The 70,558-nt window shown below is 55.8% G+C and overlaps 1 protein-coding gene and 1 long non-coding RNA gene across 2 annotated transcripts; both read right to left on the minus strand.

Moving 5' to 3' along the window:
- Positions 1–3,862: 3,862 nt before the first annotated feature.
- On the minus strand, positions 3,863–24,639 carry LOC118660414. Its single transcript, XR_004968901.1, has 8 exons — positions 23,842–24,639; positions 12,510–13,142; positions 10,990–11,412; positions 10,665–10,861; positions 7,974–8,056; positions 5,205–5,334; positions 4,120–4,214; positions 3,863–3,980 (listed from the first exon to the last, which is right to left on the minus strand). It is a non-coding gene; the product is annotated as an uncharacterized LOC118660414 (long non-coding RNA).
- Positions 24,640–32,009: 7,370 nt separating this feature from the next.
- CUNH14orf132 (chromosome unknown C14orf132 homolog) lies at positions 32,010–53,462 on the minus strand. The gene is made up of 2 exons (XM_036317816.1): positions 53,190–53,462; positions 32,010–33,626 (listed from the first exon to the last, which is right to left on the minus strand). Exons 1-2 carry the CDS (start codon positions 53,214–53,216, stop codon positions 33,402–33,404), a joined length of 252 nt encoding a protein of 83 aa, XP_036173709.1. The 5' UTR covers positions 53,217–53,462; the 3' UTR covers positions 32,010–33,401.
- Between the last annotated feature and the right edge of the window lie 17,096 nt (positions 53,463–70,558).

Genomic DNA, 70,558 nt, shown 5'->3' on the forward strand with positions numbered 1-70,558 from the left:
AGCTCCCAATAGGTGAGACAGGCGGGCAGACTTAGCCCCTTCCGGGCACTGAGGAATCTGGGTGAGGGGGGAACAGGATGGGCCCAGTGGGCCATGTGGATGGAAAAGAGTGGACACTGGCTGGTGTTCCCCAGGGGTTAGAGCAGTGGCCCAAGCACTGAAGGGTCAAGGGTTTGATTCTGGGTCAAGGGCTTGTACCTGGGTTGCAGTTTTATCCCTGGGCCCACTGGGGGCGTGTGCTGGATGGCAACCAATCAATGTGTCTCTCATATTGATGTCTCTCTCATTGATGTCTCTCTCTCTCTTCCCCCCAACCCTTTGTTCCCCTCTACTCTCTCCAAAAATGAATGAAAAAAAAATCCTCAGGTGAGGATTAAGCAAAATTAAAATAGCCCTAGCCGGTTGGGCTCAGTGGGTAGAGCATCACCCCAAGGACTGAAGGGCTCTGGGCTCCATTCTGGTCAAGGGCACAAACCCGGGTTACAGACTCAATTCCCGATGCGGGGTGTGCAGGAAGCAGCCAATTAATGATTCTCTTTCATCACTGATGTTTCTCTCTCTCGCCCTCAGCCTTCTTCTCTGAATTCAGTTAAAATATACTATATATTTATATATATAGTAAAATAAAAATTGATAAATGAAAACAGTGAACTTAAAGGGTAATACAGTGCAGCTAACCGGAAATGGAGGCATTCTAATGTCACAAGAAGAACCGCAGCTGGTTCTAATCCTGGCTCTGCCACAGAGCGACACTGTGCTGACTCAACTCGAGTCTTTCCTCATCGAGGCCTCAATGTCCCCGCCAACACAAGGGACAGGAGGAGGGTGGGAAATTATGTGGTTTTGTGATGTCAACAGAGAGCCCTTGCAGGATTCATGGTGATTTGCCCGCAAGGCTGGGCTGGGGCAGGACAATCTGAAGGCCCAGCTCCTGGGGCTTAGGCCCGGACGCAGGGGAAGGCCTGCTGGACGGAAGCCCGCAGCCTCGGGGACCGAGCCACCCACCACCGGAGCTGCTGCTCTGCAGAAGGGAACGTGTTTGAGAACCACCCTGGGGTCCAGAGACTCCAGAGGAATGTAGGGAAGACCAAGAGGTTCCTGTGACTGAAGACCATGGGTGCTGGCCCAGGTGTCCGGCCCACGCGTCCGGCCCACGCTTCCTTCCCAAAACAGAAACATGGCTTTCTAGGTCCTGAAACCTGGAGACACAGCCTGATAGTCCTGCTTCAGTGGCTCTAATGCAGACTCTCTGCCCCTTCAACAGGAGATGGCAGCTGGCATTCGCCATCCCTCAGAGGATAACCCCGAGGAAGGCCGGAAAGAAACTCTAAATTCTTTCAGAGCTGGGAGGGAGGTGCGCACAGGGGACCTGGCATAGAGGGGAAGGGTGCGGGCCCCACACACTGGTCACTGCTCCACATGGCTTTCCCCACTCGTGAAAGAGCAGCTTCCTGTTCTGTGTTGAAGTTCCTGCTGCTGAAATCAACTCACTCCTAGGAGCAGGGACACTGAGCTTTGCATGTCTGCCTCCTTGGAAAAGGGTTCTTCGACTGAAACACTTTTGAAAAACATGGAATCAGAACATCTTTGCTCTGAGGGGGAAGAGCTGGGCAAAGGCAGAGTATCCCCAGGCTGGGACCTGGCCCTCTCTCCCTCTATCATTCCCTCCCTCCCTCCCTCGCTCCCTCCCTCCCTCCCACTCTCTCAGAAGGGCAATGAAAAAAGTATCCTGGGATGAGGATTAAATAACAATAATAATAAAAAGTAGAAATAAAAGGATGACCTGGCAGCCCGGGTCTGCCCCGCAGCTGACTGCCTTCAGAGGGTGTGTATTCTCCAGGAGGGCCTGCCCTGCTGCTGACACTCCCTCCCCACCTGCTGGACCTGCCTGGCCCCGCAGGCACCTGACTTTGTAGCCCCAAACATATTCAAACAAGGCTGTGCGAAGGAAGGCTTCCCGCGGTCAGGCCTCTGGGCTGAGACAAGACCTGGATTTGAATCCTGACTGGGCCACTACACTCAGGACTGACCCGAACAAGTTATTGAATCTCTCTGAGCCTCTTTCCTCATCTGTTTGAAAAGAAGGATAAAAACGCAGTCAATTCTCAGGATTCGCGGTATAATGTCCTATGGAGCCCCCGCGAGCACTGAGCAGTGTATACTGCAACTGTCCCCACCAGTTCCTGTGAGTCTCTGGCCACATTTCTGTCAACCAATCAAGACAAAAAGACGCTTTGTGTCATATGCTCACAGCCAACAGCACCAGAAAGCAGGAGAAGAGGACTCCATGGCACTCAATGGACTGTGAAAGGGACGCTCGTGTGCAGTGTGAGAGCTGAAACAGGCAGGAATCAGAGGCCTTGTTCAACCGCAGCTGCAAATGTGCACACCAGGCGATTCCAGGATCTCGCCCTATGGACAGGCCCCTGACAGGCCATGGAGACCGATGGGGGGTGACAAGCGCATCTCAGCGAGGAGGTGAGTTCGCCAACAGGGAACGCGGGAATGACGGGGAGCAAGCGTATGTCCTTCTGGAATGGCTGGTGAGAGAGGATGAAGATGCCCGTGCCCGACACAGTCATCACCATCATCCATGTGGGAGGGGCGGTCACCCACACCTGGGCAATGCTCCATCCCAGCCACCAGCTGGAGGCCCTTCCCTCCTGACCATCAGCTGTGACCGTGACAGGGCGGGTGAAAGGGCACCATACCAGGGGACTCACCTGAGCTGAGCTCAGCGAGAGCTGAGGGAGTTGGTGTGAATGAAACGCGGCAGATACCGCTGCAGGGGCAGGGCGGTTACCTTTGAAGCTCCTGCTGCAGCCTCTCCTTCTCTCCGTTGTTCTCTCCGGCGGCGGCGGCAAGGGCCTTGGCCTCCTGCTCCTGCTTCAGGGCCTCCTGGACTTCTGGCAGCTGCTTCTCCTGCTCCCCCAGCTCCCTCTCCTCCGCCCCCTGTTGGTTCTGGGGGCCCAGACTGGAAGGTTCCTCCTGCCCAGAGGGAAAAGGTGAGGATGCCTCATTGGGTAAAGGCCCCGGGGAGCCAATGACCCCGCATCCCTGCACCCCCACACGCAGTGAGGGGCCAAGAGCAGGGCAAGTGCAGACCCCAAAAGGGCAGGGACCCTCGGGACAGGCAGCACCAGCCGTGCTGAGTGCGGTTCTCCCAGCACTGAAGGAACTGCGCTGGCCGGGCCCACGGCATGAACGGACCAGCACATGGTGCTACGGGAGCCCTGCGCCCTCTCCACACACGGGACCTTTAGGGGCACAGGATGCCTGCTCTCTGGATCAGCTCCTTGGCTGCCCCCTGTGACCCATTGTAAAAGCCTATTTTTTAAAAAGTACATAGAGATCAACCAAAGGACTTATATGCAAGCATATAGGCCTAACCAATGGACACGGACAACAGGGGGCTGAGCGCATGAGTTCCCTGCCCCCACCAATAGGGGGTAATGTGGGGATAAGGACACATATGTAATAACTTAATCAATAAAAATATTTTCAAAAGAAGAGAAAAATAAAAAGTACATAGAACATTAGTCAGGATACAGAAGATCTGAACAACACTAGCAGCCAACTGACCCTGATATTTACGGAACAACCATCTGCCCGGCACAGCCAGTAGCACCGCCCTCTTCCTCCCCCCAGTCCTGTCAACCACCACCAAGATGGCCAGTGTCCCTGGGAGGCAACACCTGCCCCCACGGCCGGCAGCGGCTGAGAATTGCTGGTCTGAGCTGCAGCTGAGCGAGGGCACTGGTCACCCAGGAGTCACTGATCCATGACCAGGACACGGCTGTGATCCCGGAGGCCCCCTCGGGCAGGCGGGGGCGCCAGGGGGGCATGCGCTCTGGAGGGCCTACCTGTGTGGCGCTGGAGGGCCTCACGGTGTTGGCGATGTTAGACGGGGGTTCGCCCTCCAGCTCTTCCTTTTGGCTGTTGGCCTTGTCCTGGGTGAGTTGGGTCCCCAACTCTGCCACCTGCAGAGCCAGAGACCCAGCCCGTGCCACAGTCAGGTCACAGAGTGAACTTGGCTTGAAAGCAAACCCCAAACCTGTCACCCCACAGGACACCTGGCCACCGGCTTGCCCGTATATTCCGGACACCACCCACTGTTACCTCCTTCCGGAGCTGCTGGTTCTCCTCCTGCAGTGTCTTTACTGTGCCCTGGAGGGTACCCGTATTCTCCTCCAAATCGATGATCCGCGTGCAGGCTGAAGAGCAAAGTGGAGTCAGAGCCCAGCTTCCAGGGCCTCCACTTCCCCTCTCTGACTCTGGCCCCGAGAGGACCATCCACCCAGACGGCCACCCCCCCACCCCGAGGCCTAGGTGTGAGGGCCGGGGATGGTCAGCTGGGTGTCGTTCACAAGCTGCTGTCGCTGTTGGTTGTGGCCCCTGTGCTGGCTCAGCTGGGGTCCGGTAGGGGAGCCACCCAGAGCTTAAGAAGAAGGCAGGTGACCGTGGAGGGGCCAAAGCAGAAGTTCAAGACGGTGGAACTGCTGGAACCACTTTTTGCCAAGTTCTAACCTGACTGTCAAGTCAAGGATTTCAGAGACTCACAGAGTCGGCAAAGACATGGCATGGTCCGGGCCAGCCGTCAGAGTGCGGGGGTCTGGGGGGCTCAGCTGGGGAGTGGGAGGCATGGTAATTGGCCAGTAGGTCTGCTGGGGGTAGAGGATCGGGGGCGCGTGTGTCGAGTACTTGCCACCCGTGGGTGAGGTCCTTCGGGAGGAGAGGTCACTGAGCAGCCCCTGCCCAGGGAGACAAAGAGCAGACAGCACCCATCTGCCCGGGGATGACAGGAACGGAGGCAATCAGCCCAGGCCTCTGTTATAATGCAGGTCAGTGAGCACTGGGGAAGCCCCTGCCATCCAGAGCTTTCAATCCCCCACGGACAGATCTAAGACAGCCTCTGGGGTCAGTGTGCTGTCACCTGGAAGCTCCCGGGACTGTCCGCACGGGCGCTGAGAAATCTGGCAACACTTACTTGTAGTTCATGTCCTGACTTCAAGGCTGCCAGGCCCCTCATGTTCCCCTTGGGGAGAATGGCAATGAAACGGTCCCAAATGGCCCCTGAATCACACCCTACTGACTTGGGCTGAGGGTGGGCTGACCCAGGAGATTCAGAGCCAAGGGCTCAGCTCCCTGGGTGAGGGAGAAGCCACAGCCAGGCTGGCTCCCCGGTGCCAGGGGCTGCTGCCTACCTTCTATCAGCAGCTCCAGGTCCCAGCTCAGGTGGGCGGGCTGGTTCCTCCTCTGGACCTGTTCAGCCTCGAGGGCCATGATGTCCCCCAGCAGCTCCTCAAGGAACTGCTGGGGGATGTGTCCACGATCCTAGTGCAGGAAGAGGGGTGGGTGAGGATGCACACCATGGAACCCGCTGGCCTGCCCCGCCCCAGTGCAGCTACCCTCATTCCCCAGGATGAAGGGCCTCCATGCACCTGCTCACTTCCTAGAGCACAGCTGCACAGAAGGGACTCCAACACAGGGTCCCGCTGGGAGACCTACAGCCACTAAAAGACATGCTGACCCAGTGGTAGGTGATGAAGACCCATGAGGCCTCTGTGGTGTCTGAGCAAAGTGACGCACAGCACAGGGCTGTAAAGCAGGTGACAGGAGGATGGGCGGCTCTCAGGCCCCTTAGCTGGTTTACCATGTCTTGGAAAGGCCGTAGGGACTCCCAAATCACAGCTCGGTCCACATCCTCGTTGCCAGCAGAGACCCTTATTGCCAGTCACCCACCTACATCCATCCTTACAGAAAGCAACACAGCACTCAGGCCCTATCAGTTTGTTTGGTTTTTTTAACATCCTATAGAATGAAAGCCTAATATGCTAAGTGTCCGGTCATCCATTCAACCAATGAAAGCATAATACACGAATGATATGCTAAGGCCACTCAACAGCTTGCTATGACGTGCACTGACACTGGGGGGCAGACGCTGCAACTGGCTGGTTGGCTTGCTGCTGGGGTCTGGCTGATTGGGACTGAACTAGACAGGCCTGACATGCCCTTGGGCCCTCCTATGGTCCCTCACCACTAGCCAACCTCCTGTGTCCCTCCCCGCACTGATCATACACCAATGGAGTCCCCACTGCCTCGCCTATGCCCTCTCGCAATCCGGGACTCCTCAGGGGCTGTCAGAGAGCCAGTTTCAGCCGAATTCCCGCAGGCCAGGCCAAGGGACCCCAATGGTGCACAAATTCATGCACTGGGCCGCTAGTGTATATATATATTTCTTTTAAATATACTTTTATTGATCTCAGAGAGGAAAGGAGATGGAGAGATAGACACATCAGTGATGAGAGAGAATCATTGATCGCCTGCTTCCCACAAGCCACCCCTGGGCATGGAGCCCATGACCTGGGCATTGGCCCAGCCGGGCAGGCCGTCTCTTTTGAGGGCCTTCACTGCTGCCCACTTAAGCCACTGAGCTTAGCATATGACTCTTCGCTGGCAGCAGGTCACTGTGTCGGCAGCAGCCCCAGCCCAGTAGCAGAAAATCAGAGAAGGGCACCACATAAACCTAAAGCTGCCCCCATCTGTTGTACACAGGATGCGAGAGTGTCTGACATGTACAGCCTCGTCTAGTTGGATGAGCGCACCTGCTGACAGGTGCGGGACTTCCCTGAGCCCGTTTCCCTAACAAGGAAGGGGTGGGGCTAAGATCTATCCCGGGTGTGAGGGCTGAGCCTCGGCCTCTCAATTCCACGGTCACTCCACTGATCTGGGAGCTGGAAATAAATGGCTGTTCCAGTGAGTTTTTGTTCAACACCCAGTTGCCATGTGAACAGGTCACACACAGCCTCTTGGAAAACCAACAGCTCTGGGCAGTTTCCCGGAAATGAGGGCTAAGGCACAGCAAACAGCACTATGGGCCCCTGGGTGTCAGGCACATGCTGGGTGTGGGACGCATGGCTGGTCCCTCGCAGGCCCCCTCAGGGGAGGAGTCCGCGGGGCCTATTCCGGTCCCAGGGCCCAGCACACACGCGGAGCCGGTCAGCTCTTTCCCCTCATCTCTGCTCCCGCCCAGGAGCCCTCCCAGAACCACTGGTGTCCTAGGGCTGAGTCTGCCCTGAGTGCCTTCACAGTTTGGGAACACGCATGCACCCGACGTGTCCCTTGCTCTAGGTGGCAGTTTTCCAAGGCTGGCCCCACGCACAGTTCTAACAACTGGGAGTGGGCAGTAGCTCCTGCTTTTCCATCTCGTGTTCACTTTCCCGCACCGGCCAGAACCCAAGGTTCTTGGTAGAAGGGAAGCCGTGGACCTGCCGCCAGTGGACACGGTTCTGGTCAAAGCCTGGCAGCGGGAAGGGTTTGCTCACAGACTCGGGAGTCACCTGGGCACCGTCTCTCTGCCCATCCCCGGCCCTGCGCCAGGTGCCCTCTGTCCTTGCACATTCACTCCTCACAAGAGCCCCGAGGGGGTGGCAGGGACAGTCCCTTCTCACACAGGAAGAGGCTCTGCACTCACCGACTCTACGACCACCGACTCTTCTCACTTCAACTCTTCACACCGACTCTTCACACACTGACAGTTCACACCGACTCCGCACCACCAACTCCGCACCCACCGACTCCACACCCTCCAACTCCACGCCCACCGACTCCACGCCCACCAACTCCGCACCAAACATTCCACTGTCTCCATGGCCCCCCAACCAAACTGCTCTAGGCCCTGCATTCTAACCGTCTCTGCCAGAGGCTCATGCCCCATGCTAACTGCTTTGGAATACACAAAAATTAGGACACCCTCCCCATGAAGCTTCAGATCTAGCTGGCACATAAAATATAAAGAAACATAAAGGTTATATGTATTGATCCTATACCACTGTAAATGGAAATTAACCACTTCATTCTGATATGTCTATCCACGTTTCAAAAACTTATTTTTTCCCCATCTGCCACATTACAGAAATTTGATCCATTCCTTTCAGGGAACAACACATTCATTTTATTTTGTGAAGTCTTACCTAGAGAGCCCAGCTCGGGAATTCTCCCCATTGACTGTCAATAGTTCATACATAAGAACCCCTGAAGTCCACCAGTCAATTGCCTAAAAAACAATTTGGCAGACCACTCACTAATGTGTAATTTATAAGAAAAATGAACAATGAAAAGCTGTATATTTGAAAAATACTTTATTTATTTTTAAAATATATCTTTATTGAGTTCAGAGGGGAAAGGAGAGGGAGGGAGAGAGAAAAACATCAATGATGAGAGAGAAGCATTGATCAACTGCCTCCTGCATGCCCCATAATGGGGATCGAGCCCCCAACCCGGGCATGTGCCCTGACTGGGTATTAAATGGTGACCTCCTGGTTCATAGTGATACACTCAATCACTGAGCCATGCCGGCCAGACTGGAAAATATTTTAACAAAAGGACTTTGTACATAGCTTTCTGTGCAAGGAATACTAAATTAGCACATGCAAGAAAGACATTTAGAGAACAAATATACAGGCACCCTCAGAACAGAATTTAAACATTTAGGCTGTCAATCAATTATTTCTAAACTAGTAATGGTTTTACTTGGGTTAATTAAAAAACTCATTCTTAACTTAAGATAAATGTAAATTGTTTAAAGTAGATGAAATCTTTGGACTTAGATGGGGTGGGGGGGGGAGTACTGATTAGCATTTAGATGAATTATCCAGCTCCAATGTCTGTTATAAAATTACTGAAGCCCTAACCTGTTTGGTTCAGTGGACAGAGCATTGGCCTGCGGACTAAAGGGTCCCAGGTTCGATTTTGGTCAAGGGCATGTACCTTGGTTGCAGGCTCATCCCAAGTAGGGAGTGTGAAAGAGGCAGCGGATCGATGTTTCTCTCTCATTGATGTTTCTAACTCTCTATCCCTCTCCCTTCCTCTCTGTAAAAAATCAATAAAATATATTAAAAAATAAAATTACTGAAAGTGAAACTGGACAAGCAATGGGTCCGGGCTGCTGGTCACTCCTTGAGCCAATGAAGCAGAGACAGGGTTGACTCATGTATGAGCGTTTATTCCATGAATGCAGCAGAAGGGAGAGCAGCAGGTCACCCCCAAACGTCTGCTCTACCCCCTCCCCCCGGCGCACATAAGCCAGCTGCTTATCTTGGGTAGAAGGACAAAGATCCCATGGGAAAGTAGAAACTTCAGGCCCAGGAAAGTAGGAAGGTATAGTGGTTACAGGTTACAGGCAACTCGGGCTGGGGGTTGGCAGAGAGCTTTTGGCTCCTGGACCAGATTACAGCCAACGAGGTTGCTGATCTAGGTCATTCCAGGAAAGAAGGGTGGCCTGCATTCCCTTGTTAGCTCCCATGTCCCAGGGCGGACAATTCTCCACCACATTAGAACGTGCTTTCTCTAGTTAGAACAGAACAATCACGGTTAATAGAGCACCATTTATATTCCTTGTAATCATAGCGAGTCCCCAATAGTCTATTCCTGCCCCCAAACAAAAGAACAAAAATGAAAAAAAAAATTCCACCTAAAGGGGTTGCTTTTTCATAACTATCTCAATCAATTCCTTGTATAGAAGCTATTCCATAAATCTAACCGCCTTCATTTGTGGGATTTAAATTAATGTCCAACAAATGTGATCTAACCTGGAAACAAATTTATAGATGCAGTGACCTGAACTGAGAACACAGCAAATAACATATAATTTAAGGAGTCTTGATATATTGAAAATTATTTCGTTATCATTATGCAAATCAAGATTTCAAGACCAGTTGAATTGATGAATTTATGGCAATGAGATATTAACTGGATGATAAAATTTGAAACTCTCTGCTCCCAATTTTCAGGGCCAACATTTTAGAGAAACGATGCAAACTTTATGAGCCTAGAGCTACTTTAAGGAAAATACATAAGAATGAGATAGAAAACAGGATGAGGCCAACTGAAACCACAGAAGAGTGAGCACAAGCCTGGCACAGTGATGAGCACATTGCACACATTGCATCTCATTCAATCAACGCCAAGTCATCAAGGTGTTCCATGAACTCCCATGGACTGAGCTGTATTTTGGACCACGGATATGCACAAAGGTTAGGAGTAACAAAGTTTTCTTTCCTAAAAATTGGTTCCATGCCCTGACCAGTTTGGCTCAGTGGATGGAGCGTCGGCCTGTGGACTGAAGTGTCCCAGGTTCAATTCCGGGCAAGGGCATGTACCTTGGTTGTAGGCACATTTCCAATAGGGGGTGTGCAGGAGGCAGCTGATTGATGTTGCTCTCTCATCGATGTTTCTAACTCTCTATCCCTCTCCCTTCCTGTCTGTAAAAAATCAATAAAATATATATATATTTTTAAAATTGGTTCCATGACATGGCCTGTGTGGATCAGTTTGTTGGAGCATCATTCTCTACACGGAAAGGCTGTGGCTTCAATTCCCGGTCAGGGCACATACCTAGGTTGGGCGTTCAGTCTCCAGTGGGAGTGTGTATGAGAGGCAACCAATTGATGCTTTTCTCTCACATCAATGATTCTCTCTCTCAAATCAATAAGCACATCCTTGGCATAGGATTTAAAGAAAAAAATGGGTTCCATTAGGTCATAGAAAGTCATTCTCAAATTTTCAGTTATCAGTTCTTAGCAACTTCTCCAATAGTTTCAAAGAATACCTTGAAGCTAACTAACCCAGCAATACCATTCTTTTCTTGATACAAGCAGTTTCACCGGCACCCGAGCCTGGTCGGCCTGGTTCAGTGGCTGAGTGTCAACCTATGAACCAGAACCAGGCAGTTATGGTTGGCTTCCTGGTTGGGGCCCATGTCCCAGTTGTGGCCTCCATCCCCAATGCGGGGTGTCCAGGAGAGAGCCAATCAATGGTTCTCATCATTGGCGTTTCTCTTTCGCGCTCCGTCTCCAGTTTTCTGTGAAGTCAATAAAAGTACATATAAAATAAGAATTCTCCTCAAAAAAATGAATAAATAAATAAGGGTAGAGGACGCCCCGACTGGAGAGGGCAGTGGGTCTCTGCTGTGGCCCCACGTAAAAATACCTGGGGAGGTTACACAGACAAGCCCCTCTCCTGCTGGGCTAACGCCTCCGGTCCTGGTGGGCCCTCTTCCAAAGTGGTCAGAAGGTCTATGGTGATTCTGCTGCACAGCTGAGTCCAGCACCACCGGCTAAGTGTGGGGGACGCTGATCTCACAGGGACTCACTGCACACGGGCCCCTCCCAGGGTCTCACCGCAGAAACACAGCTGCCATTCGATCCCTCGCAACTCGTGCTGACCAGGCCGGGCACCCGCCTCGCGGCTCCAACTACCTCCCACCCTTCCACGCTGGGTCCACGTCCACAGGGAACTCGCTTCCCCTCTTAGCAATTTCCTCAGTTTCTCCACAGGCTCAGGCTCACAGCCCGGAATCCTCTGCACGCCACTGTTCTTCAGAACCAACATTGTTTCCAGCACACAGCGAACCTTAAAAACATAAAGAAAAGAAAGAGAGCCATCATTTCAAATGGTCATCACTTCAACTTGGGAAGAAACAAACCAACTCTGCACGTGGCCCCCACTGCTGATAAACCCGATGGTCGCCGGCAGACCATCCCCACTCCAGCCTCTGCAGCCTTTTAACATGACCCAGCACCGGACCCCGCCAGCCCTCCACCGGGGCCTGGACCACTACCCACAGAGCTCCCCTTCCCTCTCCTGCTCCCCTTCCCCCCTCCCCCCACTGGTTCTCCCCCCTCCCTGCACTCCTCCCTCCTGGCCCTGTGCGCTGAGCCACCCCTCCTCTCCACGACACTGGCCATTCCCTCCCCACCCCTGGCCTGTTCACTCTTTAACTTTTCAGCTGGAAAGAATGTCACACCGAGAGAAAAGTCGCAAGAACAATTCAGAGACCTCCCAGACACCCCTGTCTGAGATTTCTCCAAGTATTCACTTTTCAGTGATAGAATTCACACAGCATCACACCCACCCATTCACAGTGTCCACCGCGTATATTAAGGGCTGTGCGCCCTCAGAGAGCTCAGACCACAGCACCTCCCAGTGAGCATTTCAGGTTTCAGGATGGTCCCGTCCTCCCTTTTCAGCCTGTGTCTCCTGCATGTACTGCTGTCCACTAAAGGCCCAGCTGAGAACATGGGCTGACCCCACCTTCCCACCCATCCATTCCCCGCCTGGTCAGTTCCAACTCCCACACCCTCTCCCACACCCACATCCACTACCACAGAGCTAGTCCTCCCACCACCGTCTCTGACCCCTGAAGGGGTCTTCCTGCCTGACCACCTCCGTCTTCTACGTTGTAGCCAAGGTGACCGTTAGCACGAACCCTTCCCAGGCCATTTTCCCACTCAGAACCCTCCAGGGGCCTCCAGGATCAAAGCCCAAGTCCTTGCACCGGCCTCAGCCCTGCTCCCCTGTGGGCCCCACACGCACCCTCTCCCTGCTCCTCACACATCCCTAGGGGCTCCCCGCCCTCCCCTTTCTCTGATCTGCACAAAAGGAAAAGAGGCAGGAGCTCTGCTCAGCCCTGTGTTCTACAAGGGGAAACTGAGGCTTGGAAGACTCACGTCACATTGCTGTCCACTGCTGAGCCAGAAGTCCAGGTCGGTTGATACCTGAGCCCCGAGCCACACGGCCTTCCTCAGTGAACATTTGTTGAACAGATGAGTGTGAATTAAATCAATTCTTAAACACACAAAATACCCGAGTTTTAGTAAAGGAATAAGGTTTGCTCACACACTCACGATAAAAACATCTTCATCCCAGGAGCAGACGATAACAGATGGCTAGGGCATCACACAGCATTTACGCACTTATTTTACCTGCTGCTCAGCATCTGCGCACTTAGGCACTTAGGAGGCAGGTCGAGGGACCCATCATCTCTGGTCTGGTCCTGGAACGTGCTGCCTGCCCCGCTGGCTTTGCCCTGGTCTCTCTGATCATTGCCAGGGACATAGCATCGTGTTTTCTCAATGAAAATCCCCATTTCTCAGCCTGAACAGGATCAGTTCCTTATCTTTCTCTGTGAAAGTTCCAGTCAGTTTTTCCAACATGTAGGAGATGCGGAGAGACTGTACCAGGTGGAAGTCATACAAAAGGGCAAGGATGGTGAGCCGGCTGCCACCCTCTGTGCCTCCGCTTCCCTTTCTATAGACGTCATCAAACTTCCTCAGCGCGGCCTCCAGAGAGGGAGCTCCGACCTGCACGAGTGAAACAGACCCAGTGTCATCACACACACCTGACCATCGTGGCAGCGCGCTCCTCTCAGGGACCCTTCTGTTCAGCCAGCTGAGGCGTTTATGCTGAAAGAGTCAGTCCTTTTAAAACCAGCGCATCGACACAGCCAGTTGGCCTGGAGGTCAAATCCCCCCCACCCCCCAGTGGTACCTACAACAATCAAGGCTTAACTACAACAAGACTGTGCACAAAGACAACTAGGGGGTGCACCAAAAAAGCATAAAAACTGTGGAGACAAAGACACAGGACACAAATGACAGAAATGAAGGAAAGCAAACTGCTGGATATAGAGTTCAAAACCACACTTTTAAGGTCTTTTAAGAACTGTCTAGAAGCCGCCGATAAATTAGTAAGACCCTCGAAAAGACTGCTGGGACCACCGATAAATGTAGTGAGATCCTCAAGAAATCTAATGAGAACCTCGATGTTATGTAAAGGACCAACTAGAAATTAAGCATACACTGACTGAAATAAAGAATATTATACAGACTCCCAACAGCAGACCAGAGGATCGAAAGAATCAAGTCAAAGATTTGAAATGCGAAGAAGCAAAAAACACCCAACCAGAAAAGCAAAATGAAAAAAGAATCCGAAAATACGAAGATAGTGTGAGGAGCCTCTGGGACAGCTTCAAGCGTACCAATATCCAAATTATAGGGGTGCCAGAAGATGAGAGAGAGCAAGATATTGAAAACCTATTTGAAGAAATAATGACAGAAAACTTCCCCTACCTGGTGAAAGAAATAGACTTACAAGTCCAGGAAGCACAGAGAACCCCAAACAAAAGGAATCCAAAGAAGACCACATCAAGACACATCATAATTAAAATGACAAGAGCAAAAGACAAAGAGAGAATCCTAAAAGCAGCAAGAGAAAGAAAATCAGTTACCTACAAGGGAGTACCCATACGACTGTCAGCTGATTTCTCAACAGAAACTATGCAGGCCAGAAGGGAGTGGCAAGAAATATTCAAAGTGATGAATACCAAGAACCTAAACCAAGATTACTTTATCCAGCAAAGCTATCATTCAGAATTGAAAGTCAGTTAAAGAGCTTCACAGATAAGGAGAAGCTAAAGGAGTTCATCACCACCAAACCAGGATTATATGAAATGCTGAAAGGTATCCTTTAAGAAGAGGAAGAAGAAGAGAAAGCTAAAGATACAAATTATGAACAACAAATACACATCTATCAACAAGTGAATCTAAAAATCAAGTGAATAAATAATCTGATGAACAGAATGAACTGGTGATTATATTAGAATATGGGACATAGAAAGGGAATGGACTGACGATTCTTGGGGGGAGAAGGGGTGTGGGGGATGCGGGAAGAGACTGGACAAAAATCGTGCACCTATGGATGAGGACAGTGGGTGGGGAGTGAGGGCGGAGGGTGGGGCGGGAACTGGGAGGAGGAGAGTTATGGGGGGGAAAAAGAGGAACAAATGTAATAATCTGAACAATAAGGATTTAAAACAAAAACAAAAAAAAAAAACAGTGCATCAACACACACCTGGTAGGACACTCACGGCCACTAGACATACCCTATAAGACCCGGTCTGAGCGTGCAGGATTGGCACAGGGCCACGCGGACTGCTGGCTGCAGCCCAGAGCAGCCCGCCACAGCACTGGGACCTGCCTGTGAGCCACCCTCTCGCCTTCTCAGTCCAGGGGGACCGCCTCGGCCAGCAGCCGTCTGGCTCCTTGGAAGCAGAGCACCGCACATCTGTCTGCAGCGCTGCACATCCCACAGCCCTCATTCTGAAGCGCAGCTGAGCCTGGAGGAGGCGGGAGCAGCACCAGGTGGGGGCGTGGAGCCCTGTGGAAGGGGCAGTCAGGAAGGGAGGCCTGCCAGACGCAGTCCTGCGGGAGCTGGGAAGGAAGACCCAGGGACCCAGCAGCTGTGACCGGCCACGCAGCCACTAGATGGAAAAGATCCAACTCTGAGGACCAGGAGCTGGAAGAGGAAACCTGGGGGGGAAAGCAGGTTATGGGGGGCGCCTTCAATTGTGGGTGAGGTGAGCTCGGCCCGACAGGTCAGAGTGTCGTAAACGCGTGTCACTGCTGAAGGCAGACACTAAATGCTAGAAGCCTCCAGAGAAGGCGCAGATGGGAAGAAGGGAACCATGACTTCACAGAGGCCAGCGCCCATAGACAGGGGCTACTCCTAATTTAATAAATAATAAATGTAACCTGTAAACTCCCAATTGGAGCCTTTTCACTAAACATCAACCTGAAGAGCAAGCCATGACCACGACATTATGTTCAAATAGAACTTAAAAAAGAGAAATTAGCCAAGCCGGCATGACTCAGGGGTGGAGCGCCGACCTAGGAAGCAGGAAGTCGCGGTTCAATTCCTGGTCAGGGCACATGCCCAGTTTAATCCCCAATGTGGGGCATGCAGGAGGCAGAGAGATGGTCAATGATTCTCTCTCATCATTGATGTTTCTATCTCTCCCTCTCCCTTCTCTCTTAAATTAATAGAAATAGATTCTAAAAAATAGAAATTAGAATTCTGCAGACATAAAAATTATGTATAAAATTGAATGTTTGAATGGTTAAATGTTTTCAACACACTAATGGAATTACTTAACTACGATACATTTTCTCAAAGTTTGAATTTATTTGAAGTCTTTAAAATAAAGTATAGCAATATCTTGACCCATACAGCTCCTAGGCCAATGGAAACTAAGGAGAAAAGAAACAAACGGGACTACATCAAAAGAAAAAGTATCAACCAAAAGAACAAGAAAGCCCACTGCATGGGAGAACACATTTGCCAATGTTATCTCCGATAAGGGTTGAATCTCCAAAATTTACAGAGAACTCCTACAACTTAAGAAAAGGAAGATAAATAATCCAATCAAAAAATGGGCAAAGGACCTAAATAGATACTTTTCGAAAGAGGACATACAGAAGGCCAAGAGACATATGAAAACATAGTCAAAGTCACTAATCATCCAAGAGACGGCTTCACAGGGGAGATTTACCAAACACTCAAAGAAGAACTAACACCTACTAGGATACTCCTCAGACTGTTTCAGAAAATCCACCAATGATGAACTCACACAGAGAGAAACTAATAAAACAATCCTATTTACCCCTGCACCAAAAAAATTAAGAGACCCAGGAATAAACTGAACTCACGAGGTAAAGCACCTGTACTCAGAAAACTACAGGATGTTGAAAAAGTGATAGAAGAAGACATAAACAAATGGAAGGATATACTGTGTTCATGGATTGGTGGAATCAACATCACTAAAATGTCCACAGCGCCCAAAGCAATCTATAGGTTCAATGAAAACCCCATTAAGATAGGAATGGAATATTTCACAGACCTACAACAAACTCTCCAAAAATTCATATGGAAATCAAAAAAGACCCCGAATAGCCACAGCAATCCTAACACAGAACAACAAGTTGGAGGGCTCACAATACCAGATATCAAGCTATATTAAAAGCCTCAGTTCTCAAAACTGCCTGGTACTGGCACAAGAACAGACAGGTAGACTAATGAAATCAAACAGCGAATCCACTAATCATCCCAAGCCATTAAGTTCAATTCATATTTGACAAAGGATGCAAGAGTATATAATGGAGTCAAGATAGTCTCTTCAATAAATGGTGTTGGGAAAATTAGACAGATAGAGACAAAAAAATGAAACTAGACCACCAACTTACACCAAACACAAAAATAAACTCAAAATGGATAAAGGATTTAAACATAACGGAAAACCATAAAAATCTTAGAAGAATCCATAGGCAGCAAAATATCAGACATATGTCATAGCAATAATCAACCGAGAGATGCAAATCAAAATGACAAGGACATACCATCTCACACCTGTCAGAATGGTTATCATCAACAAATCAACAAATACAAGTGCTGGCCAGCATGGGGAGAAAAAGGAACCCTCTTGCACTGCTGGTGGGAATGCAGACTGGTGCAACCACTGTGGAAGACAGTGTTGGGTTTCCTCAAAAAATTAAAAATGGAACTCCCATTAGACCCATTAAACCCACTTCTATGACTATATCCCAAGAAATCAGAAACACCAATCAGAATGGACATATGCACCCCTCTGTTCATAGCAGCACAATGTACAAGAGCTAAGATTTGGAAACAGCCTATGTGCCCCACTTAGCAGATGAGTGGATTAGAAAACCATGGTACATCTATACAATGGAATACTACGCTGCCGTAAAAGAGAAGGAACTTTTACCATTTGCAACAGCATGGATGGCCCTAGGGAACATTATGCTAAGCAAAATAAGCCAGTCGGAGAAAGACATATATCACGTGAGCTCACTCATTTGTGGAATATAACAAACAACATAAACTGATGAACAAACATAGAGCCAGAGCAAAAACTATTTTAGAATATAATAGACGTAATCCTGTTATTTGCAGATTTTTAAGATTTCCTACAACTTTTGTGATATACTATGTTAGTACAGTTTTTATAATATTATTATATCTTATTTCTTTGAAATATTATTGTTTATTGCACATAACATCTTATCTAATAAAAGAGAATCATGCAAATTGACCATAACCTTGACACCCTTCCCATTGCCTAATCAGCAGGATATGCAAATTAACTGCCAACCAAGATGGCAGCCGACAGCCATGCAGCTGAAGCGAACAGGAGGCTTGCTTGCTGCAGTGACAGAGGAAGCCAACGTTCCCCGCCTGTCGCTGCAAGCCTCTGAGCTGCACTCTAAGCAACTATGTTGTAATTATAGAAGCTAAACAAGCTCCAGAGACCTGCTTTCAGCCAGCTTCGGCCTCAGACCTTAGAGCTGCTATTATGGCAACAGAGTTTTAATTATAGAAGCCAAACAGACCCAGAAACCTTCCTTCAGCCCTCAGAGCTGGAGCCGGCTCTCAGCTCCAGTGACAGCTATAGAAGGTAAATAAATCCCAGAATAGAAAAAAAGGAGAGGCTGGGAGCTTAGGGTGCCCTCCAGCCTGAAAACGGCTCTCAGGCCCTCTCCCAGACTGGCCAGGCACCCCAGTGGGTACCCCCACTATGAAGGGGGTGTGACCAGCTGCAAACAGCCATCAGCCTGTCATCCAGGCTGGCCAGGCACCTAAGCGGGACCCCCACCCTGATCTGGGACACCCTTCAGGGCAACCCAGCTGGCCCCCACCTGTTCACCAGGCCTCTATCCAATATAGTAAAAGGGTAATATGCCTCCCAGCACCAGGATCAGCAGAGCCGCGAGGCCTCCTGAACCCAGGATCAGCAGAGCCGCAATGCCTCCTGGTACCGGGATCAGCAGAGCCGCGAGGCCTCCTGTCCCCTGGAGCAGTGTGACAGGGTGCAGTGCCCAAACTCCCTGATCACCCTGCAGCTCTGTCACACTCAGGGCAGGGCCGATGGGGAGGTTATGGCTCTACCCCATCACACACAGAGCAGGGCCCGTGGGGGTGGGGGGGTTGGGGCGCTGCCCTCTATCATCCACAGAGCAGAGCCAATCAGGGGGTTGGGGTCCCGCACCCTGTCACACACAGAGCCGCAGGGCGATCAGGGGGTTGGGGAGCTCACCCCTATCAGGCACAGAGCAGGGCTGATCAGGGGGTTGGGGCGCATTCCCCTGTCGTGAACAGAGCAGGGTGGATAGAGAGGATGTGGCCCCACCCCCTGTCACACACAGAGCCACAGGTAGATCAGGGGGTTTGTCACGCTGATCCCGGTGCCGGGAGGCCTTGCGGATCTGCTGATCCCCATGCTGGGAGGCATATTACCCTTTTACTATATAGGATAGAGGCCTGGTGCATGGGTGGGGGCCGGCTGGTTTGCCCTGAAGGGTGTCCTGGATCAGGGTGCGGGTCCCCACTGGGGTGCCTGGCCAGCCTGGGTGAGGGGATGATGGCTGTTTGCAAGCTGGTCACACACCCTTCAGGGTGGGGGTCCCCACTGGGGTGCCTGGCCAGTCTGGGTGAGGGGCTGAGGGCTGTTTTCAGGCTGGCAGGTGAATGAAGCTCCCAACTGCTCCTTTTTTTCTTTTTTTTTTTTCTTTTTTTTTTATTTTTATTCTGGACCAGCTTTAGCTCTGGCTCCAGCTCTGAGGCCTCTGCTGCTGAAATCAGGTATCTGGTTTGTTTGGGTTCTATAATTGAAACACTGTATCAACTCCAGCTCTGAGATCCAGGCTGGCTGAAAGCAGGTTTCTGTGGTTTTCTTTAGCTTCTATATTTGTAACAGTGTTTCAAACTGCAAGCTCAGAGACTGGCAAGGCAGGCGGGGAATGTTGGAGTCCTCCTTCACTGAAGCAAGCAAGCCTCATGTTAGCTTCGAGCTGCCTGGCTGCCGGCCGCCATCTTGGCTGGCAGTTAATTTGCATATCGCCCTGATTAGCCAATGGGAAGGGTAGCGGACATACGGCTAATTACCATGTTTCTCTTTTATTAGATAGGACTAGAGGCCTGGTGCACAAAAATTTGTGCACTGGCGGGGGGTGGGGGTGCCCCTCAGCCCCACTGTGCCCTCTCACAGTCTGGGACCCCTCAGGAGATAACGGCCTGCTGGCTTAGGCCTGCTGCCGGCTGGCAGAGGGCAGGCCCAATCCCTAGGTGCAGCCCCTAGTCAGGCTCAGAGCAGGGCCGATTGGGGATTTGGGGCGCTGCCCCCTGTCATGCACAGAGCAGGGCGGATTGGGAGGTTGTGATGCCACCCCCAGTCATGCTCAGGTTAGGGCCGATTGGGGGGTTGGGGTGCCACCCCCTGTGACACTCAAGGCAGGGTTGATGGGGAGGTTGTGGCGCCACCCCGTCACGCACAGAGCAGGGCCGATCAGGGGGTTGGGGTGCTTCCCTCTGTCACGCACAGAGCAGGGCCCATCAGGGGGGTTGGGGCTCTGTACCCTGTCAAACACAGAGCAGGGCCAATGAGGAGGTTGGGGTGCTGCCCCCTGTCATGCACAGAGCAGGGGGGTTGGGGCTCTGTACCCTATCACACACAGAGCAGGGCCAATCAGGGGGTTGGGGAGCTACCCCTGTCACGCACAGAGCAGGGCCGATCAGGGGGTTGGGGAGCTCCCCTGTGTCATGCACAGAGTAGGGCCAATAGGGGAGTTGGGGCACCGCCCCCCGTCACCCACAGAGCAGGGCCAATCAGGGGGTTGGGGCACTCCCCCATCACACTTGGGGCAGGGCCGATGGGGAGGTTGTAGCTCCACCCCGCCACACACAGAGCAGGGCCCATGTGTGGGTTGGGGCGCCACACCCTGTCACACACAGCGCAAGGGCCGATCAGGGGGTTGGGGAGCTCCCCCCTATCAGGCACAGAGCAGGGCCCATCAGGGGGTTGGGGTGCCTTCTCCTGTCACGAACAGAGCAGGGAGGATAGGGAGGTTGTGTCCGCGCCCCAACTCCCCAATCGGCCCTACTCTGTGAGTGACAGGGGGGAGCTCCTCAACTCCCTGATCAGCCCTGCTCTGTGCGTGACAGGGTACGGAGCCCCAACCCCCCTGATGGGCCCTGCTCTGTGCGTGACTGGGGGTGGCGCCCCAACTCCCCAATTGGCCCTGCTTTGAGCCTGACCAGGGGCTGCACCTAGGGATTGGGCCTGCTCTCTGCCACCCGGGAGCAGGCCTAAGCTAGCAGGTCGTTTTCTCCTGAGGGGTCCTAGACTGCGAGAGGGCACAGACGGGGTTGAAGGACACTCCCCCTTCCCCCCCGAGTGCACAAATTTTTGTGCACCAGGCCTCTAGTCCTATATAATAAAAGAGAAAATGCAAACTGACCATCCCTCTGCCAAACCCACCAGCCAATCAGGAGTGAGTATGCAAATTAACCAAAGATGGTGGGTTAATTTGTATATGCAGGCTCAAAGTGGCCTGGGCTCTGGCAACATCCTCGGGACCCAGGCCACTCTGAGCCTGTAGGCCTGCGTGTAGTCCCTGAGTGGCCGGGGTCCCAGAATGCCCTGGCCAGGAGTGGCCTACAGGCACCAGCGCCAAGCGGCCCAGGTCCCAGGACAAGCGGCGGGGGCGCCAAGCACAAGCGGCCACGGGGTGGGGCGGGAACTTCTGCTGCAAGTTCCCACCCCATGGCTGCTTGAGAGTGCCCCTGCGCCAAGCGGCCCAGGTCCCGGGACACAAAGCGGGCTGGGTTCTGGGACAAGTAGCCAGGGGCACCAAGCAGGCTGGGTCCCGGGACAAGAGGCTGGGGGCACCAAGCAAAAGTGGCAGCGGGGTGGGGCGGGGCGGGAACTTCTGCCCTAAGTTCCCACCCCACAGCCACTTGCGTGTGCACCCATGCCAAGTGGCCCGGGTCCCGGGACACCAAGTGGGCTGGGTCCCAGGATAAGCAGCCGGGGGCACCAAGCGGACTGCGTCCCGAGACAAGTGGCTGGGGGCACCAAGTGGGCTGGGTCCTGGGACAAGCGGCTGGGGTGCCAACTGGCCTGGGTCCACGCCCCCCAGCCCAGTGCACACAGCGAACATGGGGCCGCCGGGCTTGGGGGTGTGTCCCCAGCAGCTGCCAAGGTGCAGCGTCAGCGGGATCCACGTCCCCCAACCCATGAGCACAAGGATAGGTTCCCGCTCCATGGCCACTTGCGCGTGTGGCCACACCAAGCGGCCCGGGTCCCCGCCCCCCAGCCTGGTAGATAAAGCGAACGTGGGACAGCCGGGCTTGGGGTGTGCCCCGGTGGCCGCTGTGTGCTGTGTCCATGGGATCCATGTCCCCCATCCCACAGACACAGTGATTGTGGGGCCGCCAGGCTTGGGGGGCGGGGGGGCAGGCACGCCCTTACCCCAGTGGACACAATGCAAGGGATCCTCTGCAGCCCATGACACCTTTTCTTTTCTTTTTTAAAAAAACATATTTTATTGGTTTTTTACAAAGAAGAGGGGAGAGGGATAGACTGTCGGAAACATCGATGAGAGAGAAACAATGATTAGCTGCCTCCTGCACACTCCCCACTGGGGATGTGCCCCCAACCAAGGTACATGCCCTTAACAGGAATCAAACCTGGGACCCTTCAGTCTGCAGGCCGACGCTCTATCCACTGAGCCAAACCAGTTTGAGTGTAAACACCTTTTCTGACGGCGCACTGGCGAAGCTCCCTGTATGCCGCCACTTGCAGTGTTCTTGATAACCTGGGTTATATGAATCCAAGAAGGAGATCTAGGGTTTTTCCACCACACTCCTGGAGGAAAAAAACAAAGGTCTGCTGCTGGATTGGCTAAGAAATGTCATATCCTGCCCTAGCCGGTTTGTCTCAATTGATAGAGTCTTGGCCTGTCGACCGCAGGGTCCGGGTTCAATTCTGATCAAGGGCATGCACCTAGATTACAGGCTCCTCTCTGGCCAGGGCCCAGGTCAGGGCTTATGCAGGAGGCAACCAGTGTCCCTCTCACATTGATGTTTCTCTCTGTCTCTCCCTCTCTTCCACACTCTCTAAAAATCAATGGAAACATACCTCAGGTGAGGATAAAAAAAAGAAAGAAATGTCATATCCTATGAAAGACACATCTTGAAAATGTCTAAAGAAAGTTGTCATTTTTTCATGGTGGACTGGAGTCTGTGTTGATGAAATCACCTTGGCAGCTGCAGTGGATGGTAGTGTCTGCAGCAGCGGTGTGATGGGTCTGGCACCTTCCCCTGATCAGCCCGGTCACCTCCTGCAGAGGGAGGCCAGACTGTGGCTTAGGACATCAGTAGGACATCCCCTGAGGGCTCCCAGTCTGTAAGAGGTAGCAGGCTGCCCTAACCGGTTTGGCTCAGTGGATAGAGCGTCGGACTGCGGACTGAAGGGTCCCAGGTTCGATTCCGGCCGAGGGCATGTACCTTAGTTGTGGGTACATGCCCAGTGGGCAGTGTACAGGAGGCAGCTGATCGATGTTTCTAACTATCCCTCTCCCTTCCTCTCTATAAAACAATTAAAACATATATATTTTTTAAAAAAAAGAGGTGGCAGGCTGGGCTGAGGGAGCCCCCCCCCCAGTGCACAAATTTCGTGCACTGGGCCCCTAGTCCAGAGGTGGGCAAACTGCCGCTAACAAGCCACATGCTGCTCTTTAGCCCCTTGTGTGTGGCCACGAAGTTTCAATCGCACTGTGCGTGCACACCCGCACGTGGTATTTTGTGGAAGAGCCACACTCAAGGGGCCGAAGTTTGCCGACCACTGTCCTAGTCTAAGTATATAAAAGCCTAAGCGACAGTTGGACCAGTGCGATGATGCACAGTGACCACCAGGGGGCAGATGTTCAATGCACAGGCATGGAAACATGGAACAGGCTGATGAATCTCAGAGGGGGGCGGGAGTGAGGGGGGTGGGGGGGAGGTGGAGGGCGGGAAGAGATTCACCAAAGATCTTATATGCATACTAGAGGCGCCTGTGGGGTCCCTCCCCTGGACTGTGGGGCTCGGACATGCCCTGAGGGGTCCCAGATGGTGACAGGGTGCAGGCCAGGCCCAGGGACCCCACTGGTACACAAATCCATGCACCAGGCCTCAAGTTATATTTCAAATTCTTTTTCTTGAACTATTAATGTTTTCTGCATGTAACATTATTATATTTTAAATCGTTTTTCTTGAAAAAAGAAAGAAAAATGCAAAAGAAATAGAAAATGAAAATAAATAAAATAGAGCTTAGTAGAGCCTTTAAAACGAGCAATAGCATTCACGTGGCTGGAGTTACTCGAGCACCTGCAGTGATTCCGATGGGCGTGCACACAGGTGTGCAGACCTGCTGTCTGATGGATCCAGGAGCCGAGAGCAGCTCGGGGCGGCCCACGGGCTCGGGACACACTCCGGGCCCCACGAGGACGCCCCTGTTGCCACAGGCCTGGAGCTGAAGGCCGTCCCTGAGCGCGTCATGGCCGGTGTCCGTCCTGCCGCGGGGAGGGCTGCAGCGCCAAGTGCACAGTGACCTCCTGGGCCGCGTCCCGTGGACGCCCGACCGGCAGCGGGAGGTCGGGTCCGTGGCTCTCACTCCCCGTCGGGACTTTCTGTCTGAGCCGAACCCTGTGGCTGAGGAGGCTGCGGGTCCGACACCGCAGGCCTTGGGCCCGGGAAGCCCTGGAGCGGCGCCCTGAGCGGGGCCACACAGGGCAGGGCCGGCCCGGGTCCAGCGCCCTCTGCGGGGAGGCGGGGGCCTGGCCGGTGAGGGGGCGTCCTCCTCAGACACAAACCCCGACTAGGAAGGCGCCTCCCGGAGCCGCTGGTGCGGGCAGAGCGGGGGTCCGCCGCCCGGAGGACCCGGGGCCTGAGCGGGGCGGTCCTCAGCCCGCGCCCCAGGGCCCCGCGGCCGCCACTCGCCATCTTCCCCGCAGTTGAGTGATCCCCGGAGGGAGCACTTATCCCCGCGGGGCTGCCCTCCGAGGCCGCCTGCGCGGGGTCCTCCCCCCCGTACCCACGTCCGCCTCAGCCTCGCCCTGCCCCGCGACGCCAGCAGCAACTCAGGACAAACAGTCCTCCGTGCCTGGAGATGCTGAGGTCCACACTCGCACCGCTAACTTCCGGAAGGGGCGGGACTTCCGGGAGAGGCGGGACCTTCCTGCAGAGAGCACCGCGGTGCGAGCGGGGGCTGCGGCACAGAGAACTGCGCAGCCGCAACGTGTCTACGCTCCAGAGAGGTTGGAAATCGCTGCTCGCCCGGACGGTCAGGGGGCGCGTCCCGCCCTCTGCAGCCGCGACCCTGGAACTGAGGGCGCCTGTCCGCGGAGAGGAAGTGGAGCCGTCTTCCTGTTTCTCTTTTCTTCACTGTCAGTCCCCAAGGAGGGACGCATCCCGCGCTGCCCTCGCTGAGTGAGCTCTGCTGCTGAGGGACGAAGGGGCCCGGCTCCCGGGATTCCACCGGGAATGGAGCTGCCTGACTTCCGGCTGAGCCGCAGCTGCTGTGCCCGGCCCGGAAGGCAGGGCTGCTGGGAGCCTGAGAAAGAGGAGGCGCCAGGGGCCGGTGGGGCCATTTCTGTCTGTCTGTCTGTCATACTTGAATAAAGCGCGTATTGACACAAAGCAGTCATGCCCAGGCCCACAGAGAAGAGGGCACCCCTGTGACGTTGTGGGGCAGCGTCTGGATGCACGCGAGGACGTTTGGATCCGTCGCCTCTGCCCTTTGGGGCCCGGCCCGGTGTGGGAACATCGCCATTGAAGGGCGCCTTCCAGAGCGTGTGCTGGTGCCTCCCGTGGCAGGCACTGCTCACCCCGCCCAGCCCAGTGGGTGCTCCACCTGTTCACGTTTCCAGTGCCACACTGCCCCCTGCTGGCTGCGGCCCCGTGTTTGCAGGTCGGGTGAGAGGGTGGCCTCCGGGGGCAGTTTTTACGATGAATGAAAGGCACTGGCGTGTTCTGGACCAGGCAGGCTGTGACCCGCCTTCTAGACCGTGCGCATCAGTCTGTTCTCTGAATCCATGGGCCCCTTTGTGCTTTGTTTATTCTTTTGTTGTAAGAACACCGAACATCGGGTCTACTCTCGGAGCAAATTTTTAGTATGCAATGCAGCGCTGTAATAGACACTCTATTTCTCATTATGTCACAAATATGGCATTACTTAATTATTTCTTTATTTGCCTCTTGTCTGTGTTTATCATCGGAAGGTGGTGGATGCACTTTCTTTTGCTCACGAATGTACCCCAGGCATCTGGAATCGCGCCGGCACGCAGTCGGCGTTCAATCCGTAATTATGGGAGAGGAGAGTACCTGCACTTCAGTTTTCTTTTCTAAAAGCTGGAGACGTGGCCTCTAGCCTGGGCTTCCTGCCCGCTGGGGAGGCCTTCCTCAGGTTCCCACCGTCCACACTCACACCACATGGTCTCCAGCTGACCTGTACACCGCCCGGCCTCCAAGACAATGAGTAGGGCCCTGCCTGGCGCCCTGAGCGTCCCAGCGCCCCGCCCAGACAGGTGGTGGGAGGGGGGCAGGTGTTGCTGGGTTGATCCAGAGGATCAAAGCTGGGCTGGAAGGGCTTTGCGAGCCCGGAGCGCAGCACCCCCGCCAGTGCTGGTCGCCGTTACTGTGGTAGTTAATGTTATTTGTGTGGTTTGCAGAAAAGGCCCTGCAGCTGGGCTTCTATAAATATTAATCACCAGGCCATCTCTGCTCCTGCTCGGCCAGCTCCCTGCAGGAGCTGGAGTAGTTGGGGTCCGATGAGGCCCAATGGAAAATTCCCCTCGGGCCCGGCTCCAGATCGCTGGGGGCTGTCACTGTCCGGGAACTGCCCCTCCCCTGCTCTTCCTGAGCCCCTCCAGGCTCTGGCGGCTCCCAGAGGTGATGGGGAGTGGCATTCCGCCAGGCCTGGCTGCATGTGCCATCCCAGCTCCTCCTGTCTATAGATTCACCCACTGTGTGAAGGATGAGGCTGTGCCATGCCTGGGCTGGGCATCGTGGGGTCTGTGCCCCCTTGTGGGACAGGCAGGCTTGTCCAGAAGAGGGGAGCACACCCGCCCCACCCCCTCAAGCGGCTCCTGGTCCAGAGGGAAGAGCCGGTTGTCTGACAGGTTATTTAGAAATTTACAGGCCCAGTGTTGCGGGCCGACAGTCTGCCCCGGGACCTGCCTCACACCATTAACACACCCAGACTCATTGGCAGCAGCAGACAGAGTGGCCCTCAGCCTCTGTAAAGCCACAGGTTTACTATGAATGCCAGCAGGGAGGGTGTCGGGGGAGCAGGGGCTGCTTTTGGTATGGACTGGCCTCGCTGTCGCCTCTGAAAATGTAAACACAGCAGCACTGGACTGTGGCTGCCGCCTTATTCTCCGGCAGAGTTTTCCCTCTAGCTTTCTTCGTTCTTTCAAAACGATGCGCCTTCGTCTTGAGAAGGTGGGCTGTGGGTACCTCTGCTTTTCTGAGAGCTGCGTGCTGAGCAGGGGGACCTGGGGCTGTGAGCTCAAGCAGGGGTGAGGAGGGATGGGGTGGGGGGGTGGAGAGGGAGGGCAGCTGCCCAGCAGGTTTGAGAGGTGAAATCGGGAGTCACTGCTCAGCCTCCTGCTGCCTCCCTGCTCCAGGCACAGCGCATGGGCCATCTGATGGCAGCCCATCGCACCACGGCTCCCCACGGGCCTTCGGGACCCTTCGGGCTGTTCTAATCACTGCCTTGGCCTCCAGGTGCCAGCCTGGCTTTCTGCCCCCTCCCCCCTGCCAGTCCAAGGCTGGGGGGTGGGGGGCACATCTGCAGTCCAAGGCTCCTTGGTAATAACACCTTTGACCCTTGGCCCATGAATCTCGGGACTGGCACACCCCTCCTGCCCTGCCCCAGAGGCAGGCCCCTCCTCCCATTTAGGATGTCTCTGAGCTGGGACCCAGAGCTTTGGGTCCAAGCTCCATTAGCTGCTCCTGCCTATGCCCCTGATCAGGCAACCCTCGGCCCCCTCGCTCCTGCTTCAGTGGGTCCTGTCCCCATGGCCGGCCTCCTTTGGGGCCTGGTGTGGGTTCTTCGGAAGGGACCCTGGGGCAGAACCCGCTACGTGCGTCCCTATCTGTTGCGCATGGAACACCTGACGATGACGTTATTCGTGCCCCTCTCCACAGTGTGTTCCGGGGTAGGGCCTGCTCACTGGCCCAGCGTCCGGCTCCTGGAACGGGCCCCCGACAGTCCATGCCCCACAAATGCTGAGGGGGCATTTACAGCCACCGTGATGTGGGCACAGAGTCAATCCTGGATTCCAGTCCTGGTCTTGCCACTCACGGTCTTGGTGGGAACCCTCTCCGTGCCTCGGTTTCCTCATCTGTACGTGCGGGGTAACAGCACGCCTCCCCGACACAGCGCTGTGAGCAAGGGGGTCGCTGTGTGTGTGATGAGCGCGGGCGGGCACCGGCCACCCATGAGGGCTGCACACTCATTGACCCGGCCTGGGTGGACAGGTACTGGGCGGGTCTTACAGCCGCCATCCATCCATCCATCCATTCATTCATTCATTCATTCATTCCCTGAATGCCCGCTAGGTGTTTGCTGTGAGCCAGGCACGGGGCTGGGCACAGGGGCTGGCTCTCAGATGACTCAGAAGGGAGGGGGGATCAGGAGATGGGCAGGTAAGTAGCACTCCTGGGATTTACTCCAGGCTGATGGGAAGGCTCAGGGGTGCAGGGGACCGCCCGGGGGTGGGGCAGAGGAGGGCTGAGTCTGTAGAGAAGGGCAGGTGGGCGCCTCCTGGGATAAAGCACAGGGCGCACTCAGACACGCTCCTTCCATTAATGATCACAACAGACAACCACCGGGACAGGACCTGTGCTGGCAGCCGGGGACACGGAGCCACAGCCCCAGCCTCACACCCAGGCGGCCAGACCTTCCCAATCCGAAGAGCACGTGGAAACCCTGCGCGGGAAAGAGCCTCTTCGCCGCAGTGAACGCTGGCGAGCTCCTCTGAGGCAGGGGCTGGGGAGCGAAGGGCCATGAGAATCATCGTTAAAATCCTCTCTTTATTCAGGAGGCGGCTTACATTTACAAGCTGGTTATGAAAACATTAACAACACACAGCAACATTTCCGGTTCTGGGGAGGAACTGGTACTGGAGGGCGGCTAGTTATAGGAACACGTTTTCTGTAAAACCTCAGGGAGTAGAGACAAGGTGGTAAGCCTGTGATTGGGGAAGGAGGGCGGGGCGCGGGGAGAGGGTCAGAAATGAGAGACGTGGGTTTGCCCAGAGGCGGCCAGGCACCCCCATTCCGCCCCTTCGAGGCTCTCCCACCCACCCTGCTTCGGGAGGCCTTGGCGGAGGCCAGGTCCCGTGGGTCGCTGTTAGGTGGAGGGAGGGACAGGCTCAGCCCCACCCACCCCCTGGCGGGGTTCCCTGCACCCAGGCTGAGACCGGCTGAACTCCAGGCGGCTGCTTTACTCTGAAGAGCTCACACTCATTTAATGACTCACAAGAGGGCCAGAGGGGACCTTAGGGAAATACCACAGTTTTGGGATCAGAGACAGGACGGCCTCCTGCGGGTTTCCCAGCCCTGGCACCAGGGGCGTGGGGGCCAGAGAATTCGTGGGACTGGTCAGCTGTGTCGCCGGCGCCTGCCCACTGGATCCCAGCAGACCCGCCTCCGCGCCTGCAGGCTGTGCAAACCGGAATGCCTGCAGACCTGGCCCCGGCGCCCCGGGGGACAGTGTCCCCGGTGGAGCAGCACTCGCCCGCCCGGCAGTTCAGAAACGATGTGGCTGGATGCCCTGGGCTCCACACCCAGGTCTCCTGCCGGCCCGCCCGGCCCGCCCACCTCCCAGTCCTCCCGGAGACCCGTGTCCTCGAGAGCAGAGGGTGGGAGGCTCCGCGCCAGGTTCCTGGGCCCTGGTCAGGCCTCTGGGTCGTGGGGACAGCGCGTGACTCTCGTGTTGCGGGGAAGACGGCTAAGGAGACAGACGCTGGTCCCGGGGTGCCGCTCAGGCACACGGAGGGGCTCGGTGAGGGAAGGGATGGCGGTCGGGGCAGGAGCAAGTTCAGGCTGGCGCCGCACTCAGGGCCTCCCGGGCACCGCCACGGTGCAGCCCGTCCCAGGCTCCCTCTGCCTTTATTAGGTTTCCTGACAAAAATGCTAACGTTACAGGGACTCAGAACAAACAAGGCAACTCACAGTCCAAACCCATGTGGTGGGCTGTGTGTACCCGCGGCCACGCCCCCACGCTCCTGGGAGCCAGGGTTCCTCACGCGGGGCAATCCGTCCTCTCCTCGGTCTCTCGGGTCAGGAGGAGGGGGCCCCTGCACCCCACCCTCCCAGCCCCTCCTCCCGACGGGAAAGGGCGTGCAGAAGGTGGGACCTCAGGAGTGCCTCGCGGGGACCCCCTGGCCCTGCTTACCCTGCTCCCCCCCTCCTTTTTTGCTTGGAGATGAGCGACCCTGTCCCTAGGCTCTCGGGGCCCCGCTGACCCATCCCCTCCTCCGTCTGTCCCTCTCGCTGAACCACCGGGTCAGGGGCCCTGGAGCGGGCGGGGTGAGAGCTGGGCCCCCTGGCTCTGGCTGCTCTGTCTGGCCCTGAGCGCTGCTCCTTGGCCGTCCCGTCCAGTCAGCCCAGCCCACCTGCTCTGGGGACAAAGGGCCTTTGCCAGGAATTGGTGAAGGGGCAGCTGAAGGTGGCAGAGAACAGGATGCCGGTCCCAGGGCTGGGCTGGTAACCCAGGGTCACCCCAGCATGCGGGGAGGGGGTGCCAGGGCCAGGTGTCCGCCCTGACAGCTCCCCACTAACCTACTGCGTGGCCCCAGCTGCCGTTCTGGAATTACAGGTCCCGGCAGGCGCTCGGAGCCCTCCTGGCTGGGGACTGGCGAACACGCCCACCGAGCCGCCAACCCGGGCGGACACGAGGTGCCTCCTCCGGGGCGACGCGGCCCAGCCGGAGGCCGGCCTGGGACAGGCCATTCCGGGGGCTCACTCAGGAGGGTGTGGACGCAGGGCGACGCCGGGCCCCCAGCCTGTACCGCCCGCAGAGGGGGGGCAAGCGCATCCTGAGCTGAGGGTTCCGGGCACAGAGGCCGGCCTCAGCTTCGCAGCAGGAGAGTGGACAGTCACGATGACCAGGCCTGTCTCCGCCCTGCACGCCTGCCCCGGGCGAGGCTGGAGGAGTGGACCCGCTGCACACGGCACGCAGCACAGGGAGATGCGGACAGCAGCGGGGAGGGTCACTGTGAATAGCATCACCACTGACGGTGGGGGAGGCCCTGCCGGCGGAGAACCATGGCCAGGCAGGAGCAGGAGGTGTCCGGAGGGCGGTGTGTGTCTCCAGGAGGGAGGCAACCTATGCTGGCGGCCAGCGGGCGCCCAGGCCGTCCATTTAGAACTGGCTGCACGTGGCCTGTCGCCGCTCCAGCCGAGGGGCACATTGGCCCTCCCTCGGATCCCGACAGTGCTGATGCCCAAAGGGGGTGGGGTGGGTCAGGGGTCTCATTTGCCTCCTGACCGTGACCTCATGGACAGGGGGAGGGGCAGCGTGTGAGAGTAGGAGCTGGCAGAGCGGTCACTGTGCCCAGGCCCCGACAGGGGTGGCATCCCCTTAGGACACGCCAGGCTAACGTGTCCCCCGGCCTCGCACAGCAGGCGCTGCTCTGCTCACCGGGGGGGCCCTCACACAAACGTCACCCAGGTGGGACACCTACAGCTCGCAAAAGGGACATGGGGTTAAAATGTGCAGAGAACATTCCAGAAAACGCAGGGCCCTTTCTCCGAGGAGCAGCCGCTGCAGAGACCGGCCCCTCCTTCTCAGCGCTGGCTCCTCGAGCCCGGGGGGCTCTGGGCCCTTCACCCAGAAGCCCAAAAGGGAGCCCCAGGCTGGGGTCTGAGAGAGCATCTGCCCCCTGCTCAAGGGACCCGGGGGGCAGCAGGAGGCCTGAGGCCTGGCCGGACCCAGCACGCCACCCGGACCGTCCCACACCCTTCACACGATTCTGGCTGCTTGAGTCTCACCCTTTGGGTCCCTCGGGGCTCCCCTCTGCATGCATCCTGGGAAAGTCGGACTCTGGCCACACAAAGAGGCTGTGCTCAGCTCTAAAGGGGGGGCAGGCTCCCGATCTCCCCGTGCAGCCTGGCAGAGAGAGGGCCCTGGGCAGGGGCATGTGCGTGCCCCATTCCCAGGAGCTGGAAACTTCTACTTGTGGCAGCTAGAACCGGTCCAGGCCACACCTTGGGAAACGACCTCTGCACACTCAGGGCTGGTGTAAGTGTGCCCTGGATGTGCCACCGGCCACTGAAGGTGGCACCACCTGGTCTCCCCATCCCAGGTCGGACCCCCGCCTCGGGCCCTCTGTCTAAGAAAGGCCTTCCTCATGGGCAGCCCTGGGGCTTGACAGTGGGCACACCGTGGCTGACAGCCAGCCCAGGCCCCAGGCTCAGGGCTCCAGGCCACCCCCCCTATCCCCCCACCTCCACCCCCGGTTCCAATCCCAGTCCCCAGTCCCCAGTCCCCAGTCCCCGGCTCCAAACCCCAGACCCCCAGGCACCAGCCCACCGGTTCAAATCCCCTGTCCCCAGGCCCAGGCTCCAGGCTGGTGTTGCAGAGAGCAGGGCCCCGTCAGTGGCTCCAGACATCCCTCTCTAATGTCACGCCAGCTCTCCGCACCCCTGACCTCCTCGGAGCTAAGCATTGAGGGTGGCTGTGTGGCCACAGTGAGGGATGGGACCAATAAGGGCCAGCGGCCATGGGCCGGCTCCGTCTGGAGGTCGGGCTGGTCATCTCATTGCCTCGGCAGCTCCATGCTCACCTCCCAGAGGTGAGTGGCTGTATCCCCTGCACCACACCGGCCAGGGCGCCACTGACGTCTAAGGATGCAGGGAACCGACGTGGGCAGAGGACCCTCCCCGGCAGCAGAGCCCACGGCAGATGAACCAATTTGACAGCGCGGGTGTCTGAACGCCCTGCCCAGCTCGCGCGGCCCCCTGGATACTGTCGCCGAGGGCAGCTGAGAAGGCAGGAGCCGGCTGGAGACAGGGTCAGCGAGAGCCCTGAGCTGAGTCAGGACGCGTCCCTCGGACCTGGCCCCTCCAGGACCGGCTGGGGGACCAGGCACACTGCCCCCGCGCCCGCCGCCCCCCACGTGCTTGCGCGGACACAGCCCTGTTCACCTCACATCCTGTGGATTCTCGGAGAGCGACCCGCAACTTCACGTGGGGCCTGGAACCGACGGCAGGTCTCCGTCAGAAAGGCGCCTTCTCCTCTTTTCAAAAAGAAGAGGAAGCCCACCAGCAGGCGGAAACCACCGCCCGGACCCCACGTGTCACCGCGACCCCCCATCCTTGGGGTTCCTGCCGCTTTGGGGTCTCCTAAGGGGCCGGGTGTCTGGGGACAGAGGGGTCAACTGCAAGTCACAGGAGGAATGTTCCAAGGCCCTTCACGTGGCCCCCACCCACATCCCCGGGGGCTGAGATGGGGGTGGGGACACTCGGGCTCTGAGGGGCTCTTGCCCAACACCCCACCCTCAGGCGTGACGACTGGGCATGGAGACAGCTAGGTGGTTATTTGCTGCCGGGGAGCGATCGCCCCGCTATGTCTGCGTTTGGAGCCTAACGGGCGGGCCCCTGGAGTCTCTTGTTCTTGGGAAGCAGTTACAAGCCGTCCCCCACCTGCTCCTCGGCGGCCTCGCCCCATCGTGTCCCCGGGGGCTGGGTGCTCACACGCCGGGGCTTCTGGATCGGCTTGACCACAGCAGGGCTATTTGAAATGAGGGCCGCGGGCGGCAGTTCCAGACGCTCGGTCGCTGCCCCTGGAGGGGCCCTGCCCTGGGGGGAACTCCTGCTTCTGGAACGGGGGGCGCTCCGCCCCAGCCTCGCCCGCGGTGAGCCGCGCGGGGTGCCGCTCAGAAGGTGAAGGCGTACACCACCCCCACCACCACGATGTTGCCCAGCGTCGCTATGATGGCGATCCACAGCAGGACGGCGTCGTTGGAGGAGCGCGCGGGCTCCTCGGGCGGGCCCTGGCCTCCGGAGGCCGCGTGGATGTTGGTGGAGGAGTTGAAGAGGGAGTACTCGGTGCTGAAGTCCTCGTTGGGCGAGTCCATGAACGCTCCTCCCATCATGGGCAGCTGTGGGGAAGGAGAGAGAGAGTCACTGGGGCCTCGGGGCTGCGGGGGGGGGGGCACCCCAGGACACGGTCTGTCAGGCCGCCCGCGCAGTCCTCCCCCCCTCCACAGCGGGGCTGTTCAGCAGAAGGAGGGGCCTTTGGTCCCCATCTGTTCCTGCGGAGGAGACGAGGACACAGAGGTTACATAAACCTGCCCGAAGCTGGCGCCTCCTGAGAAAGGAACAGAAAGGCCTTTCAAAGGGAAATCTTCCAAGCACGAAGCCAGGCCAGCCTTCAGAGGGCGAAGCGAGAGAGAGAGAGAGAGAGAGAGAGAGAGAGAGAGAGAGAGAGAGAGAGAGCGGGCTCGGTGGGTGGTGGGCTTCGGGCCACACCCTGGGTCCACCTCCTCCCCGAGGAGCCATCCGCAGGCCCTGGCAGGGCTGCAGCCCGGCCACAACGGGACGGGCCCCGTGTGCTCCTGGGCTGTGGGTTATAAAGTTAAATTTGTACGGGAGTGAAAACATGCGTCTTGTTCCTGGCCTCCTAGGAGCCAGGAGACCAGGGCTCTGGCCCCACCGGAGCCTTGCCCCCCTCTCCGAGCCTCGCCCTCTAGGGGGTGACCCCAGGGTGAAGGCCAGTGCTCAGAAGTCCTGGCCAGGCCCTGAGACGGCAGCTGTCAGTCACAGATGGCCCAAAGCGGGGAGCCTGGAGGGCGAGGACCGTCAGATAAACCCTGACATGAAACCTCAGAGAAAAAGCTGGACACCCAGTGAAATCTGAACTCAGATAAACAGCAAAATATTTTTTTAGCACAAATATATCCCAAATTTGGTAAAAATTGATACTTGCCCAACCAGTGTGGCTCAGTGGTTGGGCGTCAGACCCATGAACCAGGAGGGCACTGGTTCCATTACAGAGCAGATCACATGCCTGGGCTGTGGGCTCGATCCCCATAAGGGGGTGCAGGAGGCAGCCGATCAAGGATTCTCTCTTATCATTGATGTTTCTATTTCTCCTCTCCCTTCCTCTCTGAAAGCAATACAAAGATATTTTTAAAAATGTATACTTATCCTTAATCAGTGCTCTGCCACTCAGGTGTAACTGGGTGTCCTGTGTTGTTATTTGCGATGAAAGCTGGCAGCCCTGGGTGGCCGACCTGAGAACCAGCTGCAACTTCGGAATCTGTGCAGGGACCACGCCCTCAGTTTGTCTGGTCAGAGCACACCAGCCGGGGGCTCTCTGGCGACCTCATTCATCAGAAAACACCAGGGCTGCCTCGAGCCAGCCTACAGACGTGGTAAGGCAATTCCTGTATCGCTACACTCTCGCGAGGTCTCCATGGCCCACACATACAGGCGGAGAGACCCGCGTGCCATCCACCCACTCAGTACTCATCCCACAGACACTGGGGATGCCAAGGGCAACCCCTGACCTCTGAGCTTGAAGGCCTCACCCTGAAAAGGAATGCAGACTGAAACACGTCATACAATGGCACCCCGTGCACTTTACGAGATGAGGAGGAGGAAGCGGCCCCACGCACACGGCAGCGTGAGTCGGGGATAATTCCTTGGGCTGAAGAGCCAGGCAGGAGGCTGGGCCCGTGCTGCCCGCTCGGGCTGTGTGACGTGGCCAAGGGACTGACCCTCTCTGGCCTCCCTTTCCCTGTCTAGAAAGAGGGTGACAGTGGGGACCACCCCGGAGGTGCTGCAGGGACGAAACGTGCTCCTGAGTCTGAAACCTGGGCCGACGGCAATGCCTAGGGCTGAGCCGCAGCTCCAAGTACCGGCCTCGCTGTCCTGGTGGGTGCCCAGGCGCCCAGGCACAGAGCCTGACTGCTGTCCACTCAGGCCTCCCGACCTGCTGTCCACTGGGGCCTCCCGACCTGCTGTCCACTCGGGGCTCCCGACCTGCTGTCTACTGGGGCCTCCCGACCTGCTGTCCACTGGGGCCTCCCGACCTGCTGTCCACTGGGGCCTCCCGACCTGCTGTCCACTGGGGCCTCCCGACCTGCTGTCCACTGGGGCCTCCCGACCTGCTGTCCACTCGGGGCTCCCGACCTGCTGTCCAGTGGGGCCTCCCAACCTGCTGTCCACTGGGGCCTCCCGACCTGCTGTCCAGTCGGGGCTCCCGACCTGCTGTCCACTCGGGGCTCCCGACCTGCTGTCCAGTCGGGGCTCCCGACCTGCTGTCCACTCGGGGCCTCCCGACCTGCTGTCCACTCGGGGCTCCTGACTTGCTGTCCACTCGGGGCCTCCCGACCTGCTGTCCAGTCGGGGCTCCCGACCTGCTGTCCACTGGGGCCTCCCGACCTGCTGTCCACTGGGGCCTCCCGACCTGCTGTCCAGTCGGGGCTCCCGACTTGCTGTCCACTGGGGCCTCCCGACCTGCTGTCCACTGGGGCCTCCCGACCTGCTGTCCAGTCGGGGCTCCCGACCTGCTGTCCAGTCGGGGCTCCCGACCTGCTGTCCACTCGGGCCTCCCGACCTGCTGTCCACTCGGGGCTCCTGACTTGCTGTCCACTGGGGCCTCCCGACCTGCTGTCCACTGGGGCCTCCCGACCTGCTGTCCACTCGGGGCTCCCGACCTGCTGTCCACTCGGGGCTCCCGACCTGCTGTCCACTCGGGGCTCCCAACCTGCTGTCCACTCGGGGCTCCCGACCTGCTGTCCACTCGGGCCTCCCGACCTGCTGTCCACTCGGGGCTCCCGACCTGCTGTCCAGTTGGGGCTCCCAACCTGCTGTCCACTCGGGCCTCCCGACCTGCTGTCCACTCGGGGCTCCCGACCTGCTGTCCAGTCGGGGCTCCCGACCTGCTGTCCACTCGGGGCCTCCCGACCTGCTGTCCACTCGGGGCTCCTGACTTGCTGTCCACTCGGGGCCTCCCGACCTGCTGTCCAGTCGGGGCTCCCGACTTGCTGTCCACTGGGGCCTCCCGACCTGCTGTCCACTGGGGCCTCCCGACCTGCTGTCCAGTCGGGGCTCCCGACTTGCTGTCCACTGGGGCCTCCCGACCTGCTGTCCAGTCGGGGCTCCCGACCTGCTGTCCAGTCGGGGCTCCCGACCTGCTGTCCACTCGGGGCTCCCGACCTGCTGTCCACTCGGGGCCTCCCGACCTGCTGTCCACTCGGGGCCTCCCGATCTGCTGTCCACTCGGGGCTCCCGACCTGCTGTCCACTCGGGGCTCCTGACCTGCTGTCCACTCGGGGCTCCCGACCTGCTGTCCACTCGGGGCCTCCCCCTTGTGGAGCTCTTTGTATTTTCTCCATTTCCCACTTTTGGACCTTGTTAATTCAATTTTTATTTTTAAAAATTTGTTTTTATTGATTTCAGAGAAGAAGGGAGAGGGGGAGAGAGAGAGAAATATCAACGATGAGAGAATCATTGATCAGCTGTCTTCTACACACACCACACTGGGGATTGAACCCACAACCTGGGCACGTGCCCTGACCGGGGATTGAACCGTGACCTCCAGGTTCATAGGCTGACGCTCAACCACTGAGCCACGCAGGCCAGGCTGGATCTGGTTAATTTTAAATGAATTCCATTGGGAACAAGAGGAAAGAAGTGGACGTTCCCCAGAAGATAAAGGGCAATCCAGGGCGATCCCCTGACCAGGTCTGCAGGTGAGGGCGGAGCCTCAGGGGAGAGGCAGGCAGGGCTTCCATTGCTGCCTCACTGGTCAGCACAGGCTCCTGGAACAGGGGTGGGGGTAAGTTGGGGGGGTGTTGGACCACCCTGCAGCCTGCTGGCGCTGACATGGCCTCGGCCTGCGGATGCAGGAGGGAGGGACCACAGGGCCGGGAGGGGCAGATGCCCCCCAGGAGGACAGGCAGTCCTGGCTCCAGGCCCCGCTGTGCCTGCTGGATGGGCCTCTGCTGGGTCTGCTTCCTGTCTAAACAGTGAGGATTTCAGTCCAGACCCAGGGGATCCACAGGAAGAAGTGAAAACGCACTGAAAAGGCCTTTGGCGCCTGCCAGGGAGGGGGGAGCCCAGCAGAGAGCAGCTAGGACCCCTGCACAAGGCACCGGGTCTGGGCCTCGCCTGGGCAGCCAGCGGAGTGGGCTGGAGGGAGCAGAAACCCTGACGAGAGGCAGGCGGGCATCCTGGGCCTCCCTCCTTATCCCCCAGTTCCCACGGCCAAAGCCCTAGAGGACCCCCTCTTTCTCCACAGAGGACTGAGAGGACAGGCTCCTGGGGCGGAGAGTTTGGGGGGGAATCTCCAATTTCTTTCCTTTTTCTCTTTTCTCTCTGCAGCCCCTCCCCAAGGTTAGCCTCAGCCGCTGGGCTGCCCTTCCGTGGCAGCAATGGTGGCAGGTCCCGGGACCCTAAAATGCAAGAGAAAGCCTCGCTCTGGCCAGAGGAGCGGAGGAAAGGGCCCCATCACTGGAAGAGTGGGGGCGTTCCCCTGCCTTTGCTCTTTTCTCTCCTGTTTGCCCCGTGGGCATGTGGCAGGACAGAGCCCTGAGACAGGCAGTGCGGGAGAATGGAGTTGACAGAAACACGGACTTTCTAGCCGGAGGGCCGGGACAAAAGGCCCCTGGGAGCAGTGCCCGGGAAGGGGGTGGGGCGGGGAAGCTGGCAAAGGGGACCCTGCTGGGTGTATGAACCTGCACAGGGTCTGGGCTCGCTCCAAGCCACGTGCGCAGGGGAGCCCCCAAAGACGGGCGTCGTGAAGGCTCCGAGAACGGAGCTAAGACACACCTGCCCAGGCCCAGACACACCCACACACCCAAGCCAGAGCCCAGGCTGCCAGTCGGAACTGTCCCTGGGACCATGGTGGGCAGGACGGAGGCAAAAATATCCTGAAAAAAGGAATCTCCAAGTGGTTTCACTGGCAAATTCCACCAAAAATGTAAGGAAGGGTCATACCAATTCTGCACAGTCTCTCCCGGAAAGTAGAAGAGGACACTTTCCACCTCATTTTACGGAACACTTCCCACATTGCGCTGATGATGCCGGCATCGCCCGGCCCCGAAATCAAAGACCAGCATCGCCCGGCCCCGAAGTCCAAGGTCTGACAGGAAACGGCAGATCACTGTCCCGATGACACACAGACGAAAAGTAGACACAGATATTGGCAAAGAGAATCCAATATTTCTAAAATATATAAAATGGATGCAGGCTGCCTCCACATACAACAATCAATTGCTGTGATTCACCCACCACACTAGCAGAAGTCAGAGGGAGCCATGCATGGTCACATCGATAGATGCAGAAAACGCACTTGACAGAACTAAACACACATTCCTGGTAAAAACTCTTAGCAAACTATACCTGGAAGGGCGCTCCCCAAATCTGATGAAGAACATCTACAAAAACAACAAACAGCCCAGAGCTAACATCATACTTAAAATATATTAAAAATGAATGGTATTTCTATATGCAAGCAATAAACAATTGGAATTCATAAAAAGTCCTAATTACAAGAGCACCAACATATAAAACAGTAAGTATAAATGTAACAAAATATGTATGTGATCTATATCCTACAAATAATAAAATATTGATGAAATAAATCAAAGAATAGCTAAATAAATGCAGAGAAATACCGTGGTCATAAGCTGGAAGATTTGATGTTAAGATGTGAATGCTTCCCCCGTTGGTGTCTGGATTCAACACCACCCTAATGAAAATCCTAGCAGGAATTTTTATACATACAGACAAGATGGTTCCAACGTATATATGCAAATCTAGCCAACATGGTTAGAAAAAGAACAGCAAAGTAGATGAACTAAGAGGACTTTATTTCAAGACTTACTATAGAGCTACGTTATCCCAGCAGTAGAAGGTACACAGATCAGTGGAACGGAGAAAAGGGCCCAGAAATAGAGTCAGCTAAATATGGTCAATTGATTTTTTTTTGTTTTTATTTTTTGTTGTTGCTAATCCTCACTCAAGGATATTTTTCTATTGATTTTTTAGAGAGAGTGGAAGGGAGAGGGAGAGACAGAGAGAAACATCGATGTGAGAAAGACACATCGATTGGTTGCCTCCTGCATGCACCCCAACCAGGGTCCGGGAACCTGAAACCAAGGTATGTGCCCTTAACCAGAATCGAACCCGAGACCCTTCAGTCCATGGGCCAGCACTCTATCCACTGAGCCACGCTGTCCAGGGCCAATTGATTTTTTTTTTTTAATTGTGGTTGGAGGCTTAAGATACTGCTCTCCATCCCACAGAGCACAGGACAGCCCCTGACAACGCAGAATTACCCAGCCCCAAAGGTCAGTGTGAACGAGGGGAGAGGCCCTCGCCCCCACCTGCTGCTCCTGGCAGTGGGATTCTTGCGATATCCCCAGAAAAAGAATTTTCGGAGACTTGCGCAGGAGAGGAGTGATTTTTATTTCTGTGGAATCGAACCTGAGTTTCCAAGGTGTCCTTTCCCTCCGTCTGGCCGAGGAAGAAGCCCAGTTAGCCTCCATCGGGGCTAAGATCAGAGCCAGGGTCCCGCATTTCCTTTCCGTGTCTGCACGGTCCAATCCGGCACCAGGCTCGCTTAATTAGTGCTCTCCCTGCCGTCTATCGGTCCATTGCACGAGGGGTCCACAGGCCCACATGACTATGGAGGAAACACGGGTGAATGCAAGGAAGCCGAGAGAGAGAGAGAGAGAGAGAGAGAGAGAGAGAGAGAGAGAGAGAGAGAGAGCGCGCTCCTTTGTTTAGGAGCTTATGTATTCCCAAATTTTCCTGAGTTTGTCATGGCCATGCCGAATCTGGCCAATGATCTTTGTTCCCAGGTGTGACTGACAGATGGTGCCTTCTCTCTGTCACCCCAACATTACTGGGCATGTGTCTGTCTCCCCTTTGTTGGACCCCAGTGTTCTGCATAGGCCATGGTTCTCTGGGGAGCGCAAAGTTGCAGCTTCCCAGTGAAGCTGCCCAAACGATGAGCCCATACTGCCTGGCTTCCCCCTCTGCTCCTTTCCCATAACCAGCTGGTTACCACGGTATCAGCGATGGTGCGCAGGCTGGGAAATCCTGATTTTTATGAGGCTCAAAACCGGCAAAACCGGCGTCAGATCAGGATACTAGTTGCCCCTGGGGGGATGGTGAAATCTGGGAAGAGGCAGGAGGGGGTTCCTGGGTGGGGGGCTGGAGGGCTGGCTAGGTTCTGATCTGGGTCCTGGTTACACAGGGACTTGGAGGAACTGCACGAGCTGCACACGGTCCTGTGTTTATTATACGTCAGCAGTTTCCTTTAAGAAGATGCAGGGAGCCTGGCTGGGTGAGGCTCAGTGGTTCGACCCAGGAACCAGGAGGTCACCGGTTCCATTCCCAATCAGGGCACATGCCTGGGTTGCGGGCTCGATCCCCAGTGAGGGGTGTACAGGAGGCAGCCGATCAACTATTCTCTCTCATCATTGATGTTTCTATCTCCCTTCTTCTCTGAAATCAATAATAAAAGTATATAAATACTAGAGGCCCGGCGCAGAAATTCGTGCATGGGTACAGTCCCTAGGCCTGGCCTGCGATCAGGGCCATCTTCCCCAGCTGCCCACAGCTGGCCCCGTCCCCTGTCACCACCCACCCCTGGTTCCCTGTTTGCCATTGGGTGATCAGTGCCTGACGGCTGAAGGAAGGGACCAAGAGGTCGGCTGTTCCCACCTGCACGCCAGCCCGCTCCTCCCCCGCTCCGCCGCAATGGGTGGCCATCAGGCAATTGGAGCCTGCCGGCGGAGAAAGGAACCAAGAGGTGGCAGTGCGACTCATAGTGACTGGTCCAGCAGTCGTTCTGCCGTTAGGGTCAATTTGCATATTACCCTTTTATTATATAGGATTTTTAAATCAAGTCTGCACTGTGCTCCACAGGAACCCTGCCTGTTGGAGAGAAATCATCTCAGAAGCAAAGAGATCTGAGTGCCTGGACGTGAACCGGCCCAGGGCACCACGGGGTCGTGCTGACAGCCCAACAGCGGAGAGGAGAGCGCACTACAATCCTCTGTGGAAACCCTGGTCCGATCCAGCCTGGAAAAGGGATCTGGGCCTGTCCCCGGGGGACGTGGCAAGGGGGCCCTGAGAGGCCCCCAACGCTCCCCAGCGGCTGGAGGGAGCCGGGAGCGGGAGTTTCCTAAGAGGAGGTTGAAAGGCCTCCTCTCCCATCGGAAAGGACAGCCCTGGTGTCTCAGAAGGTGCCTGCTGCCCTCTGCCTGTGGCGGCGGAGGTCGCGCTGCCTGCTGCCCGCTGCCCATGGCGGCTGGGGTCGTGCTGCCAGCTTTTGCAGCAGCAGAGGAGAAAGAAGAGAAGACAGACAAAGGGCGATACCAAGATCCATTGGTCTTTTGGGCTGTTTTTCTTTCCTGATTCACTGGGAAGAATCAGAGACTGTGATGCTCGTCACAGGGTGGGAGGGGACAGGAGGGGGCTGGGGTTCAGCCAGGTGCGAAGGCACGGTCGGTCGGTCCCCACGGATGGATAGGCAGCCACAGACGTGCTAGCTCACCCACACCCAGGTCCTCCCTGACCTGGGCCAGCACCCCGCCCGCCCTGCAGTGGGCAGGAGGTCAGAGATGATGTGGGCACAGTGGGCAGTGGGTGACTTGCTGGAGAGAGCGGGGAGCAGATGAAAGCTGCCTGAGAGGGCTTTTGACTTCACACCACACTGAAGGCCCGGGGTAGCTGGGTAGAGGATTCACCTCCAGGGAGCGAAGAGGGATGTGCTTCCGAGATAGAAATGAAGTATTAGAATAATTGTCCCGCGGAGGATTAGTGAGAACGCGTGGCATTATTCTTTCTACGCGCCCTGCTCACCCACCATCTGCTATGTACCGGGTACATGGTGGCTAATGAGTTCTACTTCAAAGAAAACACAGTGTCTCATACACACACACACACACTCATATCTATCACTGAGCCCAGATGTCTGTGACGCCCGGCCCTACCAATTTGCTATTTGTCAAAGACTTAAAGCAAACAGCTCCTCAAGTGAACTTATGGCCTGAAATATGGGGCAACCACACTCATGCTCAATGGTGACAAATAAAACCAAACCCCACGAATCCAGCAGAGAGGACGTGCAGGGCAAGTGACTGGGCCGTCTGTGTTCCACGTGTGATTTGGCTCCCAAGGAGCTGTGTGACTGCGGACCAATCCATCACCTTCTCTGAGCCTTGCTTTTCTCATCGGTAAAATGGGCTGATATCGCCCTAAGCGGTTTGGCTGAGCAGATAGAGCGTCGGCCTGCGGACTGAAGGGTCCCAGGTTCGATTCCGGTCAAGGGCATGTACCTGGGTTGCGGGCACATCCCCAGTAGGGAGTGTGCAAGAGGCAGCTGAATTGATGTTTCTCTCATCGATGTTTCTAACTCTGTATCCCTCTCCCTCTCCCTTCCTCTCTGTAAAAAATCAATAAAAAATATATTTTTAAAAAATGGGCTGATATCACCTCCCGCACCAGGATGCTATGAGGACTCAGGATGCCGACAGATGTAAACACCTGAGCTCAAGGCTTGCACGGGGCCCTGCACCCGGTGGATAAGAACTGAACAAGCTGCCACAGTTCCCAGCGCTGCCACGATCGGCAGAAGTAGCAGTGGCCGGTGGCGGTGTCTGTGCTGTCACTCCTCCCCGACGTGCCGCTCTGGGAGAAACAGGCTCACACCGTGGGCTCATGAACTCGCTATTCTCCTTCCAGCTCCAGTGTGGCAGCGACTGAACGAAGTAAGTGGGTCAAAGAATGAAGACGGAGTGTGGCACAAAGGCCCTTGTGGATCAGCCTGGTCATTCTGTGGCCTGGGCACCTTCGCTCCCCAGCCCTGGAGGGGTTCGTCCCCAGAGGGCCCAGCATCTGTCTCACTGTCGACAGGACAGTCCCTCCCCCAGCCCCCAGCAGGCTGCTTCCCACACCCTGACGGCCGCACTCACTTCAACTAGCCATGACCCATCCGCTGCGGCCCAGCTCTGGCACCTGGGCCCTGGGCGCGGCCCCAGCCTGGTCTCACTGCTCCCACCTGGGGGACCTTGGGCCAGACCCTCAGTTTCCTCCTCTGTGAAACGGGCGTGTGATAGACAGCACCGCCCTCGCAGAGTGGTGGCGGCACAGGGCCTTGCAATGTGTCAATATGTCATTACGTTGAATACCTTAAACTTATACAACGCTATATGTCAACTATAGCTCCATAAACCTGGGGAGGAGAGGGGGAGAAAAACTTCCAAAGTACAGGAAGCTCCCAAACCCTAAGCACAAGAAACATGGAGAAAAGGATAGGAAGGCACATGTAGTCAGCATGCTCCAAGTCCCTAAAGAGAACGCTGTAAGAGCAGCCAAAGGGAAAAAAGACACATTGTGTCCAGAAGAATAAAAGAAGGACGACAGCAGATATCTCACAGGCAACAATGCAAGTGGGAAGATGGTGGAGTAATATATTCAAAATATCGAAAAACAAACCATCAACCTAGAATGTGATGCCCAGTAAAAACAAAAAACAAAAAATACCAACCCCTCCCCCGAAAAAAACTTTCAAAAATGAAAGCCAAAAAAGGTTTTTCCCCAGATATATAAAAGCCAAAAGAATCCACCACCAGCACTTCTGCATTACTAGAAATGTTAAAGTCTGTTAGGCAGGAAAAGCATACTACTGTGTGGAGATATGAATCTATACAATGGAGTAAAGAACATTGGAAATAATAACCACAGGAGAAAATATATAAGATTTCTTTCTTACTATTTAAATCTCATTAAAAGATAATTGACTTCTAATAAGCGTAATAATGTAGTGTAAGGTTAGTAACATATGTAGAAGTGAAACTTGTAACAATACTAGCACAAAAGCTGAGAGAGGAGAAATAGACATATCTATAATAATAAAAGCATAATATGCTAATTAGACCGGACGTCCTTCCTGACAAAGCCAGGGCTGCAGCCATGGGATGGAGGCAGCTGCCAGGGCTGTGAGGGAGGGATCCAGGCAGCCACTGCGGCTGCGAAGGCCTACTCTTGCACGAATATCGTGCATCGGGCCTCTAGTATAAGGTCCTTGCACCACATGTGTGAAGAGAAACAACACCATTTGTGATAGGTTATGATAAACTATTTATTCAGACATAAACTCTGAATCCGAAAGCATCCACTAAAATAACAAAACGAAGAGCTACAGCTAGTAAGTCAAGAGGATAGGGCATGAAATAAAAATTTCTCAACCCAAAAGAAGGCAGAGAAAGAGAAAAAAGAAAACAAAGAACTAATGGGACCAATAAAGCAAACAATGAGATAGTAGATTTAAACCCAATTACAGAAACACATCACATTAAATGTAAATGGGTTAAATATTCCAATCAGGAGGTGGAGATGGTCAGATTAGATTTTAAAAATAAGCTGAAGTGGCACAGAGATCTGGGTTTGAATTTTAGTTGTATGCCCTGGGCAAGTGCCTCTGCCTCTCTAAGCCTCAGTTTCCTCATCTGTAAAACGGGTCTTAAGATGGTCTATTCCATGGAGCTCTCAAGGATTTAGTGAGATTCGGTGTACTGTTCAACAGAGAGCCTGCCTCATACCCCTGAGTATTTGATACATGGCAGCTATGATAAGAAGGTACACCTTGAGGGGATAGAATGGAGCGAGAGCGAACAGGGGTGGGTTTCCATCATCTCAGAGTAGGAGGAGTGGGGGTGGGTTCAGACCCCTCCCCCGGCAGAGCAGGGCTGAGCACACAGTGGGCGCTCTAAAACGGCAGTCGCCAACCTTTCAGACCTCATGGACCACCAGCGGTCCGCGGACCCCCGGTTGGCAACCGCTGCTCTAAAACACACTCACGTTTTTAATTGGAGACTGGCAATCCGCCTCCAGACGCCCCAGTTTTCGTAGCTCCGTGGGATACAATTACTGCAAGTCAGACGGAAAGCCTTGGCTCTTAAAATCCCATCTGAAAATCTGGTCCAAAAAGGCACTACAGCAGCGGTTCTCAACCTTCCTAATGCTGCGACCCTTTAATACAGTTCCTCATGTTGTGGGGACCCCCAACCATAAAATTATTTTCGTTGCTACTTCATAACTGTAATTTTGCTACTGTTATGAATCATAATGCAAATATCTGATATGCAGGATGTATTTTCATTGTGACAAATTGAACATAATGAAAGCATAGTGATTCATCACAAAAACAATATGTACTTATATATGTGTTTTCCGACGGTCTTAGGTGACCCTTGTGAAAGGGTCCTTCGACCCCCGAAGGGGTCGCGACCCACAGGTTGAGAACCGCTGCTCTACAGAGTTGTACTTTTTCCTTCACTGCTCATCACAGCCCTGCAAACATGTAGCCCTCTATTCTCTCCCCAGGCCGGGCTAATTAGAATGATAAAATATTTAAATATCTTCAATGGCTAAAAACATGTGAGAGGACAGACAATTAGTACTGCAGTGATAGCGCTTGCTCTGGCAGAAAGGAGCAGCCGGGCTGGGAGACGTTCTCTGAGCAGCGGGTAGCTGGGCTCCTCAGATCTGCTCTCTGGGCAGCGCCGGGTCCCTCTGGGAGGAGACTCCGCCTGCTGCTTTCTCGCAGAAATCCTGGAAGGATCCCACAGCCCGCGTGGAGGCAGGACCACTCCCAGAGACAGCACAATCCCTTCTTCAGCACCGGCAGATGTCCCCTGTGTTTTTCTTCCCTCCGTGAAGATGATTAAAATGCAAATGAGCTGAGAGCTTCCAAAGAGCCAGAGGGAGGGAGGGATGGAGAAAGGGGGGCTGAGGGAGGAGGAGGGGTCAGCTATGCTGAGACCACACATGTTGTCTTTCAGAAAGGCCCACCCAATGTCCACATAATGCTCCCGGGCTGACCACGTCCTCCCACCAGCAGGGCCAGGGTTCTAAGAGGGGGGCCGAGGGGAGGGGTGGGGAGAGGCAGGGAGGGGTGCCCGCTCTGCAAACCCAGCAAGCCTCCTTCTATGTCTCCTGCAGGTTGTGATCCCGCCACTCCCACCTGCCTCCTCCTCCACCGCCCGCCTCCTCCTCCCTTCCACCCGCCTGCTCCTCCACTGTGTCCCACAGCGCGCCCTCCTCCATAGGCAGGGAACCGCCTCACCAGGGGCGCACAGCAGGCTGACCACATGGACCTGCCACTGTGGAGGTCAAACTGTCAGCGAGCAGCAGCTTCCCCCGTGCAGCCTAACAAAGGTGCGCCACCTCCTTCGCGGTCATTTCCTTCTCTCCAGACCTGGCTGTTCGCGACAGGTTCTGTCCGGCTCCGTCCACCGCTGCCCAGTCTCTAGAGATGACACTGCAGCCCCAGCTCACACACCTGCTCGGCTGGGGCCACGGAGCAGCCAGGCCCCAAAGCCGGCTGCCACCATTCCACTGTTCCCTCCCTCCTGGACCCAGGCCGCGCCCACATCAAGGGGGAGATCTGATCTGCCCCCTCCCCTCACCGTCCCCCACCCCCACCCCCAAGCCTCAGCGCTCCCTTGACCAAAAGAAAGTGAAGTCAGCAACACTCGGGGACTCCCAAGGCGGGTCCTAAGGAGTTTGGCAGCGTCCACCTGGGAATGCTTTAGGGCGGGGGCAGGGCCACAGGAGTGCAGAGACCCCGAGGCCGCCTCTGGGACACTCGCAGGACGAAACCAAGTGGCGAGCAAGGTGTCCCCCCCAGTCCGGGTCCCGCAAAATACAGATTATTGCTGTGAGCCGCTAAGTCACCCAACGGATACAGTAACTGAAACAGCTCGCCTCACAGCTGGCTGGTTTGTTAAAAGAAATTAATTGGCTGCCAGGATGTGAAAATCCAGACTGCGCACACAAATCCAACTTTCCGTTTTCTGGAAATCCTGGAAGAAGCCGCGGCCGGCCTGTGTGTCTGCAGGGCGGAGCGGAGCTGGGCTCAGGGCTGCGCGGCCCCTCCAGGCCAGGCCCTGCTCTGCGAGTCCCCCAGCCCCTCGCCCCTTGCTCCAGCCCATGGAGTCACCTGCCTGCGCGCCCCCATCCCCCTCCCCCGCACCCTGGTTTCATCTCCGCCCCTTCCCCACCCTTGGCCCAACCACATGGGTACCTCCAACCCCCACCCCCAACAGGAGACACTATTCCCAGCCCAGGCCCACTTCGAGCCTCTGCCCATGCTTTCCCTCCACATGGAACGCCTCCCTTTGTGTATTTAATGGCTGTGCCTCCTGTAAACTCAGTCCAGGAGCCTTCCCTGACCCGGGAGCTGGGCTGGTGCCCCCTTGGGGCTCCCAGGGCACCTGGGTTGACCTCCACCTTGCCATGGATCGGGCGCACAGCAGGGCCTGTGACCCCCTGGTCCCCAGCACTCCAAGCGGAGAGGGCCTGGCTTAGTAGGGAGACATTTTCTGAGTTTTGTCCCCATTTCACAGGTGATGAAACTGAGGCTGAGACAAGTGATCTGTCTACTGCTTCTCTAAGACCAGTGGCTAGACCCTGTTATGGGTTGAACCGTGTCTCCCAGAAAGGCATGCGGCGTCCTAACTCCTGGGACCTGGGAACGCTGAAAATGGGATCGCTCAGCTATCACCCAGCTGAGATGAGTCACGAGGGCGGCTCTCACCCAGCAGGGCTGGTGTCCACACAGGAAGAGCGCTGAGTGACGATGGAGGCAGAGGGTGGAGGGATGTGTCTACGAGCAGGAAGGCGAGGGCTGCCGGCAGCGCTATGGAGCTAGGAGAGAGGCATGGAGTGCGCGCCCCCTGCAGCCCACAGAGGCCTTGGCCGTGGACCTGGATTCCGCCTTCTAGCCGGCAGAACTGGGAGAGATTAAATGTCTGCTGTTTGAAGCCACTCAGCTGTGTCCCCTGCTTCAGCAGACCTCTTTAACGACTTGTTTAAAATGCACACAAGCCCAACGCTGTGTGTACCTAGCAGGATCCATAAGTCCTGAAGCTGACCCGTGGGGGTCCCTGGTTACCTCACTGCTCCCCGCCCCGCATCTGGACTGCTCCTCGAGGTGGTAGGTGACACGAAAGGATGACCCAGTGGTTAGCAGATGGGGCTCCCCTCCTGGCCCCTCTGCCTCGTGGCCGAGCCCCCCTAGCTCTCCATCTCCTCCTGTCCATGCCGGGGGGGACAGTAATGGTACCCACCCCGACACAGGTTTCCCACCAGCAGCAGGTGTGGAGGGAGGGAGGGAGAACCTTCATTCTGGAGCGAGTTCCCAGGTTCTGTTATCCTGGCCCTGAAGTAGCTGGATCGATGCTGGCGTGGCTTCCAGGTGCCATATGACTTTCATGACCTAAAGGAACCAAAGGGCCACGGATCTGCCCCATCCTGCGAGGGGAGGGGCAGCCCTGCAGGAAGGAGGGTTTAAGCTCCGGTCTCCACCTACAGGGAACACTGGCATCACCTGGGGAGTGGGAAGGAATACTGACGCTCACTCCCAGACCCGGCTCCCAGGGAGTGTCTGGGGCGGGCCGGGCAGCAGGACTCTTAGACGCTCCCAGGGGGTTCCAGTGGCCGCAGCAGCTGGGCACTCCTGGGCCCAGGCGAGCTTGTTCCACAGGGGGCCACACAGGAAAATGTGAGCGGCACTCCTGGCCTGGGGTCCGTCCCCGCGCTGGCCCAGCCCACAGTAGGCTCCTTACGTGTTCATCCCCTTCCTGTAGCGTGGAGGTCGCATTCCTCGCGTGATGGTGGACTCCCTCAGAGCGAGCGTCCCCAGAGTCCCCGGAGGGAGCTGCAGGCTTCCTACCAGCTACCCCCGGGGGTCCCCCGCCACTCCCACGGCCTTCTCCTGGCCAAGGAAGCCACTGAGGCCAGCCCGGATTTAGGGGGAAAGGATGAGATTGCCGCCCCCCCTTATGTGGGGGCAGCATGCACTTCCAGGAGGGAGGGAAGGGATGAAGGGGGCCGTCTGTGGAGAGGAGCTACCCACCAATGACAGGGATTTGGGACTCAGTCCTCACAGTCTGTGGTTCTCTAGCCCCCTGGGGCCTGGCTAGCCGCCCCCTGACCACCGCTGGCCACACAGACACAGACACTCCTGCTTACTGCCCAACCCTCCGGAGTCTCCAGGGCCTCAGGGACTGTGTGGGGTGGGTAGGTGTGTCCAGCCTCGAGGAGGTGAGTGGGGCCCGTGAGCCAAGTGTTCACAGCTCCAGTGCCACGGCCGCCTCTAAGCCGGACACAGCTGGACCTGTACCCCTAGTGCCTGCCGCACCGAGGACGCACGGCCTAAGAGGATTAGCCAGATAACGGATGTGCACCCTGTACATCCAAGAGGGGTGTCTCTGTAATCCTGGCTTTCGAGAGGGAAATCTTTCTGAAATAGCTTATATCCCCTGGGCCTTTAAAAAAACAACACATAATTTTTACTAATTTCAGAGAGTAAGGGAGATGGAGAGAGAGAGATAGAAACATCAGTGATGAGAGAGAATCATTCATCGGCTGCCTCATGCACACCCCCCACTGGGGATCAAGCCCACAATCCAGGCATGTGCCCTGACCGGGAATCGAACCATGACCTCCTGGTTCATAGGTCAATGCTCAACCACTGAGCCATGCCAGCCATGTTCATGCATCTTGTCTGGCCCTCATCCAAGCATCTAACAGGCCCCCCTGGGCCTTTCAAAGGACACAGACAAGAATCACACAACATTCTGAAGGGGAGGAGGCTTGGTTGGGGTTCACTCGGGTCTGGGTTCTTTGGCTCAGTCAGTCAGTCAAACTGGTGTGCGCCCTGACTTCACTCACCCTGCGCTTGGTCCTCTATGGCAGCGGTCACCAACCTTTCGGACCACCGGTTGGCGACCGCTGCTCTAAGGGACTAAGGTTTTCCACAACCACTGCCTCAGCCTCCACCAGTCCCTGCTCCGCGACCTGCAGTGGCTCCCACTGCCCACTGATTCCAGTGGACGTCTCACCCCACCTGTCGGCGCCTCGGTGACCCGGCCCTGGCCCTCTCTTCCAGCTCCTGCGCCCCTACCCTGAGTGCCTGCTGGGCCTCCCTCCTGCCGGCCTCTGCCTAGGACGCCCTCTTTCCCGGGCCCACGGGGGAACCTTACCTGCTCTCCTCCATCAGAGCCTGCACCCTCACAGTCCCGATGAGGCAGGTGTGTGGGAGGAGAGCCTTTGGCACCTCAAGTTCACTGTCTTTTCCTGAGAATGGCTTTTCATGCTCATGCATCTTGTCTGGCCCTCATCCAAGCATCTAACAGATACCTGTGGAAGACCTACTATGTGACAGCCACCCTGGTCACCCCTGCGGGGGATGGCCTGGCTCACCATTTCTCCACTACCTGGGAGTACCCAGAATGCAACTCTGCCCCCAGCATCCCGTCTCCATGCCTGACACAGAGCTTGGCCCGAGGCAGGTACTCAACACCTGCTGAGCACGTGGATGGAGGCACGACCACCTGTCCGCCAAACGGCTCGCTGCCGATGTGTGGGGACAGGCCTCGGTCACCCACACCTGGTGGTCACTGCATGCCCAGAGCACGTTGGCCAAGCGCGGTTAATGCCACAGGAGTAAGAGTTCCTGCCCCATAGGACAGGGCAGCACCAGAACGCCACCCCGAAGACTGCACGGCATTGTGGTCAGACCACTTCCGGGGGGAAGGTGAGATGAGCCATCCTTAATCACGTCTGCCCTGTGCCCGACACTGTCCTCAGGGAGCAGCCACGCGGTGGAAACCTGGGTGAGCACCAGCCTAGCTCCCAGGCCCAGGTTGGAAACCCAGCTCTTTTGGGTCGTGTTGAAGTTTGATCTCCTGACCTGTAAAAGGGCAGCCGCGCCTGGGTCAGACTCATAAGGGTTCACAGTGAGGAAGCGCGCGGGGCGCGGGTCCGTCACGCAGCAGCTGCTCAACAAACCCCAGGTCTCCCCGCGCCCCCCATCCCTGCTTGGGTGGCACTGCTCCTTGCCCCACGCGCAGGGCTGAGCGTGGAATAAATGCGCCACATGAAACCGGGAGCGTAAACAAAAAAGAACCCAACCTCTGTGCAGGCTCAGCCTATGGGAGCTAAACAGCCCTCTGTTTATTTTGTCCTGTTACCATAGCAACTCATGATGCTCCAGCCAGCCCCAGGGTTTGCAGAGATCGATTTATTTTTTTAATCTGAGAAATGCCAGCTGTTCAGGGGGACCCAGAGGGGAACTCCTGGTCCCTCTGGAAATAAATCCACGGATGCCACCTGTTACCAGGTAGCCAAAGTCACCACTGTAAGATGGTGTCCACACGACAATATTTTAAACGTGGGTTTAGAAATAGGAGACAGAGAAGTCAGTGGGAAAAGGCCAGCATCGCTCGTGGAGCAATCAGCATCAGGGAAAACTTGTCCAGAGGCTGCCGGGAACTGGCTCTGGGTTCTCTGGAGCCAATTTGGGGGTTCTGCCTCCTTTCGTGCCTGCATCTGGGGACTCTCTGTCCCTTCAGCCTGGATTTTACTGTTACTTCTAAAAATATATTCCTTTATGGAATTCAGAGGGGAGGGGAGAGGGAGAGAGAGATAGAAGCATCAATGATGAGAGGGAACCACGGATCGCCTGCCTCCTGCACGCCCCACACTGGGGATCGAGCCCACAACCGAGGCACGTGCCCTGACGGGGAATCAAACCATGACCTCCAGGTTCATAGGTCGACGCTCAACCCCTGAGCCACGCCGACCGGGCTTTACCGTTACTTTTTAAACAGGCTTCCACCACAGCCAAGTTTGGGGGGAAAGAAAAGTGTCCCCTCAAACTCCCACCCTGCAAAATGAAACAGCAGCAAGTGGGCGCGCCACACGCCCAGAGCACAGAGGGGGGCCTCGGTGGCCTCCTGCCTCTGAGCTCCCAGCCTAACCAACCTTACCACGGTGCAGGGTCTGAATTTGGTACCTCGGACCCATTTTCCCAGGCCAAGCGAGGCCCTTCCCTGGAGCCAGACCGGCCCTGGGCTCAGAACGGTCACTCAGCTAGAGAAGTGTGTGTGTGGGGGGGGGGGGGGGGGGCGTTCTGGGTGGAGCCGGAAGGCACAGACAGAAGATCCCTGACCTCAGGGCTCCAGGGGTTCTCCGGAGGCAGAGAGCAAGCCATGGGAAGTCGCCTGCGTTCCCTGCCCGCAACCTGTTCTGCATCAGGGGAGAGTTATGGTCTCGTGGGCTCTGCTGGCTACAGACTCAGCACAAAACCAACAGGATAAAACCATCGCTGTGCGTGGCGCCTGGCGGGTCACAAAGCAGTTTCGGGCTCGCTCTGGTCTCGGCTTAAAGAGGAGAAAAGGAGGTGGGGGTGGTGGCAACGGACAGACTACCTGGCGCCTCCGGAAGACACACAATGGGGAAGCGCGAGGTTGCTCGCCCCCCAGAGGCACACACTGGGCTGCTCGGCCTTGAAGGGCTCCAGGGTCACTCCCCCGCCAGAGGAACAGCAGGTGGTGGTTGGGGGGGTGGACAGGGAGGGGGCCACGCGCACTGCCCAGGCCCTTCGCAGCCTGGGCACAGGGAACCCAGCGAGGTCTGGGCACCTGGCCCGCCCACCCCGGGGACGGGAGCTCGCCATCTGGGACGCGCGCACCAGGTGGGGATGCGGGGCGCTGGACAAAGGACCGGGACGTGGACCCCGCGCTGGCGACTGGCGCCACCGCCCGGCCCGGCCCCTCCCGGCGCTCAGCACCATGAGGAGGGCGAGGCCACAGCCCAGACTCGGTGGCCTGGGCGCGAGAAGGCGTTACCTGCGCGGCCATGAAGGAGAGATCCATGGTGTCGGCTGCCGGGGCCGCCCTGCCGCCCGCGCCGGAGTCTTCGCTGTTGCTGCGGGTCCGGCCGGCGCACAGCTGCCGGGAGCGGCCGAGCAGCGCGCAGGGGTCCCGGGTCCGCAGCTACGGTGGGCGCGGCCTGAGCAGTGTCCCCGCGGCGGCGCGTCCCCCGCCCGATCGCCCCGGGGCTGCTCTGCGCTCTCGGCTCCAGACGGCAACTGTGCGGCGGGCGCGGGGATACAGCGCGGCGCGGGGCGGGGCGGGGCGGGGCGGGGTTGGTGGTGGACCGGGTGCCCCTGCACGTGACCACGTCCAGACACACCCCCGAGGGCGGGGCGGCGGAACCCCTGAGCATTCACAATCTTTTCTCCGCGTGGGCCCGAAGGAGAAACTGAGGCCTGAGGTTACCGAGCTGGTTGGTGCTGGAACCGGCCTTGAACCCCAGTCCAGGGCTCTTAGTGCCCCCCAACCCCGGCCCGGGCCGTTGAGCCCAGCCCATCACGGTGGCGGCGAGCAGGGCTTTCCTGGGCCTGGCAGGCCTTCCCAGACTGGAAGACCACGGTCTTGGTGACCGATCTTGGGCTGCCAGCTCCGCCACAGGGTCCAGCGCGCTGGGCCTGGAACTGGGCAGAAGGAAGTTCGGGTCCCAGCCCCGCTCTTTTGTGCGCTCCGGCCAAGATACTGTCTTTCTGAGCCTGGGCCTCCTCGTGTGCAGAATGAAGACAACAGAACCCGAGGATTAAAGGACAGAATGTACCTGACACGTAGTGTCTTCAAGAAATGTGAGCTCTGCCTCGCCAGCGCGGCTCAGCGGTTGAGCTTCGGCCTATGAACCAGGAGGTCACTGTTGGATTCCCAGCCAGGGCACATGCCTGGGTTGTGGGCTCGATCCCCAGTAGGGAGCATGCAGTAGGCAGCCGATCAATGATTTCCTCATCATGTATATTGTTATCTCTCTCTCCCTCTCCCTTCCTCTCTGAAATCAATAAAAATATATATTTTTAAAAAGTTGCCAACAAAAGCTTGAATGGAAGTACTTTTACTGGTAAACCACTCTATTGATATATGCTTTTCATGCGTGTACCCATTTTACAGATACAGGTTAAAGAGTCCGGTACACACCTGTGGAGAGCAGCTACAGCATTTGTACAGGTTCAAGCCTGGGACTAATGAGAGGGCACGATCCTCTTGTGGCAAAGCCACGTGCAAGACCCAGCACAATTATAGCCAAAGGCTATGGTTGTAAGCTTGACCTTATGGTCGGAACCTGTGGTCCCACGTGGCTGAGTGATATGGGCTGAGGAGGTGCAGCAAGGAAACAAAGCTTGACCAGGTGCATGTAATTGAGTGGATTCGAAACCCAGGAGAATGTTGTAACCACACCCTTGCTTTGCCTCGTGGAATCTGCTATAAAATAAAGACACGGCTTGCAGGCCGTGGCGCTATCTCTCCATCAGAGAGGGCAGCATCCCACCCAGACCCAGCTTTTATTCTCTTGTCTGTCTTTTCTTAATCCTTCACCGCCCCCTCTCAGGCTCACCGATCCTGGCTGTCCTGGTGCAGCACATATGGTGCCCAATGTGGGGCTGAGAACAGGTTCACCCGTGGCCCGGGCCGGCCAGGCACGCACACCCATGTAACCAGAACTACAATCAAGTGAGGGGATCTTCCACTCACCCCCACAAGCTCCCTCTGTCCCTCTGCAGCGCCGCACCCCGCCCCCGCCCCCTCCAGCCCCAGGTTTCTGTTCTCCAGGTGATCCAAACACTGAGCGGCAGGCGCGCCTCACTCCAGACCAGCTGTGTCGTTCCGGGGTTATGGAGTCACGGGGAACGGGCTCCTTCCTTTGTCTGGCTTCTTCCGCGCAGCCTGACGGGGTTGGGACTCACCCACGTTGGCGCATAGATCGGTGGCTTCCGCGTTACTCCCCAATAGCGCGCTGATGTGCTGATGGTCCGCAGGTGTGTTGCCCGTTCTCCTGCCCACGGACGTGTGGACTGTGTCCAAGTTTGTGGCTGTGGTGAGTAAAGCGCCGGTGAACACCTATGTGCACGTCGTTGCATAGACATGTTGTGTTCATTGCCTTGGATGGTAACGTAGGAATGGAATCGCTGGGTTTCCCATCGGTAAGAAATTGCCAAACTGTTTACCAAGCGTTTGGACTCTTCATTCTCACCAACAGGGTATGAGAACTCCATTCCTCCTCCTTCTCGCCAGCGCTGGGTGTGCTCATTGTTTTTAGCTTAGCTGTTCTGGGGGGTGTGACGCGGTGCTTTCCTGATTGGGGGGTAGGGTTCTGGGAGGGGGTGCGGAGCGTGTCTCCCACGTGCTCATTATCGGCCATTCGTGTGCTTTCTGTTGTGAGAGCCTGTTGCAATCTCTCGCCCATTTTTACTAATTGGATCACTCGTCACTGAATTATTGAGATGTAAGTGTTCTTCGTGCTTTGGATACGAAGTCTCTGTCAAGTGTATGCAGTGCAAGTGTTTTCTCTCCATCTGTGGCTTTTTCCATAGTCTTCATGGTGTTTTCCACAGAAAAGTTCTCACTTTTGATAAAATCCAGTGGTCCTTCTTTTTCTTTTATGAGTGAGTTTTGTGACCTAAGAAATCTTTGCCCACCTCAGTGTCGGGAGATTTTCTCCCTCCCCCTCACCCCCAGAAGTTCTATAGTTACAGCGTTTATGTTTGCGTCTGTGACCTATTTTTGGTTTGGTTTTATATGTGATGGGAACTAAAGCTTTCGGTGCTTTTTTTTTTTTTTTTTTTTTTTGGTCTTTCCCAAAAGGATGTCCAATTGTGCCAGCACCATTTACTGTAATGACTTCTCCTTTCTCCATGGAATTAGCCAGGACTAAGACCAGATTTAAGGAGACACAGCATTTAAGGTGGCAACCCTGCACTTGTGCAACCCTGAGCGTGCCTGTTTCCTTAACATTTGATGCCTAGGCACCTTGCTGGCTCCGCCCACTGACGGATAAGCACGGGCAGATCTGTACATTAGAAACATCACTCTCTTCGCTATAACGGTGCCTGGGTGGCCTCATCCAGGCGGGTCATGATCCAGTGAGGGACGGGCAGGGGTGCATCTTTGCATAAGACACTTGGAGGATACGGTTCCAGGGACAGACTCCGAGCTGCTGGGAGGCCAAGTCCTGGATACATAATTCATGTGCGCAGAGAGCTCTGGGTCCCGCGAGAACATTCCATTCCTTCAAAGGTTCTCACAGGAAGGTCACAGCAGGGGGCCTGGCCCTGTCCTTTGAGCCTCATGTGGGAGGCAGATGGGGAGGGCAGGGGGCCACAGAGACCCAGCGGGTGGAGGCCCTAGAAAGGGCTTAAGAATTCCTGAGTTCCTCCCGAGGGACTGGGTACATTATTCAGGGCCCATCACTGGGGTGGAGACGGCCCAGGACCCCTCCTCTTTTTATCGGGCAAAAGGCACCCGAAATCCGGCTGTCCTTTGCGGCCTGGCCCCGACACCCCCTTCCCGGTCACTCTCTCGGTAAGACACGTGTTTTCCTGTCTGTTTCAGCACACGGTCTCCCCAGGGTTTTTCAAAAAGCGACCCCTCGGTCAGCATCCCTTCCCCAGGGACCCTGCTAAAGGCAGCTAGAGCCCCCCCGAGTCAGGTTTTCTGGACGCGGACTATGCACGCAGGACGGTACATGCTCCCAGGTAATTCCGAAGCAGCCCCTCTCCTCCCAGCGTACACTAACCCCCCTCTCCAGGCTCCCTGGGACTCTGGTGAGATTCTGACCCATTTGCACTCCACTTAAAGGGTCTTTACTGAGCACCGGGGCGACACCACACACAGACGTAGCATCCCGCACGCGTTGCCTCCAGACCTCAGAAAACACAGGTTCCAAGAGGTTCAGAAACCCATTCGGGTCACTCAGCAAATAAGGGCCAAGCCAGGATTTGAACCCAGATCCGATGACCGCAGAGTCCACATGTTTTCTACCCTAGGGTCCCTGCCCATGAGGAACCTATACGTTAGTCAAATCAATGCAAAAACAAATCATTATAAATTGAGGAAGAATTCATTCATTCATTCATTCATTCATTCATTCATTCATTCATTCTATCATTCTTTCATTCAGCAGGCATTCCATCCATCCATTCACAACGTATTTCCAGAGCACCTACTGGTTTCTGAGCACTGTGCCTGGAAGGGTGGAGAACTGTGCGAAACTTCAACAGTGATGAGCCCTAATATATGGCCCACAGCTCCCCGCTGCGGGAGGCTAAAGAATAGCAGGTGCATGTTGGCTCTGCCACCTGCTGGCTGGGTGACATCAGGCAAGTTACTTAACCTTTCTGAGCCAGAGTGTTTTCATCTCTAGAAGTGGGGGTTGAATGAGATGATGAAAAGCATGCCTACCTCTGTACCTGGCACATAGTGGGAATACAGCCAAAGGAAGGGGAGAAGGTAGGGAAGTCCAAGTCCGTGGGGGAAGGAAGGTGTTAGTTTTACATGGCAATTGCTCATGGGCTGTGCTTATGCTGGTCTGATGGGGGGCTTATAATCTGATAGATCACCTGAATTCATCAGAAAAACAATCATATAGAGTATTATTTTAAATCTTAGAACACATGCACTTATGTGAATAGGGGGTTAAGTTTCTTATATGTGAACTAGAGGCCTGGTGCTCGAATTTTTGCATGGGTGGTATCCCTCACCTGGCCGGAGATCAGGGCCAATGGGGAGGGGGGCAACTGGCAGGAGGGAGGGACTGCAGGAGGTTGGCCAGCCGCTGGAGGTTGGCTGTGGGAATGCACTGACCACTAGGGGGCAGCTCCTGCATTGAGCGTCTTCCCCCAGGTGGTCAGTGTGCTTCATAGCAACTGGTCGACTGGTCGTTCGAGCAACTGGTTGTAATGGTCACTTAGGTTTATATATATATATTCATAGGGGGTTATGTTTTTTTAAAGTTTTCTTTTCAAGGCTGTGCGATGCAATTGAGGAGGTGACTCAGCTGTGAATCCAGCAAACAGAACCGATAAGCAGGGTCAGGCCGACCCACCAGGAGTCAAAACACCATCTCATCGAAGGACAATAGCTGACATCTGTGGACCTCCAGGGCTGTGTGTAGCTGCATTCTGTTCCCAACCTCACCCTACTGCCCCTTTATAATCCTGTCCCCTGCACCTGCTGGAAGGCAGGATTTGAATGCTGGTAAGCACCCTGTCTTCTTGGTTGGCCGGCCTCCTCAATAAACACCTGATTGGACACAGCGACAGGCAGCCTGAGCCCTCCCTGGGGTTTCCTGGTAACATAGCAATGTCCTTCTAGAGCAGTGGTTCTCAACCTTCCTAATGCCAGGACCCTTTAATACAGTTCCTCATGTTGTGGTGACCCCAACCATAAAATTATTTTCGTTGCTACTTTATAACTGTAATTTTGCTACTGTTATGAATCGTAATGTAAATATCTGATATGCAGGATGCATTTTCATTGTTACAAATGGAACGTAATTAAAGCATAGTGATGAATCACAAAAACAATATGTAATTATATATGTGTTTTCCGATGGTCTTAGGCGACCCCTGTGAAAGGGTCATTTGACTCCCAAAGGGGTTGCGACCCACAGGTTGGCGACCCACAGGTTGAGAACCGCTGTTCTAGAGTAAGTGCCCAGAGGGCTACAGAGCGGGCGCAGGATGGTTCTCATTTGCCCATGAAGTGCACCAGCACCCAGCAAGGCCGGACTTGAATGACGCGCTCTGAGGGCGTTTCCCAGTGAACAAACCGCCGAGCTAATCAGCAGCTACGGTTGGATGCATGGATGGACGGAATGAAGTAGGCGGATAGAGGAAGTAACACGTCTCCCTCCGCCCCCTCCTGGCCTGCCCCGCTTTCCCGTCCCGCACACACAGCAGGGCCGATGCTGCAGATGAGTGAGCTAGCGCTCCCGTGATCCCAGCGTCCCTCCTCGTGCGGCAGGGAGGAAGGGGCGCTTGCAGCTGGACTCCGGGGCTCTGCCCCACCCAGAGGGTTAGAGACCCACATCTCTGAGCCCCATTTCTTAACAGGAGGGCAAAGGGCCCCTGAGAAATCACTCATTCCCTCCACAACAACCACTAAGCTCCTACCAAGAGCCAGGCATGGTGCCAGGCTCCCGGAGGGGTGAGTACACCTCACTGGGCTGGGCCATGGTCCACAGGAGGGAGATGTACCAGGTGAGAGGTGGCGACGAGGCCACCACCCCACGGTCACACGGTACAGGCCTGCGTGGTTCGCTCGGGTAGCCGCGGGCCCCCTGTGCCACTGAGCACTCGAAAGACGGCCAGCCTGAAAGATGTGTAGAATACACACAGGATTCTGGGGACTTGATGTAGAAAAGTAATGCTTTTTCATGTTGGTGACATGTGGACATGGCGATATTTGGGATGTATTGGACTGAATAGAGTACATTCTGAAAGTCAGTCTCGCCTGTCCCTTTCTGCCTTTTTCAATGTGGCTGCTAGAAAACTTCACGCTGCGGATGCAGAGCAGTGGCCGAATGGCCCGGAGCGCACAGCTCCTCTGTGGGGCGGGGTGGGACGCAGGAGGCGGGGGCGGGTCTCCTGCTCACGCTGTGGCTTTGAAGGATGCCCGGGTTTGGGGCAGGTGAGCAGAGAGGGCGACAGACCAGCTGCCTCCTGCCAGGGAGCCATTTTAACCCAAACCAGCCCTCAGTTTCCCACCTAGAGTCTCGCCACACTCATTCCCTCTCGGGGGTAGATAACAGCCCCTCGGCCTGGCACCCCAGGCCCAGGCCAGCGACCTGACGGCGGGGGGCAGCCCCCCTCGGAAATGCAGACACAGAGAGGGAGGTGGCCCCCTCCCCAAACCCCGGGCTGGGCCCTTCCCTGCCTCCCACACAGGCTCCTCTCCTAGGAAACTTCCAGAGCCCAGGCCCCGCCTGCCCGACGGTAATTGCTGCTTTGGCTTCCTTTGCTCCCTGCGCCTCCAGAGCCGCCAGACACGGACGAGCTCATTTTAATTAGAGCGCTGATTGCCTGGGTGGCAATGGGGTGGGGGTGGGGTGCCCGGTCTGCAGGGAGGATGCTCTTCCTCCGCACCCCCTCCCTCCCAGGCCACAGGCCAGTTTTTCCCAGTAACAGCAGCAAGGGGGGCGGGGCTCGCAGCCATGGGGTCACCAGGCTGCTGGGGGTTCCCACATGCCCATGGCCAAGCCCATGGGCGCCACCACTGGTTCCTCCTCATCACAGCCCGCAGGGCGAGGTGTCTGCTCGAGTGCCATTCCGAGAACAGAAACGGCCCCCCTCACCTCTAATGAGCCAAAGGGCAGGATTGAGCTCAGCATCTGATGGGAGATCTGCCCACGGCGCCGCCTCACATCCCAAGTCCCTGGAAGAACGTGTGGCTGGGGACTCCCAGGTCAGAGCCCGGCCACACCAGCTGACAGGGGCTCTGGGGCTGGTACCACTGAGGGGTTTGTTTAACATTGGCCCCCCATCCCCACCCCCCTGCCCCTTGTGTGTCCAGGACCGAGTGTGAGTTCCGGGCACGGCCCCCACCCTCCCAGCACAGCCCCTGAAGCCCCCTAGCCTCCTGGTCCCTCTTCCGCGTCCTGTCTTTAACTTCTCTGCTCTGGGCCTGTTGCTCTGTTCCCTGCCTCTAAGGAGCTGTGTTCCCTCTGCCTCAGGCTCCCACAGTTTCCCTGCCACCAGAAGCCCCTCCCGCCTGCAGCTGCTCACCCCTGGGGCTCCGTGCAGGCGCCCCTCCTCCTGGAGGGCCCGGGGCTGGGGGAGCGCCCCGTTTTCTTGCCCACCCTCAGCAGAGTGCTCACTGCTTCCCACACGGAACGTGTCTCCCTAACTGGGACGGCAATGCCACCGCCTTCTCAGCAATGTCACCCGCCTGGCGTCTCCCCGCCCTGAGGCTGAAGGTGAGCAGCACTAGGGAGCCAGGCCTGGCGGGATGCTATGTGGGCTGAATCATGTCCCCTAAAGGCCATGCCGAGGTCCCCGTCCTGGGAATGTGAGCTTCCTTGAAAGGACAGTCTGTAGTCCCTTAAACTAAGATCCTCAGGGTGGGCCCTGGCCCAGGACGAGGTGTCCTCCTAAGGAGAGGACATGGAGGGAGTGGTGGTCCGGGATGATGGGGGCAGAGCCTGGAGTGGTACACCTGCCGGGCCATGCGCTCTGAGGATGGAGGATGGCCACACCCACCACGGGAGAGACAAGGAGGGCGCTGCTCAGCGTCTCAGGGGGAGCGTGGCCCCGCCGACACCTCGACTTCAGACGTCCAGCCTCCACGCCGAGAGAGAACAAATCTCTGTTGTTTAAACCCCGGGTCACAGGTCTCGGTTACAGTGGCCCCACGGACTCAGGCGGTGCCCAGCTCCCCAGCTGACGAACCGCCTGGTTGCGCTTCAGTTTCTTGTAAAATCGGCATCAAAACTGGTACTGACCTTCTAGGGTTGTGAGGACTGAATGAGTTAATGGTGTGAAGCCTAATAAACAATACATACTATATAAGGATGTGTTATTATTTATAACTAGAAGCCCAGTACACAAAAATTTGTGCACTCGGGGGGGGGGGGGGGGGTATCCCTCAGCCTGGCCTGTGCCCTCTCACAGTCTGGGACCCCTCAGGGGATGTCCACCTGCTGGCTTAGGCCTGCTCCCTGGGGGATTGGGCCTAAGCTGGCAGTCAGACATCCCTCTGGCAGCCTGGCAGCCCTCAGGGGATGTCCACTTGCCAGCGGGGAGCAGGCCTAAGCTGCAGTCGGATATCCTTAGCATTGCTGAGGAGGGGGGAGAGGCTCCCACCACCACTGCTGTGCCTGGCCTGTGGCTGAGCAGAGCTCCCCCATGTGAGAGCACACTGACTACCAGGGAGCAGCTCCTGCATTGAGCGTCTGACCCTGGTGGTCAGTGTGTGTCATAGGGACCAGTCATCCCCAGTTGTTCTGTTAAGGTCAAATTGCATATTACCCTTTTATTATAAAGGATAATTGATGCTCAAGAATTTGTATTAAAATGTAAACAGATGAAAGTCGTTCCAGAACCGGCTGCTCCCCTTTCCTTTGTCTTCAGCAGCTGCGTCGGAGTCTGGAAACTGAGTGGATGGGTGTTGTTTGTGCCTTCCCAGCATCCATCCTCCCTCTTCTGGTGACAGCACCCCACTTTTCCTCAGGTAACCCCCATCCTCAGTTCTCTGATCATGTGGCTCAGCCATGGATGACCCCACCTCCCATTACAAGAGAAGGAATCTATTGTTTAAGCCACCGGTTCGAGGTTCGGGAACTTGGTTCAGGGAGAACACGGAAACCCAGCTGGTGCAGTGAGCGTCAGCCCTGGTGTTCCCACTGGGAAGAGAAGCTGTCTTTCTGGGAGGCTGCTAAGCTGTAGGATGTGAATCTGAAGCTGCTAGCAGCCGTCTTCCCACCAGAGCCAGCCCACAGGGAGGCAGGGCTGAGAGAGGAGGAGGGCTCTCCATGCCATCATTTGAACGCCTGGATCCTATTGTGCCTGAAGGTGCATCTACCTCTGGACTTGTCAGTTACTGGAGAGAATAAATGTGAGTTTTGTCTCCTGAAACACAATGATCTGATTCAATGTTGAAACTGGTAGCAGAAGTGGGGTGTTGCAAATGACAGAACCTCAAATGAGGAATCAGCCAAGTGGTGAACGGGGGGGAGCAATGAGAAGCTCCCCCTCTGCAGCGGGGAAGTGGGCCGGCCCAGTTCTGGGGGCAGAGAGTCACTCGCTGGTGCTGGACTTTAAGAGGCGCCGCAGGAGAAAGGACCACCGACGTGCCCTGTGGGCTTGGTGCGTTCTTACGGGAAGGGGGAGGGAGATGAGCGTTGAGGGAAGCCGCCCCGGGGATGAGGATAAACGCTGGCTCTCCTAACAGAGCCCTTTCCCGCCTGTGCTGAGAGTTGGACAGGAGGACAAAGGAAGCCCTGTGTCTAAACTGTGGAATTTCCCAAACCATGTCTGCCAATGAGCCACGCCGCAGGGCAGGTGAGCATTTGTTGTTAATCCTCACCCGGGGATATTTCCCGTTGAGTTTTTGAGAGAGTGGAAGGGGAGGGGAGACACACACACACACACACACAGAAACATTGATGTGAGAGTGACACTTAGATTGGTTGCCTCCTGCACTTGTCCTGACCAGGACCAGGGATTGAGCCTGAGACCTGGAATCGAACCTGGGACCCTTCAGTTCGCAGGCGGATGCTCTGTTCACTGAGCCAAGCCAGCCGGGGCCTGGTAGCGGCACTTTGAAGGCCTGGGGAGCCCGCTTTGTCTTGTTCGCAGTGGAAGTGCAGGATGTAGTGGACATCCGGGGTTTCTACCCGACACCCCTTCTAGCCTCGCCTGCTCTCAGCACCCTTCTTCCCTGGGGAACAGACCTTCCCAACCGCTCCACGTGCAGTGGCTGACCCGGTGGGTGGGGCCCTCCACCTCCCAACTCCTCAGCCTAGGGCTCCCCCAGGACCCAGACCTGGGCCATCCGTGCCCGCGTCCCTCAGTCCAGCAGCAGGGACATGCAATTCCAACAGGAGTTGAGCAAATGCTTCCTCTGGCGCCACCAGGAGGGGAGAGGCTCCTGCCCCTGAGGCCATGGGGCTGGGAGGGCAGCTGCGGGGGCAGCTTTTCTTTTTAAAAAATATATTTTATTGATTTTTTACAGAGAGGAAGGGAGAGGGATAGAGCGTTAGAAACACAGATGAGAGAGAAACATCGATCAGCTGCCTCCTGCACACCCCCTACTGGGGATGTGCCCGCAACCAAGGTACATGCCCTTGACCGGATTTGAACCTGGGACCTTTCAGTCCGCAGGCCGACGCTCTATCCACTGAGCCACAGCGGCTAGGGCGCTGCTGGGAGCATCTTGCTCGGTGAAGCGGGAAGCTGCCTGAAAGCCAGGGCAGAATGGGAAGGTAGAGGGAGCGCCCCTGGAGCTTGGAGCCCGGGCTTGCCGCCCAGTGGGCCCATCCCCCCTCTCTCTGCGAAGCTGAAGCCGGTGAGAATGGAGCGTCCGCCGCCTCAGGGGAAAGAGGCTGACTTGTAAGAAGTCCCCTCGGAGCACAAGGACACGGGAATTTTGGGAGAAGTAGCTCTTCCCCGACTGTGTGCAAAGGTCTTAGAAAACTCCTCGTCGCCCATGGCTGTGTCTCCGCAGCTGTGCGCACCCAACGGAATGCGGACCGGGTTAGTCACTGAGGTGCAGGGATCTTCGCCCTTTGACGAAAGGTAGCTTTTCCCCTCCACTGGGGTGTGTGGGGTGGATAGAATCGTCGGCGAACTTTATTAGCTAATTATTTTTGACATAATCTCAAACCCCCCAAAATTGCGAGAATAGTGTAAAGAACCCCTGTACATCCTTCACCCAGGTTCATAGTTATTACTATTTTGCTCTTTTGCTTCACCATCCTCTCTCCAAATTATCAATTTTTCTGAACTATTGAGAGTAAAGTTGCACATATCCCCATTCTCTACCCAGACATAATTATTATGGATTTTTCAGAACAAGAATATTCCTCTGAGAATGCAGTCACCAAAATCAGACTTCACATCGAGATAATACTACTTAATCCACAGGGCTCACTCAGATTTCACTCTTGTCCTTCCCTCCCGCACCGTGTGGAGCTCGGGACAGCGCAGACTCACGGGAATATTAGACCCATGCTGGAACGAGCTTCGTCTGCCCCTGTGTGGCGTGCTTCAGCCACTGCCAGGCTTTTCTGAATCACAGAAAACCAGGCGGATGTTCTTTCCTCCCCCTTGAGTGGGAATCCATCTAGCGACCTCCTGGTCTCCGAGACTGGCCCTGCAGGTCTCATTTAGTCTCTGCTCCTGTCAAGTCCCACCAGCTCGCAGACCCCTCCAGGACAGGAACGCATTTAACTCTCCCTCTCTCCTTCTTTATTTCCAACAACAACAAAATGGGGTGAAAAAGCATCAAGTCTGCAGAACTGCTGTGAGGCCCAAATCGCGCCCGGTCTCTGACAACACTTCGCAATGCGCTGCTTTCGGGACCTGCGTCCGCTCACTCACAGACATGGTCAAGCCACCAGCGCACGTCACACCCTTGGGGGACACAGCTCATGCCCTTAGAGGGCGCGTGACCTCGGTTGTGGTGGGAAAAAGGACTGTTGGACCCACAGAAAGAACAGGTGGGTGATACACAAAGTGCTGTGGGATCGGGAGAAGGAAGGGGGCCTCGGGGGACAGGGCAGTCAACAGCCTACCCAGGCGGACTGCGGTCTCGGCAGCCGCTCCCCCTGTAGAGAAAGATGACAGGGGAGGGGGTGGCATCACCCACAGGGGCGGGAGGCCGGGAGGCAGGGAGGCAGGTTCTGGGACCATCCTGGGGCCCGAAGGGCAGCATTGAAGGGGCCTGGGGGGAAGGCGGGAGAAGGGTCTAGGGAGGCGGGCTGAGCAGGCGCACGATGGACTTTGAAGGCTGTGTTGAAGAGCATGGGCGTGAACCACCCCAGCCTGGGAGTTCATATTCATGACATGGCACGTCTCATGTCTTGACAGTGTGATGATTTTCTTTTTTTTAGAAGATGATCCTTAAAAAATACGTCTTCTTTTAGAGGTTAGCACACATGGACACTTTTTTGGGATACAAAAGATTCAATAATCAAATGTGGATTTCAGAAACCCGAAAATGGAGCTAGTGTCTTTTTGAAAAATTCTTTATTATTTAAAGTATTACATATGTCTCCTTTTCCCCCATTGACCTCTCCCCAGCCACTCCCCCCTGCCCCCACTGTCTGTGTCCATTCGTTATGCTCATATGCATAACGAATTTGGTTGATCTCTTACCCCCCACGGCCCCTCCCCGCACCTTCCCTCTGAGGTTGGACGGTCTGTCTGAGGTTGGACGGTCTGTTTGATGTTTCTCTGGCTCTGGCTCTATTTTTGTGCATCAGTGTATGTTGTTCATTATTTTCCACAAATGAGTGAGCTCACGTGATATTTGTCTTTCTCTGACTGGCTTATTTTGCTTAGCATAATGCTCCCCAGGTCCATCCATGCTGCTGCAAATGGTAAAAGTTCCTTCTCTTTTACGGCAGCGTAGTATTCCGTTGTATAGATGTACCACGGTTTTCTAATCCACTCATCTGCTAAGTGGGGCGCTTAGGCTGTTTCCAAATCTTAGCTCCTGTACATTGTGCTGCTATGAACATGCCAAGTGCATTTTTGCTAGAAGATAAATCTCTCTCAAAAGAACTTGATGATCATTTTAGTGGTTGACACACAGCCAGCGTTCATCAAAGCGGTTGCCTTTGGGCTTGGAAGAAAAAGGAAGGGAAATGGAATCTGCATGGAGTAGAGCTGGATGGAATGGAGAATAGGAGTAAATTAGGGTGTAAAGTTATCAAGTTCTTAAGAATACATTTAAATCTTTATGATGGTTATGGATGAAGACAAGCTTTCAACTCATAATTCGCTCTCAAGGCACCTTTGTAAATTGGTTGTTATCTGAACTCCTACTTTACAGAGAAGCCAAGTTTAGTAGAAAAGGGAGCAAGGAATTGACAGGTGTGTCACGAAATACCGTATGTGAAAATTGGCGAACAAAAGATGCCTGAACGAATTAAAACAGCAGTCAATTATTTACCTATGACACTGGTGTGGCTCAGCAGTTGAGCATCAACTCAGGAATCAAAAGGTCACTGGTTCGATTCCTGGTCAGGGCACATGCCTGGATTTTGGGCTTGATCCCCAGTAGGGGGTGTGCAGGAGGCAGCTGACCGATGATGTTTCTCTCTCATCCATGTTTCTATCTCTCCATACCTCTCCCTTCCTTTCTCTCTAAAAATCAATACAAAAAACATATGGCTGGTTCAGGACAGTGGGAGGGGCTGCTCTGGTCCCAGAATTCCCTGGGCAGCGAGCGCTGTGGCAGTTCAAGGACGCCCCCGCCGGTCTTGCCCCTCTGACCCCCTCCCCGACAGGTGTCACTATGAGAACCCTTCCCAGTCAATATTTCTGCCTGCGTCGGCTTCAACCTTAGGTGACTGCCGTGAGGCAGGGACGACGTTTCCCCTCGTCAAGTCTACCGACCTTCTCCTTTACGAGATCTTGCTCTGGTTCTGCATTTACCATGTATCCGCCACCACGCATCAAAATCACGTGCACCCATGCTTTCTCCTAGTTCTTTTAGGAACCCATATTCTATGTGTAACTCTAACCCATCTGGGGGTCACACCGGGGCAATGTGTGCAGTGGAGTCTAATTAAAGCTCCCTCCAGACAGCTGCCCCCCAGCACTCCTGGGTGAGCCACCTGCTTCTCCCTGGAATTTGAATGGTGTGTGATTTTATTTCACAAGTAATAAAGTCTGAACGTCTTGACAGTATTAGCTGAGCGAAATAACCCAGTCAGAGAAAGGCAAGTATCACATGATCTCACTCATATGTGGAGTCTGATGAACAAAAGAAACTGATGAATAAAATATGTCCAGAGGCCTGGATGCCTGGAACAGATGACAGGTCTCAGGGAGGGGGGGGGGGGAGAGGGAGCACGAAGGGGGAGAGTAGGAGGGGATGGGAAGAGTTTAACCAAAGACACAGACAATAGTGTGGGGAAGGCCTGGGGTGGGGTGGGAGCTGGGTGGAGGGGGGCAAAGGGTGGGGGAGGAGGGGGGCATCTGTAATACTGTCAACAGCAACAAAAATGTCAGAACATCTTAGTTTGGGATTTTTCCAATTTAGGTCCAAAGGAGGCTGCAGAACCATCATGTAGCCAGCAGGGGGCTCTGGTGCATAAGAAATGGGCTAAGTTCCCCCACTACATGGTTGGCTTTCTCCTGAAGCCCCCAGGCTCCCCAGGCCTCAGCCTCCCCGTGCTGGGCGTGGTTAAATACTGGCTGGGTGATTGGGTGATTGAGTAATTATGCGGAGGAGCCTCTGGTAGCCCCCAGGTGCCTGCCCTTAGGGTGTTCACAGAACCAGCTGGGCCAGAGCCTTCGCACCTGCCCAGGGATTAAGCTGGCAGCCTGGGCTCCTGCAGGCCCCTCATGGCCGGCCCCCACGCACCCCTCCCCCTTCTCCGCCAGGCTGCTTTGGCTGCCAATACACCGGCAGAGCGCCAGCCCTGCCTCACCTGAGCTCAATCCCTGATGGGGTGACGCCGTTGCCCCATTTTGCTTCCATTAAGAATGTCTGTGTATTTCCAACCCTCAGCAACCGGCTTCCACCAGTGGAGGTAGCCTGCGCCCTGGGCGAGGTCACCCCTGAGGAGCCCAGGGGCCTGTGATTGCGAGAACGGTGGTTGTGAGCACAGGGGCGGGGGTGGGGGCCACACGCAGGCTCCAGGGTCTTCACAGCCTGGCAGGCCGCCCACGGGACCCGCTCAGAGGAGAGGGACGCCGCCTGGCGGGGAGGGGCCCGGGTGCTGAGACGGTGCCGCTAGGATCGCCCTGGCTCAGCCTGACTGGCTCACGCTGGCATCGGCCAAGCCCCCTGGGCCACCGCTCCAGCCCCCAAACAGGAGCAGGAAGCCGGCCTCTGCGGGTCTCCCCGTGCTGTGTGCCTCCTCCTCACCCAGAGGGAGCCACAGGGGGGAGGGGCGGGGAGGGGCGGGGAGGGCGGTGCCGGATGCGGTCTCACCAGGCGCCTCCCAAAGCCGGTGCCAGGTGTTCGGGTGGATGTTGGACGAGAGGTCCGGATCGTTCTTCCAGGAACACACAGTCCAGTGGCTCTTCGTCGTTCCCAACAACAGGAATGTAACTGAGACTAACAGACTCCATTTCTCACCCCGAGGATGAGCACACCGTCTGCAGGCCGGAGGCACTGGGCTGGGCTGGGAGCAGATGCTGCACCCCCAGGTGGGTGTGGAAGCGGCAGCATCGGGAGGGATCTGTCCCCACAGGTAGGGAGACACAGGGACCTGGCCCGCAGCCCCAGCTCAGTAACTCGGTCACACCGGCCACCTGCACAGCGACCTACATATACCATGGCTCCCAGGGCAGAGCCGGCAGGGCAGAGGGTGGGAGGGCCTGGGGTACTGCGTCCGAGCTGCTGGGACACCAGGCAGCTCTGAGCGAGAGCGAGAGCTAGAGCGAGGGTGAGCTGCGTGCTGCTGTGAAGGTCTTCAGAGCATGAGGCCAAGTGAGAACCGAAATACAGACCTGCAGGGGTGGGGGGAGGAGTGTGTCAGCATGTGCTTTTATTTACATAAACAAACAAAAAATGATACAGCTGATGAGGGAACTGGGTGTGGCAGACATCTTTAAGATCATGCTGAGCTTTGAACTTCAAGCTATCACCCGGCCGGCTGGTGTGGCTCAGTGGATTGAGCATCGATCTGTGAACCAAGAGGTCCCAGGTTTGATTCCCAGTCAGAACACATGCCTGGGTTGTGGGCTCGATTCCCAGTAGGGGGCGTGCAGGAGGCAGCCAATCAATGAGTCTCATCATTGCTGTTTCTCTCTCTCCCTCTCCCTTCCTCTCTGAAATCAATAAAATATATATCTATAAAAAGCTAAAAAAATAGGATAAGTAGAAAAAGAGATGTGACTAAGACTTTTTACCTTGTAATGGTTTATCTTTTTAATACATTAGTGAACATATTACCTAGTCAAAGGTAAGATTCGAAATTATTCCGTTTAAATTTGTTAGCTCTGTTATTTTATTGCGCAGAGTGCAGTGGAATAAGCATCCTAAAGAGTCTCTGTCCTCTGCCTGCTTGTTCATTCATTTGTATGGAGGAACTGGGGTATATTGTAAGCAAATGCAACAACGGATCTCACTGAAGGCTTCACGGACGCCAGGTGTCTGGATGCAAAGGAGACCGAGTGATTCATAGGTCTTCACTCTAACACAGTGCCTAGGTTTTCAGGTGGCCATGTTTCCAAATGTACGTTCTTTCCTCGTGAGCAGACAGAAAAGAGCACTAGTTACATGCACTTAAATACACATGAAGACGTGCTGAGTTATCCACACTCACAGCGAGATCAGTGTCACTCTCCTCTGTGTGCCCCTGCTTCTTGGGAGAAAATGGGACTTGCTAGAAAGAGCATCAGGTAAGTCTTATCTCAAATCCAGGCTTTACCATCTACTATCTACGTTATTCTTTTAAGCCTCAATTTTCTTACTTAAAATAAAAATAATGAGGTAGAAGAGGGTAGAGGGGGCCAAATGGTGATGGAAGGAGACTTGACGTTGGGCGGTGAACACATAGTACAACATACAGATGATGTGTTATGGATGGGGCCTCTCTCTGCTGTGCATGGTACAGGGACCTGGGCCTCCGGGGGCTGGCGGAGGAGAGGGTGCTCTGCTCTGAGCACCCCACACAGAGCAGTCTGTCTCCTAAGCCAGTGGTCGGCCAACTGCAGCTCATGAGCCACATGCGGCTCTTTGGC

Source organism: Myotis myotis, unplaced genomic scaffold (genome assembly GCF_014108235.1).
Source record: "Myotis myotis isolate mMyoMyo1 unplaced genomic scaffold, mMyoMyo1.p scaffold_m19_p_1, whole genome shotgun sequence".
NCBI lineage: Eukaryota > Metazoa > Chordata > Mammalia > Chiroptera > Vespertilionidae > Myotis > Myotis myotis.

Coding starts and splice junctions, on each gene's coding strand:
- CUNH14orf132 (XM_036317816.1), bottom strand. CDS start 53,216: ATGGATCTCTCCTTCATGGCCGCGCAG. Junction 33,627..53,189: donor TCTCCTTCATGGCCGCGCAG/GTAACGCCTTCT, acceptor CCTTCCCCACAG/CTGCCCATGATGGGAGGAGC.